The sequence below is a fragment of the Chenopodium quinoa genome, unplaced genomic scaffold, assembly GCF_001683475.1.
Source record: "Chenopodium quinoa cultivar QQ74 unplaced genomic scaffold, ASM168347v1, whole genome shotgun sequence".
NCBI classification, from domain to species: Eukaryota; Viridiplantae; Streptophyta; class Magnoliopsida; order Caryophyllales; family Amaranthaceae; genus Chenopodium; species Chenopodium quinoa.
Genome location: NW_018744662.1, coordinates 540,938 through 613,026, shown reverse-complemented (window position 1 = coordinate 613,026; position 72,089 = coordinate 540,938). Strand labels below are relative to the sequence as shown.

The window sequence follows — 72,089 nt, the reverse complement described above, 5'->3', positions numbered from 1 at the left end:
GAGAATAAAAAACTTCTGTTTTCAGCTAGTGTTTCTCCTGCAAAAGCTGGTGTAGATGCTCAAGATATTGGTAGCATGCAGAAGGCTGGTTTTACAAAGGTTGCTGGCAGGAATGCTCAAGATGAAGAAGCAGAGGCTTTACTCAATCGTCTGTTTCATTATCATCTCTTGTCAGGCCAGGTTGATGGGTCTCTTGAAAAACTGAAGAATTCTAGGGCATTTGAAAGGGATGGAGAAACTAATGCGTTTGTTCGGGCAAGCAAATCTATTGTTGATTCTCTGGCTAAGCATTGGACAACTACCAGAGGTGCCGAAATTGTTTCTTTGGCTGTTGTATCGAACCAACTAATAGAGAAGCAACAAAAACATGAAAATTTTCTTCAGTTTCTGGCTATATCCAAGTGTCATGAAGAGCTATGTGCGAAACAAAGTAAGTACATTTCTTCTGACTTACACTTTTTTTCTTCTTGTTCATCTATATATTATTCTAGTTCATGAGTAAGGAATGTTTCATCATCTGTGTCTGCTTTTGATTTGATTGGAAGACTTGCATGGCCCTTATAATTGTTCTTTCTTCTTAACTGGTTAAGAGCAAGACTGAGATTGTGTATGTAGAAAGTTTAAATATTACGAAGTCCTTGGCTAAAAACATCTTGTTTGTGGGCCATAAATTTTTGAGTAAGCAACACATAGTTTTCCCTCATTTACTTTTAGGCATTTCATAGAGATCCACTCACAAGTAATGGTGGATTCTTTCACTTTGCCCATGGAGGTTTTCTCTCTTTTTTTTTTTTTTTTTTTTTTTTTTTTTTTTTTTTTTTAAGTTATAAAAGATTTGGAAAACCAACCATATTATACACTATTTTTCTTCCTATATCCACTCACTGGATTTGAAATTACTATATGCATTTTTTTGTTTATATATGCCTAGCATTTTGGTCATCCTGGCCCTAAGTATTGGGAAATGAAGCATAATTGCATAAAGATTACTATAGCCTGTATCAATGGTTTGTATTGTACTCCCTACCCTATTAATTAAAAAACCAATTAAGTTGTAGCATATTCTACCAAGATTTGTGGCCCTTGGTTCCTACTCTTAAGATCGAAAGGATTGTTATCCAATTATTTCTGTTCTTTATCTGACTGCTTGAATAATCTCAGAATTCATTTGCAGATGGACTCCTTACATTGTAATATGCTGTAATATTTGTTTTATTGTAGACTTTGTAATGTTAGTAGGATAGAATTACTCTCCAATTTTATCATTGGTGTACCATGGATGAAAATGAAGTACTTGATTGAGTTCTTGCATGTCTTCCTTGCTTTCTTTGTTTGACTAAAGAGCTCCCTGGCTGACCTGTCATCCCTTGCAGAATTGTCTTTATGGAATAAAATTCAGACAAGATTCATACAAATCACCAGTCCTAACTTTAAGCCTGAAAAGCAATCTATTCCTTGTTGACTTTGCTGGCCTCTGTACAATGTAATTAGGGGATGTGAAGAAATCAGGAAATTTAAGTAATGGAAACATGGTAAATCAACTTGCAATTATATGTAGGTTGTAAATGTTTTTATATTAATGGGATTTTTTTTTTGAGTATGTAAGATAAATCAGAACGCACATGTTTTGAGGTTGGTTTTGTGGAATAAAATTTCATTTTATGACCATTGTAAGTAAAATATCATAGAGATCTATGGTATGTGTACTGAAGTTTTGAACTAACCTAATGCTTTACTATGTCAGCAATTCCTTATCACTATCTTCTTTTGGATTGTTGCTTTTGGTGATTAGAGGCTTCGTAAAATATGCTAAAGTGAACCCATGGGACATGGTTATATTTCATACAACTAGGCAATTAGAGTTAAGTTATAGAACCTATACTTGGATGAAAAGCTAGATTTCAATTTTTATAAAATTGATAATGTTTGTGCTCAAAAATATCTCTTAGGTGATTGAAGACTACTGCTATGCCTTTGTCTTTTTCTCTGTTTTGTCTTCTGTGTTTGGGGTTTATTAATTAATATGTGGATTACTTGTTTCTTTCATTCCTCTCTTCTTTGGGTATCAAAATGCCAACTCTGCATGGTCTATATCTTCTCAACTGACAATTGAATCATTAATCTGGCGTAATGTGTTTTCTAGGATATGCTCTCCAAATTATATTGGAAGATGGTGAAAAGCTGGCTGGTATGATTCAATTAAGGGAACTGCAAAATATGATCAGTCAGAGCCGTTCAGTTGGAGTCAGCTCCCAGCATTCAAGTGCCAACGGGGAAGTTTCAGGTTCTTTATGGGATCTAATTCAGATAGTTGGTGAGAGAGCCCGCAGAAACACAGTTCTTTTGATGGATAGGGATAATGCTGAAGTGTTCTACAGTAAGATTTCTAATCTGGAAGAAGTATTTTATAGCTTGGACAGGCACTTGGATCACATTATAAATGTGGGCCAGCCATTTAAGGCTCAGGTCCAGCGAGTTTGTGAACTGTCTAAAGCATGTGTGACTTTACTCCGCAGTGCTATGCACTATAGAAATGAGCATCATATGTGGTATCCACCTCCCGAAGGCTTGATGCCTTGGTATAGCCAGCCTGTTGTTCGTGATGGGCTCTGGAGTGTTGCTTCTTTTATGACTACAATTTTGGATGATTCATCTGGAATTGATTTGTCTTCTAAGTCAGATATATGTTCTCATCTTGAGGTGCTGGCTGATGTAGTATTAGAGGCATACGTTGGTGCCATCACTGCGAAAATTGAGCTTGGGGAAGAGCATAAAGGCCTCTCAGATGAGTACTGGAGAAAAAGGGATACTCTTCTTGACTCTCTCTATCAGCAGATTAAGGTCTTTGTGAATACTAGATTCCAGGTTTGTTCTCTGTTCATTAAATATCTAGTTAATATTATTGCAAGACTTAGCATCATTGTATGCCTAGTTCCACCTGTTTCTTTTTAGATATATGTTTATCATTTGTGTTAAAGAATACTTTTACATAAGGTTTGGTGGATTAAATGTAAAAGATATAAATAGATAAAGGTGAAATGGAAATTCATGTGGGACAATACTGTAGAAATTGGTAAGGCAAGGAGATTTATTTATTTATGTTGTCAAATCTTCACTTTCTTCCCAATTGAGCCAGTTCTCCTGTGTTAGAAGAGAAGAAATTTAAGTGAAGTGTAGATATAGCTTAAATTTGTATATTCTTGTTGAGTCACCATTAACTTGGGTATATTTGGCCTATAAGCATAAAGCCTCTAATGAAAGTACTCTTCTTTTGTTGTGACTGTGGTGTATGCTTGAGAACTTTGGTATCATAGTTTGTTTGAGTAAATGCTTGTTGTAAAGGGTTCCGTAGAAGTTGAATGAAGTGAAGATAGGTTTGTGATGAAGTCTCTGTTTTATAATTTTTTTGGCCCAGATAGGCATGGTTGGTTTGGTTCCCCCTCACCTCCTATTTTGGAAATTGTTTAGTGTCAAGACTGCAGATTTAATATTGTATAACTTTGAAATTTTGTAGGATTCAGCTGATGAGAAAGAACAGAAAGAAGTAGTTCTTAAAGAATTGTCGTCAAATTTGTTGTCTGTTGCAAGGCGGCATGAAGCCTATCGGACTCTTTGGAACATTTGCTGTGACCTCAATGATTCCAATCTTCTGAAAGAGCTTATGGTATGGTCTTTATTCCGTTACAGTGGAAAATTTTGTGTTAAATTGCTGAATCTTTGCATCTTTTGCAGTACTTCCTTTTGCTTAATTTTTCCATTGCTAAATTTTTTCCTGATCTAGAAGGTATCTATGGCAAAATTTCCCCATGATAATGCTTTGTTAGAATTAGCTGATTGGGATGCTCTTTTTAATTTATTAATTTAGAAATTCTTGCTACTTTAAATTTTACTTTTTATTTTTATTTATTTAAATGTAGTAAACAACGTCTATCAAATTTAACTTGAAATCTTGAGAAGTATTGTGGCTCAATTACCCTTGAACGTGTAATAGACTGATCTTACTGCTAACTCACGCAAATAACGGTAAAACTAGATATTCTGATTTTACTGTTTGGCCAGCCTAAAGAAGAACTCTTTGGCCTTCAAAGATGTGAGGATGAAAATTCGAAACATGACCAAAATGCTGTTGGATTTCCAAACTCTGGCACAAACTTATGTTCTTGGAAGGATCATAGCATTAAATTACATGCAATGATGCCCGGATCTTTTTTCGCTGCTTCACTTGTGTATGCACAACAGAACTTGTTATGTCCGAAGAATGAGAGGATTTTCCTATTCTCACTAAACTAGAAACCAAATCTTTATATAAATCATAATCACCGTCTCTGATAGTCTTTGATGACTCAAAGAAGATGAGTATGATTGAAGTTCATTTAATTTGCATCAACTTTATTTTATTGATCTTAAAGTTTATGCATTAAGTTACAAGTAAAGAGTATAAAAATTAAAGCATTGGGTTTTATTATAGAGGCGATCATTACTGTGTTGTCGTCACCTATCTGTTTCCAGGGGTGGTCATTGGCTTGCAGGGAGAAAATAGTCATTGAGTTGTGTCTTGTACTGTTGTACATCAGTACATAAGGACGTCAATGCTGTTTTTCTCCCTCTGGGTGCATTTTATTGCAGTACTTGACTTTTGCCATCAAATTTCTTTCAGTGTATTTTGAGCTTATTCTCCTTTTTCATTTTAGTAAAACAGACTACTATTAATCGAGGAAATCCAAAGGCTGAAGAGAGAGGTCTAATAAAAACAGTGGGCGAGTGCAAAAGAATAGCTAAAGAGACAATTTTTTAAGGGGATCTTTTTTTTATTTTTATTTGTTCATCTTACTACCTCCGTTTCCTATTATCTGCATCTTTGGGACTCGACACGGACTCCAAGTCAAAATTTTTTAATGGTGACTAATGATTTTAAGAGTATGTAATGTAGGAGAGAGAAAGTGAGGAAGACTAATTCACCCAAGCCACATTCAACTAAACCACCACCTTCTCACCCACCCCACCATCGTCGTCGACGTACCACCACTGAAACCCACCCACTGCCTTCACTACCACTAAACCTCCATATGCACTCCTAAAACCGCCATTACCACCCCAAAATATCGTCTCAAACCCACGAAATCACCCCACCCTATGTGAGAAACACACTGACAACAACCCTAACGACCCAGAAACCGATCCGACCACCAATGGTACCATTGTGCTACACTCTTCGAAAAAATCCCAAAATAAAAATAAAAATGAAAGATCCAGCCAAAAAATAACGAACCACGCACAAGCACTTTCTTCTTCATTTTAGATCTAAATTCCCCGAAATTAACGGTTCCATTGTACTCGAGGTGAAATCTGTCGAAAGTGGAGTCATGACGGGTAGTCAATTGCGCCGGAGAAAGAGTGAGCAGATCTAATGGAGGTGAGAGAAAGATGGTGAAAGATGAAGATGAAGATGATGATAAATATTTTGATGGATTTGGTGAATGGATGGCAGAAGTTGACGAAGAGAATTGAATGAATTAGTTTGGGTGGAAATGCTTAGTTTAATTTAGTTTGATTATTGTATTAACATGTTTTGATTAAATGTTGTAATTCAAATTAAGAAATTTTAAGTAAGGGTAGTTGTGTCATTTCGATTAAATTTTTTTACTAAATAAGGAAAGTTTGGAAAAGTTCCACATAATTTGAAGTGTCCATATTTAGTAAAAGTTGTAGATAATAAGAAACGGAGGTAGTATATTTTAGTAGTATCATGAGATTGAAAAGATAGAGTCTGAGAAGAATTATAATTATATACCGAGAGGAAATGATAATAAAAGAACCATGGTTTTATGCACAGAAGTGTCAATAAAAGGTTTAAATCATAAGAATATCCATGCCCTTGTGTCCATAAAATTGGGCATTATTAAGTGGTTATTGTCTCTCCATGTTTAAAATTTTCCATTTTGGACACTTGGAGTTGAATTCATACCCTAGTCCAACATCAGCCTGAGTCTGAGCTTCACAGTTTAGACTAAGGGAATGTGTTTACTAATCCCAAAACTTTTCTGAAATACTTAGACATTTGACCAGAGTCTTCATGTGTTCTGCGTTCTTTTGACAAGTAATATATTTTTTAAAGGCTGTTTGTTTACTTTAAACAAGTGATTATATATAGAGCAGCCTCACCTTTCAATTTGCTGAACATCTGTTTTGTGCATTTTGATATTGATGTTGATTTATCTGTTTGCTAATCCGTTTGCTACTCTACCAACTGTCTGAAGTTTGGAATAACAACTGCTGTGATGCTGCTTTATGGGGACTGCATAACTATTAAACAGATATTCAGTGTTTGAATATATATGGCCCTGACCAAAAACTATCTTTTTAAACAGTTTTCTTTTTCAATCTGTTGCATCTAGTGTTTGTGTCAGATGCCTGAGACCTTGATATTGTTTTTTGCTGTGCAGCATGAAAGCATGGGACCCAGAGGAGGGTTTAGTTATTTCGTTTTTGAGCAATTGTATGAGAATGGACAATTTCCAAAACTTCTGAGGCTAGGGGAAGAGTTTACTCAGGAACTTGTAATATTTTTGAAGGATCACCCGGATCTTCTGTGGCTTCATGAAGTTTATCTTCACCAATATTCTGGTGCTTCGAAAACTCTTCATGGTTTGACACTCTCTGGAGATGAAAGATTGTTTTCAGCGTCTGAGAAGGAGACAGAAGTAGATTCTAGAAAAACAGACTTAAAATTGTCCGAAAGGAAGCGTCTGTTGCATTTATCAAAGATTGCTGCAATTGCAGGTTTGACTAACTGTTTTTCACTGTACAACACTTTGCTCTTTTTATTTTTATTTTTTTATAAATTAAAATTTCAAGTGCACTGCTCCTTTCAATTGCTTATAATCTATTGAAACTGTTTAAACTGATTCTATTTGCTGTGCTTCCATCTGTGCTCTGGGATGATTCAGAATTAGCAATTTTGAAATTTGAATATGAAGTGGTTTTATATCCAAACTTTATCCTTATATGAGTGTATGAAGGGGGAGTTATACTGGGAGGATTGGAGGAGAGGAAGGGATGGGAAAAAAAAAACAGCTGTTAAGCTTGTAGTCTTTGCCATATTCCTTATCTTGAGTGAAATTGCTCTAGTTGTGTCTTCATGAGGCCTACATTTGACTACAGGCTTGCTATCTAGTTCTGCACAAAGTAGATCATTCTTGAGATACTTTTTATCAATGTTGTAATTTTTTTATTAACATAGGTGTTTTAGCCTTTGTTTAATGAACATTATGTTCATGTTCAATTAAAGGTAGAGATTGTGATCAATATCAAGCCATTAAACATGTGATACCTTTTTTTTTGAAACAAAACATGTGATACATTTGACCGACATAACTTTGGAACTTTATTTGAATAATGGACTGCACTCACAGATACACCAGGTGCTGTAATTCATTTTCTTTTTATGCATGTCATGGACTAAGCTACCTGGATTGTTTGTTTTCTGTTCCTACCCATGTCAACAGCCATGACACAGATCTCAACATCAAATTTGTGACCCTCCAATTTAGGGTCAGAAGTGAACCTGGGAGTTAAAGGAAGATAGTTTGATAGGGGGAGAGTTGGAGAATAGAATAAGAATAAGTTGTGATTTGTAGAGATGTGAATCTTACATACAAGCTTGAGGATTTTGAATAAATGAAATTAGTATCAGAATATGAAGTTTAATGGGTGATCAAAGGTGATACTAGTTCTAGGCTCAGTTATGAATTAATGAATGGAGTGAGGATGGTTTGCATTAAAATTTTAGATAAAGAGAAAAATGCGATTCTATTAGACTTCTATAGAAGACATGGTAGGGACTAGCGTTGAAGGTTTTGTCAAAAACTTAATTCTTTCACAGATGGATGCAAGTTTAGTAGGCAATTGGCACTACTAGTGAAGTTCCATTTTTTTGAGGTTATTGTGAAAGCATAAACTTCAGCTACATATCTCTCATTTTCTTGTTTTCAAGCATCAATCTATTAAGGTTGGGGAATATTCAACATTTTTATTGCGTGAGCTTATGAGATTGTCATGAAACTGCTGGTTGATAAGTGTAAGGGTGTTGCTCTTCTATTGTGCTTTTGTAGGGGAACACAGATCTTGGATTTGGTTCTTGAGGTTTTATATAAGGTGTGTTGGAATGTTACGAGCATGGTTGTGTTTTGAGAGGCTGAGTTGGGCCTTTCCTGATATGGTCATGAGGGGGGTGGTCTGGTCATACGGTGAGCATTGGATATTTGGATGTGCTTATGTGCTAGACAAAAAGGTTGCTCTTCTAATATTTACTTTGTCCTACCAAAAAATGTCTTCTCTCGGGTATATAGTTTAAGGGTTGGTGTCTTGGAATGTCTTTCTTATTAGAAACTGTTCTAAGTCTTAATAACATTGGGTATCAAGAGAGTATGGGTTGTTTGGAGGTGGGTACGATGTTTTTGTCTCATAGGATTTTCTGTCTTTTACCCTGTTGGTTAGTTTTTTGATAAAAAATGGTCAGTTAGTTAGTTTTTCCTCCATTATCTCTCTTGATGGAACTTTGTTCGCTTTGTTGTGTAAGCATTAAGTCTTCATGGTATGGGACAATAATTTTGGAGTAAGTTGTTTGTGGGAGTCTTGGTCTGTCTTTTGGAAATGTTATATATTACTCTTCATGGTGCAATTATTAAAGGCCATACTGTGGTGCATTTGGCAAGATAGAAATACAAGAGTCATACTGGGCCATACTGTCTGTTTAGAATTTTTACTGCTACTACCGAATCAAGTGTCCTGTACAAACCCTCTAATATAACAATATAATTTACAATCTGGCAGGCAAAGATGCAGTCTATGAGGCAGAAATAGAACGTATTGATGCAGACTTGAAGATCTTGAAGTCACAGGTATCTTTAGATAGAACATAATCATATTTACTTAAGACATTTCTGATAAATGTTGGTGCTTGTTTTGTAAGGTTTAATTAGCCCAATGCTTTTATGTTTCTAATTCTATTGAACATGAACTAAATTCTATCTGTGACTCTTGGTTGATAATATCCTTGTGAAAGCTGTTTCTATCGTGTTTCAAAATCTAGGACATGCTAAGTTCTTATCTTAATTTCACAATGTGAAACTCTCAAACTAGTTTATTCCTTCCATTTCATATTAACTATCATCTAAGATGACACATTTTTTTAGAGTTGTTAGTTATGGCATTGATAAAAAATACTCCATAGTGTCAACAAACATATCGACGATATCGTAGTGCATTGATGACAGACAATATGGATTATGGAACAATAAGGTTAGTTATTGTAGAATAGAGTGAGTTTCATTTCAACCCTATAATTACAACTTTTTTCCTAACCTGAAGGCTGAAGCCATTTAATATGATGTGCTAATGACATACCCGTCAAATGGGATTCTCTTCTTTTTAATTTATCAATTATCTAATCTCTTCACAAGTTTTAAATGCCCTTTGATTAACGTTGGAGGCAGCTTTTTTTATTGTGCAAAATTTGGTTCATTCTCAAGTGTTCTTTAATCAAATTCATAACCTTGGTATGTACTGAGCGGGTTAATACCAAACTCGTGATTCAGTAATCTTCCTTGTCACCATACTTGGATGTTTCATCACTGTCATCTATATGCTGAAATCTGCTATTTGCATTGCTGTCAAGTCTGTCAAAGTATCAGCTCCCTATCCTTACTTGTTAGTAATTGGCTGCTTGATAACTTCCTGTCCATCTTCCTATCCTTCCAAAAACTAAGGAACTGAATAAAGTTTTTTTTACGCATAGTTAGATCTGGGACTTTTTTATCTTTCTACTTTGTGCTTGTGCTTCATCCATTAATTGGTTTAGGCTGCCTATTGCAGGAAGATATCTTGGAACTATATCCTGATGACATAGAGAAGCAGAAAATCGGACAGCGACTCCTCCCTCCTTGGGATCTTATCAAACTGTGCCTCAAAGGTCAAACACCAGAGCTGTTGTTAAGGGCTTTTGATGTGTTTGCCTGGACTAGTTCTTCCTTCCGAAAATCCAATAAATCACTTCTAGTAGATTGCTGGAAAAGTGCAGTTGATCAGGATGACTGGGAAAAGCTCTATCAATTTTCCATCACGGAAGGGTGGAGTGATGAGGACACAATGCGGGTTTTGCAGAAGACTATGCTTTTCCTGGCAGCAAGGAGGTGTTATGGACCGGAATCAGACATGTACGAAGGAAGTTTTGATGAAGTGTTGCCCTTGAGGCAAGAGAACAGTGAGCTGTCAAGTTTGAAAGATTCTAGCTCTTCTGTTGAAGCAATCTTGATGCAGCATAAAGACTTCTCAGATGCTGGCAAGCTAATGCTAACTGCTCTAATGTCAGGAAGTGCTCAAGTAGATACTAGCAGGGCCGATGGGCCATTCCCCATGGAGTAGCAACAGTTGGATGATTGTGACGATGTAAGGGAGTAATTTAGTATGCTGTAACTGAGGGTTAACATCCCTTCTAAAAGATTAGCAAAAAGAAATATTGTTAACATAGCTTTTACTGTACATATGAGAACTCTTTAGACTAGATTTTTGAAAGGTCTTACGGAGTTACGGATATACAATTTTGCTAGAATCTATCGACAAGAAATTTAGAATGTGTTGCAATTATGTTTATGGAGCAAAACATTAGTTATCCCCTAAAAATGATCCAGAGGCATCCTGTACTGGTGCAGGCTTTAGAGACATCTGGCCTGTACTGTGAAATAGGCGTCATGTACCTTTGTCATGTACTTTGTATTATGGTGAATCTTGACCATTTATAGAAGTTAAGATTGTGATAAATATCAATAAATAGGTGAAGTCAGAAGATTTGATCCCAATTCAAATCACTGTAGTCAGATGAGCTTGTGCATGATGCAATAATAAATCCCAAGAATTCATACCCTAATCCAAATTCACTAGCTAGACATCCCCAAATCAGATTAGGATCATTTTGGGTACTCTGTATTTAATTTGCTTTACGCAATTAAGGGAAGGAGGGAGTATATTGTTTTATAAATCTTGATATTTGGAATGAGATTAATTTTTAAATGTACTTTTTTTTTGGATAGAAAAAAATAGTTGAATTGTTATTACTCCCTAATAGTTAAACTAGTACATTGGGCTACATAGATGTTTATTGAATTGCCCCTTAAGTCATTAGTTCGATTTTTCTGGTCAAGTGCGGGTTCGGGTTCATATTACGAGTTCATAGTCATATTCTTAAATTAACTTAGCCATTAGTTTAAGTTGGGATTCAGCTTTGTCATCTCTTACAAAAACCCTCTTTCAGGCGAAAGTAACAACAGAAAGAAAACTGAACGAATGTGTATTTGTTGAACTCGCAGCCGGTAAGAATTCTGGAATTTTTTTTCCCAAGTTATTTATTTCATTAAAATTAGGTTAAGTGAAAATGGATTGAATCTGATTTGTTTATTAAAATTATAAATGACAGCAATGGCGCTCACCTTACAACGTTGTACTTATTCATTTCTGCGGAAAAAAGATGGGAATTGCCCCTTCAATCAAAGGTGATATTTTTCATCTTTTTTTTGAATTCTGGAAATTTTGCCTGCTTTTAAAATTTTTAATTTCGTGGTAATGACATTTGCATATTTTGTTAAATGTTCATTTTTGGGCAGCTTTGGAATTTATTTTCTAAAATTAGGCAAAATTAGATCATAAATTGTTGTTTTTTTTGTTGAGAGAAATCATATATTGTTAAATTAAATTTTGATTTTTAACATCATAAAACCAAAATTGATTTTTTAACACTATAGAAAAAAAATTCGTTCTTCTTTGTAGTGTTAAAGTTTTTATTTTTAGTGATGAAAAACATTTTCAAGATTTTTTGTGGGGTTAAAAATCAAAATTTTCTATTGTTAATGATATATTTCTCATATTTTATAGGGGTTTAGGACACTAAAAATAATTGATTAGTGATTGGTATGAATACTAATGTTGGTTATTTGCGATCATGTAGAAACGAAATTGAACATGAGAGGACAATTGTTGGTGCAACTGATGATAGAGGTGGTTTGCCTAAAGATTTGTTGATAGAGATATTGTCTAGGCTGCCCGTGACAGACCTGTCGCGATACAAGTGTGTGTGCAAATCTTGGTATTCTCTTATTTCGTGTTCTGATTTCATATCCAAGTACCTAAAAAACTACTATCATAAAGACCATAGTTGGCATGGTTGTCTCCTCGCCGTGTATCCTAATCCTGTATGCATGGCTGCACTTGATACGTTTCAGTTATCAATAGATGAAACACCTAAAGTATTTGCATCTGAGACCATTGATCTCAGGCCTATGGGTACATCTGACATTTGTGGTCCTTGTGATGGCATATATTATCTATATCAATATAATTTTGCTGAACGTGTTTTGTGGAATCCTGTCACTAATGAGCTCAAACTCCTCCCTCCAGTAATCACTAAGCCCAATTTCCCAAGCAATTTGACTGACTCTGTTTGCGAAGCTTATGGTTTGGGATTTGATCCGCTCAATAAAGACTATAAGGTGGTTGTTATTAAATGTTATTGGCCTGAAGACTATGAAGCTAAACTGTCACTGTACCTGCATCCGTCTTTGTCTACTCATTGCGGACTGATTCTTGGACTTATTGTGGAGATTTATCCCAAATTCATGAGTTTGAATTGGGAACAAATCAGTGTTGCAAATTTCTTGATGGAAGCTATTACTGGTTGTTGTCTAGTGAACCTAGGGGCGAAAATGATTGTGTCATTTCATTTGACATGGCCACTGATACATTTCAAGAGATACATACACCCATTTATGAAAAGCCGGCATCTAGGAGTCTTGCAATCTATCATAATTCCGTTGCTTATCTAACTCTTCATGAGATCAACAAGTCTTTTGTTGTATGGATGTTGAATGAGGGGTTGTGGACCAAGAAATTCAGTATAGGACCTCTGTCTGGTATTCGATGCCCACTTGGTCATTGGAGGGATGATAATCTTATATTGGATTCTGATAATGGTAGGCTAATCCTATTCGATCTTGTCACTTAAGAAACAAGGGATCTTGGATTTCACCATGGTCTTCGGTGTGAAGGTATTTTTGTTTACAGGGAAAGCTTGGTTTCACTCAAGGACAGCAGCCAATCACATCAATGTAATGAAGCTGAAGCAGAAACGACCAACCCTATACTTTAAGACATTAATCAGTACTCCACAAAAATGTCATGCTTGATTATCTATGTTGTGTTTCTTGGTGAAAGTATTCTATATGCTTGTGCTACTTTTCTGAGACTGGAATAAGTCAGAAGCTGTAATGGATGTTATACAACGTTATTTTTGTTATCTTTTCAAGGATGTGATTGAATAAAAGCTAGACTTGATGTACTGTGTTGCATCATCAAAGAATAAAAACTACTTTTCTCCTGGTGGTTTTTCTGAAGTTTTACTGTATTTATATACTTCGTATTAAACATTCATATCTATATACATCAAACTGTCTTTGGAGATATGTTCATATACAAATATACAAAGAAACTCGTAGGCCAACTTTTAGCTGATCAACAAAAAGGTGGATGATAATTGACATTATCTCCTCATGATCTACTATTAATAAGGAAAGATCCTTCTGCCTATTCTTTGCTCTGAAATCTCTCTGCCAGCTGCACTATTTGTGTGTTGTCATAGTGTTGTAGGAATATTTGTATACCGTTAGTTGCAGCCTTGTTTTCAGTGTGATGATTAGGTGTAGGTGATTCTGTATTTTGTCCTGTACTGACTATTTATTATCTTAGGCTGCTTTCTTTGTAAGCTCAAGTAAAGAAGATATTTTGCTAACCTAATATCAATCTCTGCTTCCTCCTTCTCTTCTCTTTTTCTCTCTCAAACTGCAGTCCTCTTGCACCAGGCATATCTAACTCTTCATGGTATCAGAGCAATTGGTGCAAAATCAGGACTCTTGAAATCTGCTCTTTCTCTTTCTGTCATCAGATCCATAAAGCTTTTTTCTTTCTCTGCTTTCTTTTTCTTAAAAATCGAAGCTTTGCATAATGGCAACTGATGCAAACAGTGTGCTTTATTTGCACCCAAATGATGGTTCTTATTCCATCTCAGTAGACAAGCTTATTGGAGCCAGTGACTACAGATCCTGGAAGAGATCCATGGAGATTGCTCTCACATCAAAAAAGAAGATTGGTTTTGTTTTGGGCACAGTCATTCGATCCACATATGCTGCAGATCCTGTCACAATAGATCAATGGGACACTTGCAACTCTATGGTAATATCTTGGATCCATGCTTGTCTTTCAGATACCATTAAAAAATCTGTTCTTTATATCAATACTGCTAGAGAAACTTGGGTACAGCTTGAAAAAATATTCTCTATGGCAAATGGGTCTAGAAAATATAAGTTAAACAAAGATCTTTATCAACTGAAACAGAACAGTCTTACTATAAATGAATATTACACTGCTATGTCTAGCTTATGGGAAGAACTAGATTCAATGAATGCATTGCCTGTTGTTAATGATATGTCAGCTGAGGTGAGAACTTTGCTAAACACAGTAGCTAGAAACTAGGAAGAGAGCCGTTTGTTTCAGTTTTTAAATGGTCTGGATGATCACTATGGTGCCATGAGAATTCAAATGCTTATGCTTACTCCACTTCCTACAGTAGAGTCTGCCTGCTCCATGTTACAACAAGAAGAAAGTCAGAGAGATGTTTTGATATCAAAAGCTGAATCAGACATCTCTGCAATGTATAGCAGACAATTTCCAGTAAAACCAACTGTGACCTGTTCTCACTGTGGTGGAAAAGGTCATAGCCAGAACAAGTGCTGGTATCTCTATTGTTTTCCTAAGAAACAAGAAAAGCCTAGATTGAATCCTGTCAATACAGGTAATAAGGAAAGATCCTTTAATCAATCTTGGAACAACAACAAATTCAAGCCAAAATTGGCTACTGCAGCTCAGTTTCCAACCATAGAGGGAAGTAACATAACTCTCACCTCTCAGCAGTTTGAACAGCTGCTGAAACACATGCCATCTTCCAGTACACAAAAAAGGGAAGTGAAACCGATGAAGAACTAGATAATAGCTTCTCAGGCATGGTGTCTTGTAATCATGCAGAATCTGTCCTAAATGGGTGGATAATTGACTCAGGGGCTTCAGATCATATGACATATGATGTGAGCAAGTTTACTGATCCTAAAATAGCTGTTGCTCTTCCCAAAATAACTCTCCCTACAGGTGACTCAGCATCAATATCTCACACTGGTAATGTTAGTCTGTGTAACTCATTGCATCTGCACAATGTGCTTTGTGTGCCAAAATTCAGATACAATCTCTTATCAGTGCCAAAATTGACCAAAGATTCACAATGTGAGGTGAATTTCTATGGAACACATTGTGTGATCAGAGATGCTGTCTCAAAGAAAGTCAAAGGAGTTGGGAAAGCCAAAAAGGGCCTGTATTACTTGGTTAATGAACCTCTGGGATCAGATTTGATATCTCAAGAACAGAACACTCATAACTGTTTTGCAGCTCAGGATGAAATGAATTCTGTTCCTTTTGCTGTCTGGCATCATAGATTGGGGCATGCTTCTGTGAAAAAACTAAAACATATTCCTTGTGTGAAAAAGACTATCAAGGAAAATAGTCAAATATGTGTGACTTGTCCAATGGAAAAATTTACAAAACTGCCATATCAGTTAAGTGAGTCTCATGCTGCAAAACCTTTTGAGCTCATTCATATGATATCTAGGGTCCTTACAAGGTGTGTACCAGAGAGAAGTATAAGTACTTTCTCACTATAGTTGATGACTACTCCATAAACACTTGGGTGTATTTGCTCCAGCACAAATCTGATTCTTTGAAGCAGCTGAAAGCTTTCTCAGCCTATGCACAGACCCATATCAACTCAAAAATAAAATTTTGAGATCAGATTATGCCTTGGAATTTCATGATAGACCTTATGAAGAATTTTTTGCTGAGTTGGGCATAATACATCAAACATCTTGTGTGGATAGACCACAGCAAAATGCAAGAGATTAAAGAAAGCACAGACATATCCTTGAAATATCTAGAGCAATTAGATTTCAAGGTGGTTTGGCATTATCTTACTGGGGTGATTGTGTCATGACTGTTGTTCACATTATTAACAGACTGCCTACCCCAGTTCTGCAAAATAAAACACCATTTGAGATGTTGTTCAACACCCCACCTAAATATGATCATCTGAAAGTTTTTGGATGTTTGGCATTTGCTGCAAACCCTTCACTGACCAAAGACAAAATTGAACCCAGAGGTATTCCATGTGTGTTCTTAGGATACCTAGCCACACAAAAAGGTTACAGATTACTTGACTTGAAAACAAAGAAAATCTTTGTGTCAAGGGATGTTGTATTCCATGAAACCATATTTCCTTTCCAAATCCAATCCCTAGACAAATACATGATACCCTTTCCAAATTTTCTAAAACAAAACCAAGCTACAAACTTTCTTGTAAAATCACTTGATGCTGAGTATGATCATGACACTGCAGAAAATGACACAAACAATGCTGAACCACAACAATCATCTGTTCTCACTGACCAAAACACCACCCAACCTGAACCAGAACAGAACCAGTCTCTGAACCTCAAACTGATCCTGATACTGAACTTATTTCAAGACACAGCACAAGAATTTCTAAACCACCAATCTGGTGGAAAGATTATGTTCTGCCTCAGAATAAAAAGAATCAGCAAATTTCAAATCTTGCAACTCAGAGTATAAATGCAGACTTTCACGTTTTCTTGACTACTCTGACTGCTCATAATGATCCTGAGCATTTTAAACAGGCTGTGAATGAAGAGTTGGAGCAGTGTGAAAAGAATGGCACATGGATTGTAACTACTCTTCCACAAGGAAAAAAAGGGTCACAAATGGATTTACAAAACAAAATACAAATCCAATAGTGATATTGAGAGACATAAGGCAAGGATTGTTGTGCTGGGAAATAGACAAAAATATGGTGTGGATTTTGGAGAAACATTTGCTCCAGTTGCCAAGATGACAACTGTCAGAACTCTGTTGGCAGTAGCTTCTTTGAACAACTGGTTAACCACACAGATGGATGTAAAAAATGCCTTTCTGCATGGTGACATGGAAGAGGATGTGTACATGACCTTGCCTCAAGGGTATACTGGATATGGGAGTAGAATCACAGTTGGTAAAAATGGCACTAACACAAAAAATAACAGTCTGGTTTGCAAACTTGTAAAGTCCTTATATGGACTTAAACAGGCTCCTAGACAGTGGTTATCAAAACTGTCATCAACCTTGATATCATTTGGTTACAAACAGTCAAAGTCAGATTACAGCCTGTTCATCAAGGAAAACAACAGCACAATCACAACTATTTTAGTGTATGTTGATGATCTCTTGATTACAGGAAATGACAAGGAAGAAATTCAAGCTCTAAAATCTCTTCTTTCTTCTCACTTTCATATGAAAGACCTTGGAAAATTAAGGTACTTTCTAGGATTGGAAGTTGATCATTCTGATAAAGGAATATTTATCTCTCAGAGAAAATATACCTTGGATCTGCTGAAAGATCAAGGTATGCTGCAAGTCAAACCTCTCAAGTTGCCCATGGACACTCACTTAAAGCTCAGTGCAGACAAGGGCACTCCTCTCACTAATCCTGCAATATACCAACACTTGCTGGGAAAACTGATTTATCTCACAGTTACAAGACCAGACATTGCTTTCTCAGTGCAAATTCTGAGTCAGTTTATGCATTCACCAACTGCAACTCATTTGCAGGCTGCAAAGAGTTGCTGAGATATCTAGCTGGAACTGTGAACCAAGGGATTCTTCTAGCTTCTTCTTCTGCTGCTGAACTGATAGCATACTCAAACAGTGATTGGGCAAGCTGTCCAAATACTAGATGATCGTCTACAGGATATTGTATTTTGCTTGGCAACTCACCAATATCTTGGAAGGCCAAGAAACAATCAGTTGTAGCAAAGTCATCTGCAGAAGCAGAATACAGGGCAATGACATTGACTGTTTGTGAAGTAACTTGGCTGAAAGCTCTGCTGAAAGACTTATGCATCTGTTCACTGGCACCTGCCCTTCTGAAAAGTGACAGTGAAGCAGCCATTGCCATTGCAACAAATCCTGTATTACATGAGAGAACAAAATATGTTGAGATTGACTGCCACTATGTCAGAGATATGGTTGACAATGGCTCCATAATTTCTCAGCATGTGGCTTCAAAAGACCAACTTGCAGACATCCTCACAAAGATACTCAATGTGAAACAACACAATGACATTCTTCTCAAGTTGGGCGTTCAGGCTTCACCTCACACTCAGCTTGAGGGGGGGTAATAAGGAAAGATCCTTCTGCCTATTCTTTGCTCTAAAATCTCTCTGTCCGCTGCACTATTTGTGTGCTTTCATAATGCTGTAGGAATATTTGTATACCGTTAGTTGCAGCCTTGTTTTCAGTGTAATGATTAGGTGTAGGTGATTCTGTATTTTATCCTGTAGTGACTATTTATTATCTTAGGCTGCTTTCTTTGCAAGCTCAAGTAGAGAAGGTATTTTGCTAACCTAATATCAATCTCTGCTTCCTCCTTCTCTTCTCTTTTTCTCTCTCAAACTGCAGTCCTCTTGCACCAGGCATATCTAACTCTTCAACTATCAGAACCTAAAGTAGATTTTTAACATGGCAGAGCAATACTCTGTAAATACATCAGCTTATTTTCTGCATGTGTTCTGGTGTATCTGAGAACTTTGGTTTGTTGCAATTGCATGACAATTGTTTGCTTTCGTTTCCATCTTTAGATGATTTAGCATTATCAAGTCTTCAAGGTTGACAATGAGCATTATCAAGTCCTTGGATTACTTTGGAAACCAATGTATGCTTTGCAGAGCTCAAAAAACTTTAACTATGTCCTTCTTCTTCTTCTTCTTCTTCTTCTTCTTCTTCTTCTTCTTCTTCTTCTTCTTCTTCTTCTTCTTCTTCTTCTTCTTCTTCTTCTTCTTCTTCTTCTTTCTTCTTCTTCTTCTTCTTCTTCTTCTTCTTCTTCTTCTTCTTCTTCTTCTTCTTCTTCTTCTTCTTCTTCTTCTTCTTCTTCTTCTTCTTCTTCTTCTTCTTTATTAATATATAAAAAAACTACAGTCATGCAGGTTCATTGGATAAGAAGGAAATGATGCAGATGTAGGATCTACTCATACCATGCTGCCTCGAAAATTTTAAGTGAAACCTCCAACATAATATAATATTTCAATAAGCAGGCTTATTGGATTGTAGAAGTAAAACAAACCATGTTAAACATTAACTTACAGCATAATAAGGAAGAATAAATCAAAAGCATCTAAGTTTTTATTCTAGTCACATGATTTTGACATTGCATATGGTATTTCTAGAGTACAATTGATTCTGAACCTAAATAATAACACATCAGTCCTATGTCTACAACAATTTCTTCTACTGTATCCACCTTCCAGGGTTTATCACTTGCATCCCTCAAAGTAATTGGAGACTTGAATTTTCCATCCTTTGAATCTGTGATTGCTTTTGTGTTTGCTAACCAATTAATCTCCAAATTCAACCTTGCAATCTGGAGTAAAACCTTGCAAGTTTTGAATTAGCTTTTGTTCAATATACTTGAACCTACTTCTGAAATCATTTGAATTGATTGAATAAGAAAGATTGTCTCTTTTTCCTCATCTATTTCTTGGTTGTTGATTGCATTGATTAAATTCTTCCATTTTTCGATACCCAAACCAACCATTCTTATATTGATTCCAGTTTTTGTTCAATTGCTCCATATCTAGAACTGTAGTGAAGAGTGAAACGAAGAGGTGTTTTTGCCTCTTTGAACTGATCATTAATGGCATTAAGAGGGGCATCATTAAAAAAATTAAAAAAATGTGCTATGTATTTTCCCTCAAACTGATCACAGTATCCTACCACATATAAATTTCATAATACTTAAGCTTTGCATGTGCAGCTTCTATTCATACTTCATTTATAAATTTGGCATATTTATCTCAAGTTGGAGTTTGCCGGTCGAAATTGATTAATCCTGACTAAGCAGTAGCATTGCAAGCTACCTTACTGAAACATTTAACCGCTAGAAAAGAACAAACCTATACTGCAGACAAACTCGTTTCTTGGACAACCACCTTTAATGTTTCTTAAATTAAAATTTGAAAATACATACTCATAGTTAATTTTAGATCTGTGTAATTAGAATGCTTTGCAAACGCAACACGATTTATAAGCAAACTTGCTTACTGATTTTGATATTAGATCATATCGAAAGAGATCTTGCACCGATATTGATAATGCATAGTATTTTTAAAGGTTTTTAATAATGCATGAGTGTAATGAAAGATATGTCAAACTGATTGTAATAAACACGATTTTCCATCTTTAATAAAAAATTCGTAAGAGTTGTTCACTTTCAAGTTGGAATTATATGTCACAATACAATTGAGTGTGAGTGTATTTTCGGTCCCAATATATATATAAATGATTTTGTTTCAATTCCAACTTAAATTACTTAACAATAAATAGAAAATAGTTTGCTTTATAAAGGTACACAAACATATGTGGGTCATTAAATGTATACATGCAACATGTATATGTATGATACATGTGCAATATATGTACAAATATGATATAAATCATACGTATATACAAAGTATTACCAGGGCCGTCTCGGGAAATTTAGAGGCCCTGTGCTAAGAACAAAATTTAGGCCCACATTATAACAAATTTCATACTCATATAGTTACAAGAATTAAAAAACCAACAAAAAATAATACAGTATCAAAATTAAAGCATAAAAAACAAAATAGATACAACCTAGATTTTAATTGACGAATGAAAGTCGTTAATGGCAAATTTAAAGAATTCATTTGCTTCCATAACCTAAATTTACCCTTTTTCCATTGGAATAAAAGTGTAAAACACATATATAGTGTGAGAAATAAAAGGAAATATTTTGGGTCGATTGTTTGAGAAATTGAAATAAATAGTTTAATTGAGATGATATTGGATGGTTTTTTATTCTCATAATTGCTTGTTGAAAAGAAGGGGGGAAATCAAGTCAAAGAAATTATTCACGGGAAGATGAGAGTGACAATTACTTAAAATAATTACTAATTGTATTTTGGGGAAAAGAGATTAAAATCATTTAAAACCATGGAAAAATGTAGAGTCTGTTGAATTGCTGTGTTGATAATGGTGAGCATTTTCCCCTGGGAGTTACTAAGTAAATTTTATATCTTTTGAACCCCAAAATTTTAGGGGCCCTAATTTTTTGTATGAGGAAAAACCGCCCAAGAGACGGGCCTGAGTATTACTTTGGAATTGGAAAGGAGTTTGAATTTGTAATTGATAATCTATGAGTTATGTAATAAATTTGTATGTTATACTACAAGAGTTAATTATTATTAAGGGCCTGACTAAAATATATCTAAATATATTTTTATGATTTTGAGTAAGTAATATATTTATGTTTGATTAAAATTTAGTTTTAATTGATTTAAATCCACTCGAAACAATTGTTAACTTTGTCATTGCCCACTGCCTCATCGGATCCATTATAATCAGTTGATTCAATCTCCTATAGAGAAATTGTTCCATGGTAGTTCACCACATCATATAATAACTAATATATAAAGCTAAACTTTTAGTTAGGTCACGAGACAACGATACTTGACGTCTCAATTATTAGCCATGTGTAGCGCCACGCAAGCGATAAATAAGCTATAACACGACACTTATGACAATGGATAAGCGAATTTAAGATAAGAAAAATATTTTAGAGTTTTATTTATGATAAGACTTTTAATATGGGGGTGTTAAATACCGCCAACAAATTTTATCAAAATCGCCCACATTTAAGGTGAATGGACACCAATACCCTTACTATACCCCCACACATCTTCCTCTTTTTCTTTTAATTTTTTTTTCTCTCTCATCACCCGTAACCACCATAACCACCACTCCTCAACCACCATCAACCGCAACAACAACAGATGAAGGGAAGCAGTGGTCCGACGAAAGTACATTGGAGGTGGAGCTAGCGCAGGGGCAACGATCGGAGGTGAAAGGGCAGTACCTTTGATTTTTTTAATCTTTATGTGCTCACAATCGGCATGCAAAACCGATTGAACACCACGATAATTGGTTTTGGACGCCGGTCAACCTGGTCAATCGGCATGAAAAACCGGTAACCCGGTACGGTAACCAGTTTTGGATGCCGATTACCGTGGTCAATCGACACTTGAAACCGATTGCAGTAGTGGGTTGCCGGTTGTGCTAGTCGCCAGGGTTAAAAAAACCACCTTCCCGCACGACAGGGAAGGTGGTGGGTCGTCATTATTCCGATGGTGGTTAACTGACTCGCTGTTGTGGTTGCCAGAAATATAAGTTGTAACTTAAAAAAAAATTGGTACCTCTAGTCCTTTTGGTTGTTGTGGGCAGTGATGCTGCAGTGGGTGGTGGTGGTTATGGACGGTGATGGTGCATTAATGAGTGGTGGTGGTTGTGGGCGGTGATGGTGCAGTGGGTGGTGGTGGTCGTGGTGGTTGGCGATTGAGGTTGAGACTTAATGGACTTATGAGAGAGAAAGCAAAGTGGGGATGAGTAAGGGTAGTTTTGTCTCTTCACCACTTTTGTTGGCGGTTTGATAAAAAACGTGGGCGGTATTTAGCAATCCACTTTAATATTCCATGTATATAAAATAGATAAAGGAATATAAGATAGATTTTTTAGGAAAAAAAATAATTTATTTTACAATTTTATTTATGACAGGACTTTTAATATTCCATATGTATAAAAATGTTAAAATAGATTATAACTTAAAAAACTTATACTTCATATTTCCTTTGTTTTTAATAGTTGCAACACACTTTTTCACGGTATTTAAGAAATGTGGGGTTTACATGACATAATACACTTTAAAATTGGACGAGTGATTGTTATGAGTGTAATTTAGTGGGTCATGTGCTTTGAATAAGGGAAATAGTGTAATTTTTCTCTAAAATAACTTTCCATTTATGATGTGTTGCAATTATTGTGATATTTCCATTTAAAAAGTGTTACAAGTATTTTGATATTTCTATTTTAGGGAAGTGTTGCAAGTATTAAAAACCGGAGGAACTATATGTTATTATGATGATTTGTATAAATAAAAAGTGTTAATATTTGACATTTGGGACAAAAACGTATTCAATAACCCGACAATTGTCCAGGCACAAAACTAGTCATCTTATATATACAACTTTTAGCTTAATTTTTCCATTTATCCTAAGCTAGCATCATGTGCCCTATTAAAAAAAGAAAGGAAACATCTAACAGGTACCTCTGAAATAGTTATCAACATAAATATGAGGCTGGAAGGAAGAAATATATTAGGATGATTTTTTGCATCAAAATCAACATATGCATTGAGATTTATAGTTCCAAGTTTACTAAGGATAGGTACTAACAAGGGTGATAAAGCTAATGTTTTGAAAGTTAGCTTGAGATGAAAAGGGAACAACGATTAAAAAAAAGGAAAATTTGTAAATTACCATCCAAAAAGCATACTTGTTTTAAAATTACCACCTGTTTAATATTTTTTTTATTTTTTTTTATTTTACCACCCCTTAAATTAAAAGCGCATTTATTTTCCCGCATTTTTAAAATTCCGGTGGTTTTTCCGTCAGTGACCCCCACCTAACTTATTTCCTTCCTTTTTTTCTTCTTTTCTCTCCATTTCATCCTTTCTCACACTCAACCAAACCCTTCCCTCATTCAATTTCTTCAGTAAATTTCTTGAAAATCATCAATCTTCTTCCTCTTTCTTCATAAATTCTCTATCAAGTGTTTAACCACCCTAAAAATTATTAAAGTAAAACCCTAATTTCATAGTAACAACTCAAATGAACTCAAATTTCATTAAAAAGTGTAGAAACTTATTCTTATTACAGGTGAACTATTGATTTGTAGGCTGGATTATAATAGATTCATATATTCTGCTTAAAACCCTTTCACTAAAGGAACAGGGTATGAGCTCGTCAGTAATGGGTTGTCGTTAAAGAGCTTGTTTATTTAGTGGATCTATGTCAAATAGACATGAACATGATACTTTGTGGACTGCTAATTCAATTTGCAACATTGCTAGGCAAATGGCAATGCTCCACCCTAAAATTAAACTTCACAAGATTTATAATATTTCGATCAAGTTAAAAGTGTTATGATTTCCAGCAAAGTATCATGTTTTTCCAACACACCATAGATTCATGCACACTGCATAATTAAAAAGTTTGAGACCATGAAAGTGTTAAATCTAACTCAAAGGCTATCCATAAGACTTTATACATGGGCCAAACCAACCTTGCTATTCATAAAAAACTAAAACATATGTACATATTCCTTATAATAAAGGTTTATAAATGAATGCACCAGTCATTAAACTAATAGTAGTAAAGAAACAAATAGAATGAAATGTGGTCATCATACATTAGACTAATAATTAAGAATGAAACGCACCAGTCATTAAACTAATAAGAGCGAAATTACTTAAATAATAACATAATGATAGAATATGATAATTATTCTGTCGATATTCTATATAGAAGGATATATTTTGTGAATATTTTGTAATTATCGTTGTAACCCTATTTATATGAATCAATGGAATACACTCCAATCCAAGGAGTTTACAGTATCTAACATGGTATCACTGCTTAGGTTTTGATCCAACCTCCGCTTCCGCATATTTTCTTTTTTATTTTTCTTTCCTATACGCCCTACCAGCCGCCCCTAATCATCATCACCGTCAATCATGACCAAGGATGGGGACAATTCGTCTTCCTCCTCCGCGTTTCACCCTGCTTTCGGGGTAAATAACATAAAAAACGGCATCCCTATTCTTCTTGATCGTGGGAAGGTTCATTATTCATATGGGTTGAGTTATTTGAGTGTCACTGTCATGCTTACAATGTCCTTGATCATATTGATCCAAAGACCGCTAAACCTACGGATTTGTCCGATGATATGTGGAAAAGACTCGATTTGGTTGTCAAGAATTGGATTTATGGCACTATTTCCACTGAATTGCTTGAGACGGTCTTGAGTAGAGGGGCCACGACACAACACATTTGGGATAAGTTGAAGGACATATTTCAAGATAATAAAACTACAAGGGCAGTTTATCTTGAAACCCAATTCAATAGCTTGCATCTCTCCAATTTCTCTGATATTTCCTCTTATTGTCGTGAATTGAAGAACATTAAGGATCAACTTGCTAATGTTGATCAACCCGTATCGGAGCAAAAATTGGTGATTCGGCTAGTTTTGGGAACCGATTTTGATACGGTTGTTGCAATGATTCAACAAACGGAGCCTCTTCTGTCATTTGAAACAACTCGGTCTAGACTTCTCCTTGAGGAATCAAGACGCTTTAATGATCCAAGTAACTCTGCCCAGTCCTTTCTAGCCCAGAACAGCAGCTCGGCATCCACCAACACCACAGCAACACCGCAACAGTAGTCCACTCCGGCGGGAAGGGGTGGTAGTGCCGGTGGATGCGGCCGTGGCAAAGGCCGAGGGCGTAGCCGGGGTGCACCACAGCAGCAGCCACAGCCCCAACAACAGCAAGGCGCACCTCACAGCAGCAGGGTGCGCCACAATGGGCATCCCAGCCAGCCCAGCAGGCCCCTCAGTGGGGCTACGCTCCTTTCCCGCACCCACAGCAGCAGTGGGCTGCTGCACCACGGCCCAGCCAGCCACCACATCAGCATCAGGTGTTCTACTCGGGGCCCCCACCTCAACCTCAACACCACTCATCCCAGGCCTCGGAATATGGTCAAGCTATGACTCCAACGGAGCTCGGCAATGCGTTCACCACTATGGGTTTTCAGAACTACGACCCATCGTGGTACATGGATTCCGGTGCAACATCACACATGACAAATCAAGCCGGTAATCTCTTACCCCTTTTTAATTTAAGCACACATAATTATATTCAAGTAGGTAACGGTCAACGCATTCCAATTACGGGTTATGGTCATTCCACTATTGCAAATAAATCCCTAAAATTATGTGATGTTTATTTAGCTCCACAAATGATCAAAAATCTAATTTCTGTTAGAAAATTTACTTCTAATAATTCTGTGTCCATAGAGTTTGATCATAGTGGTTTTTCTGTGAAGGATCTTCAAACGGGGAAGGTAATAACCAGATGCAATAGTTCGGCGGACCTATATCCAGTAATCGCAGCACCATCAACCTGCCTAGCCACCTCTCTCACAGCCTTGGCACCATCTACCTGGCACAACTGATTAGGACATCTCGGGGCACCCGTTTTTAATTTTCTTAGGAGTAAACAATTGATTGATTGTAATAAGGAGCATGACTCCAATTTTTGTGTAGGTTGTAAGTTAGGGAAACACATTCGCTTGCCTTTTCATAATTCCAATAGTACTACTTTTTCTGCTTTTGATATTTTTCATGCCGATTCGTGGACCTCTCCTATTCGTAGTGAAAAGGATCATAAATATTATCTTGTTTTATTGGATGATTATACTCATTATGTGTGGACTTTTCCGCTTGTTTACAAGTCTCAAGCTTTTCAAACCTTTCTTAATTTTAGACAATATGTTCTAACTCAATTTGAACGTCCCATAAAGTCTTTACAAAGTGATCATGGTCGTGAGTTTGATAATGATCCGTTCAAATTATTCAGTGTCAATAATGGATTGGTTTTTCGCTTCTCTTGTCCACACACATATTCACAAAATGGCAAAGCCGAACGCATGATTCGTACTCTTAACAATGTTAAGCGCACACTTTTGTTTCATGCTTCCCTACCTCCATCTCTGTGGCATTATGCCTTGGAAACGACCTCATATCTTATTAATATTCTACCTACCAAAGCTCTCAATCAACTTACTCCGGCTCAAGCTCTTTTTGGGGTTACTCTGTCCTATACCCATCTTCGAGTCTTTGGTTGCCTATGTTTCCCAAACCTATCGCCAACCATACCTCATAAACTTGCACCTCGGTCAGCACCATGTGTCTTTCTAGGCTACCCAACCGAGCATAGGGGTTATCGTTGTTTGGACCTAAACGCTCGAAAAATAATTATTTCCTGTCATGTTGTTTTTGATGAAAATACCATGCCATATAAAAATCTTACCCACTTTTGAGCCTCGGTTTATGAATTTTTAAACTCCGACGATCCTTCACCTATGCTCCGCGTCTTAGCCCAACAAGACCTCGCTGGCGAGCAGCTGCCGCACACTGCCGCACCTGACCCAGCAGGCCAGCACGCTGCAGTGCACACCCCAGCCATCCAGGCTGCACCCCAGCCAGCCTCGGCCTACTGACCCAGCAGCAGCGGGAAATCAGCGCGCCAGGCAGTAACTCAACCAAGGAAGAGCACCAGCCCAGCTAGCGCTGGCAGCCCGCAGCACCTGCCTACCAGCCCAGGCACCCCGCCTACCCAGCCTGCCAGCCCGAGCACCCCATCACACCGCTCTCCCTCCACTTACTTGCCACCACCACTCCGTGGTCATCTACCTCTCACACCTACTCGACCTCCCCCCCTCTCTCCACAAATGCAAACTCGATCCAAACATGGAATCGTCAAACCGAACCCAAAATTCGGCCTCACTGTTTCTCCCCCCACTCATGTGTCAACCCGGTCTCCTCTTCCAAAAAATCACAAACAAGCCCTTTCCGACCCTAATTGGAATGCCGCGATGCGTGATGAATATAGTGCTTTAATTGAAACGGGGACATGGGATTTGGTTCCTAGACCTACGGGGGTGAACATTGTCAATTGCATGTCGTTGTTTCGTCATAAATTAAATGCTAATGGTGATCTTGAAAGACACAAAGCTCGTTTAGTTTGTGATGGCAGGTCTCAGGTTGAAGGTGTTGATTGTGATGAAACTTTCAGTACGGTTGTTAAGCCGGCCACCATTCGCACAGTCTTGAGTTTAGCTATGGCTCGTAAGTGGTCTATTCATCAATTAGATGTTAATAATGTCTTTTTACATGGTGATTTGAATGAGTGTGTGTACATGCATCAAACCCCTGGGTTTGTTGACAAGAGGTTCTCAGGCTATGTTTGCAAGCTTCGTAAGGTTCTATATGGTCTTAAACAGGCTCCAAGGGCCTGGTATCATCGTTTTGCTAGCTATCTTTTGCAGATGGGGTTTGTTATTGCCAAGAGTGATAACTCTTTATTCATTTTCCGACATGGGAAAGACATGGCATATTTGCTTCTATATGTTTACGATATTGTGTTGGTTACATCTTCAGATTTACTACGGGAACGCATCATTTCTCACTTGCGCACTGGGTTTCCAATGACAGATTTGGGCCCTCTGAATTTCTTTCTAGGCATTGCTGTCACTCGTACTCCTTCGTTCTTGTTTCTGTCACAGCAGAAATATGCTAGAGAAATTTTAGAGCGTGCAGGTATGGCTAGTTGTAAGCCTACAGCGACCCCAGGGGACACACAGTCCAAACTTAGTGCTGACTGTGGTCCTAAATTTTATGATCCAACACTTTATCATAGTCTTGCAGGAGCGTTACAGTACCTCACTTTTACTCGCCCTAAAATAGCTTATGCAGTTCAGCAAGTTTGCTTATTCATGCATGATCCCAAAGTGCCTCATTATGATGCATTGAAGTGCATTCTGCGATATATTAAGGGCACCAATGATTATGGGTTACATTTATATCCTTCTACTTCTACAAACTTGATTACTTATACTGATGCAGATTGGGGCGGGTGCCCGGACACCCGTCGGTCGACCTCAGGTTATTGTTGCTTTTTAGGGGACAATCTTATTTCCTGGTCATCTAAGCGTCAGCCTACACTTTTGAAATCAAGTGCAGAGGCAGAATACAGGGGCGTCGCAAATGTTGTGTCCAAGGCATGTTGGCTACGTAACCTTCTTTTAGAGTTACATTGTCCTCTTCGGCGGGCAACTATTGTTTATTGTGATAATGTCAGTGCAATCTATCTATCTCATAATCCCGTACAGCATCAACGCACCAAGCACATTGAAATGGACATTCATTTCGTTCGTGAGAAGGTGGCGTTGGGGCATGTACGGGTCTTGCACGTTCCATCTCGTTATCAGTTTGCAGACATTGTCACCAAAAGCCTACCTCGACAACTATTTCTGGAATTCAGATCCAGTCTCAGCGTACGTCCTCCTACCGCTATGACTGCGGGGATGTGATAGAATATGATAATTATTCTGTCGATACTGTATAGAAGGATATAATTTGTGAATATTTTGTAATTATCTTTTGAGATTTCCTAATGAGATTAGGAAGGATCGTTGTAACCCTATTTATATGAATCAATGGAATACACTCCAATCCAAGGAGTTTACAGTATCTAACACATAATATGGCTAGATATATTAGCAACCGCAGACTATCAGAACTATTCTATCTAAACCATAGTCTACAATAAGCGCATGCCACTGAAGGTGAAGGTGTAAATAGCGATAAATCCAAGTAATCTGATCGAAATAGCGTTCAACAGTTCTGCTTGGGATCTTAATCTCAACTACATAAAAATAAAAAATGATGTATTCATGGTCTTGAAGATCATATATATATATGAAATTGCACTTTGTGTTAGGCAATTTACATATACAGCTTACAAATTACAATTTCATATACACCTTTCAGACTAATTAAATTATCTTGGGACTTTGTACAATCGATCGACCATTTTTAATATAAACAAATTTCCTTTGTCTCCTGTAGATACTCTGCAAAAGCCAAAAAAAAAAAAAAAAAAACATCTTTCATGAGTGACGTATCCATCAATAGAGCAGGTCTTTCAATTTCACTTGATTATAAAACTAATCATATTAGTAAAAAAAAAAAAAAAAAAATTACTTACCTCAGATCCTCATCCAAGTAAGTAATATCCAGAGAGCCATACTGAGTTCTTTCTGGTGCCTTCACAGCATCCCCGTTCCTAGAAATTTATGGGCCCTAGGCATAATGTAAGAAAACGACCCCTTACGTAAACATTTTTTTTTACACGCAATAGCTTTAAATATAAGACAACGAAAATAACTTAAATTATTTGAATAGTAAGTCTCCATACACAATACTGGAGTAATAACTTTGCATAATATTTCGGTAATTGAATAAATATGAAACGGTGTAATTGAAAATCTTAATATTTTGAAACAGATACTCATAAAATCGGAAGATTAGAAGAAGAGGAGGTTATATTGCATAGTTATCTCTACCTAATTGACATATAAGCAATTTAATGTTAATTGCTAACTAAATGCATTTATTATCTTTCTTAAAAGTAGCTTATTTTTTAACGAGTAAAAACTACAGTTTAAACAGTTTAAATTCTACAACTATGCAAATTGAATTATTTTTTTGAATTTTTGGGCCCCTTTCTGGCGTGGGCCCTAGGCGGTCGCACTCGAGGCCTACCCCTCCGGGCCGGCCCTGCTTCACAGGTATCTACAAAAGTGAAGTCGCGCTATAAACACATTTCATGTAAACACATTTCATGGTAAATATTGTACATCTACTAATCATCATAATTTGCGGATCTATAAAGGGGCATGGGTGGCACCGCCCCCCCCCCAAATTTTATTTTTTATTTTTTTATTTTTTTATTGAAGTAAATATGTGAATTTATAGGTTAAATACAATTTTAATGCAATAAATTTGCTTTGTTATAGTGGTAATGCATTGATTTTGGACTAAAAGTCTTAGATTCAAGCCCTTATACAAGCATTTTATTTATTTTTTTTATTTAGTGCCCCTCCACACTAGATATTCTACATCCGCCAATAATATTCATAAAGGCACAAATTTATCATAGTATGAATGGAAGTAATTCATAATAATATGGAAACTAGAACTCATGATAATGGACTTCTCGTACAAGTATCACTCTAGTCAATTTTATTTAATTTAACATCATACAATCAAGTATAAGTTGTAGTAAAAGAAGATTACTTACCAGTCCCAGTATTCTGAAAATCTAATTTCACAGCCACTTTTCTTGAATTTATCGGCAAGAGCTCTGCCGTTACCTGAAAACCATCCAATGTAAACACAATGGTTGAAATTACCAAGGCAGAAATATTAAAAAGAATATCTAAACAGAAGCACTTCAAGATCACTAGCCACTTCTAAGTAAACATGATGATATTGCAGGCTACATATTATGCAAGAATTATGTAATTAATAGCAACATTATTGAGTAAAGTATTGTGGGGAATAAATTTCAAGCGTTAATCCCCTAGCTTGAACCCCACTATGATCATACTCTAAAGTACGGTGGCGTCCAAAAGGGAAGAAGATAGAGCAAAAGAATCGCCAACAAGTTTTTAAGGAACTTGTAAACCGTTCACGAGGTGAAGGTTACACCCCTTAACGATCCAAGAGATCGTCAACTCCATAAGGTCATGAACCAAATAAGGGTCCAGGGATGAAGGTACAAATCCAACCAAAAAGAGATTGAATCTGCCCTAATAATAGGCCTCTACTTTATTCTGCTCGTATTCATGTGCGCTTTCTGACTAACATGCAATCAATAGGATTAACCCTAAACCTGTTTATCTATGTTGGTTGAATTTAATGCACAAATAAATCTATTATTGGCGATCACTTGAAATTATAATCATATTAACCCTAAACAAGATTATTAATTATCTTATTTAAGCGTGATTACAAGTATAGATTCCCTTTAAACATGCAATAAAGGCGTGATCAAGCAATAAAAATAAATATAAAATCAAGCAACAATAAATAAAATAATAATAAATCATGATCATAAAAATAAATTATAATTAAAATAATCATAAATCATGTTAAAGCATAATAAAAATAGCAAGATCTTAGGCATGATACTAATAAGATTAATAACAAACCCTAGCATGTCACTAAGCAATAAAAATCAAATCTTTAACCCTAACATGATACTAACAATCATAAATATTAGGAAGAGAATAAAAGACATTGCAGGAAACATAATAAGCATACTTGATATCATAACTTTTTCCATAAACATGATACTAGGAATATCATAATAACAATATAAACATGATTTCTACATCATAATATCAATTAAAACCATTAAAGCACTTACTTTGATGCCTCGTACCTCTTTCTAATAACAAAATACACACGTTAGTAACTTCAAGGAAAATAATAAACAAACAATTAAATTAAATAATTGAAATAGAGATTTGGGACCAAACCCTCAGAAATTAAACCTTTCACGTTTAGGGCGAAGACAACTTCGAATATGGCTAGGTGTTTCTAGATCTAATGAATGCGGAATTTTGTATTTGAAAACAAAGTTTAGAAAAAGGAAAGAGAGAGATGAATAATCAAGAAAACTTGATGAGAATTGGTGAATGATTAAGAGAGAATTAGAGAATTAATGATTGCGAATGAAAACTGATTGTAGGTGAATGAAAACGGAGTTTTTAATACGTTATTTATAGAGAAAATCAGCCAAAAAGATAAAATATCAAAACAGAGCACTTGGCGCACGTAAAATAGAGCTGGCGCCAACCCTGGCTAACTAGCGCTGGGCACCAACACTAGCGCCAGGCGCCAATGGCTGGCGCCAGACGCCAAGCCTGGTTTCAGGCGCCAGGCCTGTTTTTAAAGCATTTTCGAAAATCAGATAAGTTTTCCGTACTGGAGGATAAAATCGTATCTTTTCCTCGAAAATGCTTTTTGATTTTAATTAAAACTCTGAAAAGTCAACAAAAGTCAATTTATCAATGCCAATTGAATTAGGAATGAAAAGAACCTTCTAGAAGAATCTAGAAGACTAAAACCATTCCTAATTGCATTAGGAATGATAAATCATATTAGGCCCTCTCCTAGATCATTGGGCCGCACATAAGGCTCAAAACGGGCCCAGTTTGGTAAATTGGCCATAACTTCCTCAATAGTCATCGGAATTGGGCTGATAATATATCGTTGGAAAGCTCTTGTCAAGCCCCATCCAACTACACTAATATTGGACCCATATCATGGACCAACCAAACTGGATTGACTGTTTTCTCTTAAAATAAGTTTCAAAAACAGAGAGAAGAGAAGAAATTAAAACTATCCGCAACACTAGACTTTCCACACTTTCACTTCATTCGATTATGATTCGACGTGAAAGGTACTCATCACTGGGTTTGGTTTTGGGGAGACACAAATGGGTGTCTACAGAAGCCCCCACTTTGACTGAGTTTGGAGAAACGCAAGTTTCGAAAACAAAAGTCAAAGTATCAATAGGGACGGAGAATGATTCAGAACGTTCTGCGATCCTAAATCACTCTTGCAACGCCGATACCTGCAAAACTAGCGTTAGTTAAACAGATAAAAGAGTTAAGAAATGCGTATCTTGCACCGTCGAGCACACGTCTCTGAAAGTAACCGATTGTTGCCGCTTCACTGTTGTTTTGATGACCTCCTACAAGCTAGAGAATGCCATCCCGCTTGAAAACCGCTACGCCCGTAACTGCTTCCAAATTAGAAGATTGCTTCGCCTGAAACGATCCTCCTCCGCTATGATAATATTCCACAAGCCAGGGAACATTATCGAAGATTGCTTCTCTTGAAACAAATCCTCATCCGCATTGATAATATTCCACAAGCCAGGGAATACCATCGAAGATTATTTCTCTTGAAACAATCTCCAGTTGTTTGTGATAACTCTCCACAAGCTAGGGAATGTTGCCAAAGATTTCCTCGCCCGAAGCTATCCTCATTCGATGCTAATTTTCCAAAGGAAATTAGTGAATATCTCCGCCTGTCGATCTTTAAATTTCGCCTAAACTTTGCTCCTGCTATGCCTGTACGTCGGCGATTCCGTTGCTTTGAACCTGTACGTCAGTGCCTTTTTGCAAATGAACCAGTATGTCGGTGCCTTTTTGCTTTTGAACCTGTATGTCGGTGCTTTTTTGTTAATGAGCCAATGCTTAGGCGCTTTAAGCTAAGTGAGACGATCTTTCATCAGGTCGATCACTTTACCTAATCAAACCGATAACTAAAAATCATGTCAAATTGCTTAGAGGGGCTAACTGGCGTACCAAGGAGCCCAAAATATATTGCAAAAAAGGTAGAACAATTCGACCGAGTGGCTGAGTGTCCAAGCGCCGCGAAATTGTTGAGTATGTCAAAGGGAACTAATCCCCCTTGGTGATCTTGCGCGATCCCTGGGTGATGCTATGGAGAGGAGCTACTGCCGTTATTAACTCCAGTTCCTGTACCGGCTAAGGATGTGGCGGTACGCCTTTTCAGCTCTTATCTTTCGTTAAGTAGCCCCCAAGTAATGCTCCACTGACTTGGTTTTGCTTTGTCCGGATGATGCTACTGAGCTCGTGCCACCCTGTATGTCTATCCATCATATGGGTTCTTTGACAGCTATTGCGCGAGGTAATTTGTACCTGTGCTTATTATTTATTTGACTTTGTATAGAACTTTGCCTTTTAGTTAAAACTCATTTTTAGACATATTTTGTACATACATACTATTGCAAGTATATTGATGTTTGCTATTATTATGTGCATGTTTGTGTGTGCAAGAAAAAAAAAGTGTGAAAAACAATTTTGCGCAAAAATTCCGTCATTTTATTTTATTATTGATGGAGGGTATCCGAATCTCTCCCCAAAAAAAGAAAAAAATAAAAAAAAAGGAAAAATCAACTAAAAGCTTGTGTGTATAAAAACTTTAAAATTATTCTAAATAAAATCCAAAAAAGAATAATATAATTAATATAATAGCTATATTAATTGATAAAAGAAAAGGATAAAAAGATGTTTAGAAAAGATAATCAGAGCCGTAAAGTCATTAGCCGACTCGAGTTTAAGGTAAAAAAACGCGATTTAAGCAAGCGCGCCTGACGTGGCAACTTGGCGCCAGGCGCTACACTTGGCGTGTGGCACCAAGCGCTGGCGGCTGGCGCCAATTACGGAGTCTGAAGCCAATTGGCGCTGATTCCGTATTTCATCCTGATTAAAACTTCTCGCAAGTTGTGTATAAATAGCCCCCTGCCTAACCGATTCTTCTCATAATTCCAGCAAATAAAATAATTCTTTGCCTTAGGAAAATAATACCATGTCTCTAGTCACCAAAACTTTTACCCAATACACTCATGAATGGTGTAGATCTCTTAATGCTAGAGAAAGAAAAGAATTAGATTTGTTTCACTTGGGGGGAATATATGGCATAAAAGGGGTAGATCTTGACTTAGACTTCATTCATACCGCTCTAGAATTTTGGAATGTTGATACTCATTGTTTTAGAATAGGGTATGATGAGATTAGCCCTTTTCCAGAAGAATTTGGTGCTATTTTAGGCTTCCCTGCAATAGACCTCATAGTAATCCCTAGAGTAGATGCATATTATTATAAGGATTTTTAGCGCTTCTTTAATTTAAAAGAAAGGGATTTATCAAAAATAGTAGATGGCAACATAGTTAATTTGAAAGAATTTGCACGCCATTATTTTGATAAACCTCTTTCTGAATCTTTTCATATATATAGAATAAGGGCTTTCTTATTTTGCATGCTTAATCAATTTTTTCTAAGTAGTGGTAAAAATAATGAAGGCCAATCAATTATAACCACCGTTCTAGAACAAATTGAATCAGGGAGAAATCCAATGCCATTGATAGTTGGAGAGACTATGATTAGTCTTGATGAATTGAAAAGGAACCCAAAAGCACCTTTTCGCGGCTCTCCAATTTTATTACAGGTAGAAAAATAATATTTTTAATTACAGAAATAAAAAAATATATATTTTTGTATTGTAATAATAATTTAATTGCATTGCAATTTTTTACAGATGTGGCTAATGGAAAGGCTAGAATTAATTAGCCCTCCGGACAATATTGAGAAGTATACTCCCAATTGCTTTGTGAGGAGGAAGAAACACTTCCCTAAAATTGGGCGCCATGGGTGGAGAAAGGTCTTCGAATCTCGCAATTTTGCTATCAAGTGGGTCGTCCCATGGTGGAAAATAGAAAGGATGGTTGGTGTAACACCCCAATAATTCTCTCTTAAAAACCCGTGAGAAACCTGTATATAACCTGAACAATTTCAAGAGAATTATTGGTGTGCTACCGCCACGTGTTCAAACGTTAAGGCTATCTCAGAAATTTGCAGCGGAAAACCAAAACAGTTTAAAATAAACCTCAAAACAAAGGAATTAAATCTAAATAAGTATTACAAGTTGGAACCATTAAGGCCCTTATTCAAAACCCAATAAAAGTAGTAAGTGATTAAATTCAGAGTTCCAATAAATTCAAACCCAAAAGAATTAGTGTCAACTAAAATCGAATTAAAATAAATTCAAACTTTGCAAAATAAATAATATGGAAACAACCAACTCTCTACTCAAGATCCCACAACCCTGATGAATGCTGCATGTGTAAGAACCTGTGGTTATTCTGCTCCCCAATATTACAAGTGTAAAAATTGGATCGTCACAGGGTCATTGAAGGCAAAGGCCATGACCAAAGAAAGACACACAAGGTTTGACGAGGTGAGTTACGAGGGAGTAGGCACATACTTTTTCAGTTGGGAAATGTGGAATACATCATGCATTTTCTCGAACTCCATTGGCAAAGCCAATTTGTAAGCCACTTTCCCCACACGTTAAAGAATTTCATACGGACCCACATATTTTGCACTAAGCTTCCCTTTCTTGCCGAATCGCATCACACCTTTTGTTGGAGAAACCTTAAGGAATACTTTGTCCCCAACATTAAACTCATCATCTCTTCACTTCAAGTCAGCATAACTCTTCTGTCTATCTTGTGCTGCCTTGATACGCGACTGGATTAGTCTCACCTTGCCCACCATATCCTCAATGAAATCTGTACCCAAAGTAACCCGTTCATTGTAATCATTCCAGCAAACTGGGCTTCTGAACTTCCTTCCATACAATGCTTAAAAAGGTGCCATCTTGATGCTTGCATGGTAACTGTTATTGTAGGAGAATTAGATCAAGGGTAGGTGATCCTCCCAATTTCCTTGGAAATCTAAAGCACAAGCTCGCAACATGTCCTCCATGGTTTGGTTTGTTCTCTCAGTCTGACCATCGGTTGCAGGGTGAAAGGCAGTACTCATCTTCAATGTTGTCCCAAGGTTCTCTTGCACTTTTTGCCAAAACTTTGATAGAAACCTCGAGTCTCTATCTGACACTATGTCCTTGGGAACTCCGTGCAACCAAACGACATTCTTCACATAGACGCTTGCTAGCTGCTTCTTTTTCCAGGTTTCTTTGATAGGAATGAACATCGCTGACTTAGTAAGTCTGTCTACAATCACCCAAATCGTGTCATTCCCAGTACGAGTTTTTGGTAAGCCTGTCACAAAGTCCATGGATATGGAATCCCACTTCCAACCTGGTATTTCTAATGGTTGTACCTTTCCCATGGGTCTTTTGTGGTCTATCTTCACTTTCTGGCACGTCAGACATTTAGACACAAACTCAGCCACTCCTCTCTTCATATTCGACCATCAATAGAAGTCCTTCAAATCCTTATACAACTTATCGCCCCCAGGGTGAACTGAATATGGTGTATTATGGCACTCCTCCATGATTTTCCTTTTGATATCCTCACACTTCTGTGGTATGCACCATCTCTCCTTGTATCTTAAGCTCCCATCCTCATGAATCTTGAATTCAGTCTCCACACCACTAGTCACACGATCTCTAATCTTCTGAAATGACTCATCCTCCAGTTGTTTTTCTTTAATCTCCTCAAATATGGAAGGTTGGATGGTTAAAGCACCCAGTAATCCCTCTAACTCTCCTTTGTTGATAACCTCAAGGTTCAATCTCCTCATATCTTCACACAATTCATTGGCCACAATCAAACATTGACATTATGACTCGACTTTCTGCTAAGGGCATCCGCAACTACATTCTCCTTTCCCTCGTGATACTGGATGTGGACATGGTAGTCTGTAAGATATTCCAACCATCTACGTTGCCGCATGTTCAAGTGATCTTGGGTAAAGATGTACTTTAGACTTTTATGGTCCGTGAAGATCTTACAAGAAACACCGTAAAGGTAGTGCCTCCAAATCTTCAAAGCGAATACAACAGCTGCAAGTTCCAAGTCATGGGTAGGGTAGTTGACTTCATTCTTCTTCAGTTGTCTCGATGCGTATGCGATCACCCTTCCATTCTGATGTAGGACACATCCCAGACCATGCTTCGAGGCATCACTATACACTTCGAATCCTTCTATCCCATCAGGTAATACCAGGTAATACCAGCACTGGTGCAGTGGTTAATCGCTCTTTGAGGGTTTGAAAAGATGACTCACAACTCTCGTTCCACTCAAAATTGCTCTGCTTCTTCATAAGAGTAGTCATGGGTCTGGCTATCCTCGAAAAATCCTTGATAAACCTTCTATAATATCCAGCTAATCCCAAGAAACTACGAACATCAGTCACATTCTTAGGTGTAGGCCACTCACTCACCGCCTTGATCTTCGCAGGATCTACGGATACACCCTCCTTCGAAATGTAATGCCCCAAAAATGCCACTTTCTCCAACCAGAACTCACACTTGGAAAACTTAGCATACAGTTTGTTCTTTCTAAGAGTTTCAAGGGTAGTTCTTAAGTGCTCAGCATGTTCTTCCTCATTCTTCGAATACACCAAAATGTCATCAATAAACGCAACTACAAATTTATCCAAATACTCATGAAACACTCGGTTCATCAAGTCCATAAATATGGCTGGTGCGTTGGTTAACCCAAAAGGCATGACTGTAAACTCGTAATGTCCATACCGAGTTCTAAAGGCTTTTTTGGAATGTCTTTATCTGCAACCTTCAACTGATGGTACCCCGACCTCAAGTCAATCTTTGAAAACACGCTCCCCCCCTTCAGTTGGTCAAACAAGTCATCTATCCTAGGTAGAGGGTACTTATTCTTTACAGTCACATTATTCAACTCTCTATAATCAATACATAGCCTCAAACTTCCATCCTTCTTTTTCACAAATAGCACAGGTGCTCCCCAAGGTGATGCACTGGGCCTAATGAACCCCTTGTCTAACAACTCCTGCAATTGAGCCTTTAGTTCACTCATCTCAGCCGGTGTCATTCTTTACGGTGCTTTGGAGATATGTGCAGCTCCTGGAACTAAGTCAATGGTAAACTCAACTTCCCTCTTAGGTGGCATTTCCAAAATATCTTCTGGAAAGACATCTAAAAACTCATTCACAATGGGCACATCCTCCATCCGCCTATTCTCACTCATACTCAAATCTTGAACACAACAAAAGTACAATGTATATCCCTTATTCACTAGCTTCTTCACCTTCATCGCAGAAATGATCCCAAAACCTTTAGGCTTCCCTAACCGTCTATAGGACACTTTCTTACCCAAAGGATCACTTAGTTGTACCCTCTGCATCTCACAGTCTATCTTAGCCTTGTATAAACTCAGCCAATCCATCCCCAGAATTACATCTAAGTCCCCAAGGTTAAACTCAATAAGATCTGATGGAAAGATAGCTTCTCCTATTTTCAAAGGCAAGCCCTTGAATATTTTATTACAATGAACAAGTTTGCCCGTAGGCAGACTGACTGACACATCAACATGACTCGCTTCAGTTAAGTTTAACTTGCGCACAACAGAAGTAGAAATGAAAGAATAAGCTGCTCCAGAGTCAAATAGAGTGTTGACATAGATAGATTGGATAGAAAATGTACCAATAACTACATCCGAGGACCTCTCAGCTTCTCCCTTGCTCATCACAAACAAGCGGCTGGGAGTGTTGTTTCTTGCCTGATGCCCATTGTTGTTGTTGCCTGAGTTATTGTTGCCTGAGTTGTTGTTGTTGTCATTGCCAGACCTGTTGTTATTGTTGCTACCATTCCCAAACTTCCCATTTTGACCATTTCCCCTATTCCCCTGGTTATTGAAATTGTTAGGCCTCTGCTGGGTGTTCCCACCATTCCCACTATTTCCCTGTTGTCTCTGTTTGGTGTAACACTCATACTCCCTGTGTCCCTTCTTGTTGCAGAACCTACAGGTCACCAAATTTCCATCACAGTCTCTCCCAGGGTGGTTCCTTCTACACTTCTTACAGTGGTAGGTTCTCTCCCCATTGTTAGCATTGGAAGAACTACTAACATTTTGGTTACCCCTATCAAACGAGTTCCCATTCCTAGACCTCTTGAAATTACCCTGGTTCTCAGATTTCCCAAAATCCTTCCTTTTTTTCCCCAGCTTTAGCACTCGCACTAGCAGTCCTAGTATTCAGATGGTACAGATGGGCAGCTCTCTCATACACCTTGTCAAGGGTTTTGAAAACTTTTCTGGCTAGGTCCTTCTGTAACTCGTCAGTTAACCCCTGCTCAAACCTCTGAGCCTTCAGCTCTTCAGTTGGTACTACCTCAGGAGCAAACCTAGAAAGGGTCATAAACTTATTATAGTACTCAGAGATTGACATGTTTCCCATTGCCAGGCTTATGAACTCCTGAGCCTTCTGTTTCTTCAGGAATGAGGGGTAAAACTTGTCCCTCAAGGAGGTCTTAAACACTTCCCACCCAAAGTTAGGTTTGGCCCTAACGGTCACAACATTGTCTCTCCACCATATATCAACCTCGTCCTTAAGGTACATAGCGGCCTGGTCCACTTTCATACCCTCAGGACAGTTGAGTGCCACGAACAACTAATCAAACTCCCGAATCCAGTTTTCTGGGAAAGTAGGGTCAACACCTCCCCTAAAAACTAGTGGTCTAACCTTGGCCAGCTTTTTAAACATTTCAGCTTGGGGGTCGACTTGGTCTCCCTGGTTTTGGATCACATTTTCAGCCAACAAATGAATAGCATCAGCTAAGGCAGCGTTCTCGGCCATTCTAGCTCTACGCCTGAAATAAAATAAATATGCACTCCATTTTAAACGAAATCCAAATACTATTCACACATATTAATTGAATCACAATATTATATTTATCACATAAATTGGTTCAAAAGGGCACCTTGAGATTGCACCCCCTTGTCCCAAGCAAAACCACACAATATAAGCACGATTCATACGCAGGATTAAATGAATTTAAGAAAGAAAAAAAAATTCCCATCCCGCGACACTCTTATTAAGTTCGATTATAGACTAAGAGATTTTCCCAAAAAGTATATGATTACAAAAATTAAACTTGCTCTTGCTCTCAAATAAAAGTGAAATGAAGCTCTTGAAAATAAAATATCAACTTCTTATTATAACTTATATAAAGGTATCAATCCCAAATTAAGACTATGTAGCACTAGCTACATATTAAAATTAATCATCCAAATCAGACTATAATGAGGATCTAATAAATATTATCAATGGCAAATTCCTTATTCATGCTAACTCCACCCTAACAAAAATAATCGTCAAGGTATCACATTACTGTTCTTATCTCTCTTCTCATTGTAATTATTAACATCAAAATCAAGGTCATTTTCGTCATCTGAGTCTTCAATAATAATTGACTTGTAGAGCGGATTTGGATTTCTAGTAGATCTCTTCCCAGCATTTGGATCTTCAGGTGGTGGTTGTAACCATTCAAGCTCATCCTTATCTGGAAATTCAGTAAGAGTATAATCATGGAACATTCTTTGGTAGGTTTTAATTTTATGCTTCTTATTCTTTGTTGTTTTAAACTCGTGTAAGTACTGGAAGTCTTCCTCATCTGGATTAGTTGGCGTCATAATCTTTTCAAACCTTTCTACAGTATTGTCACTTCGAGTATCACTCTCATCTTCAGACACAGCAATGGGGTTGTTCCTAATATCATTACTCACGCTTTCAGACGTGATTACTGAGTCGCTCATCCTTTTTCTACGTTAACCCAACGCAACGAACATTCAAAAAGCATATCACAAGCCCATCATAGAAATAAATCAATTAGAACATAATTATAACATGTTAAATAAATAAGAAAATAACACTTCATGTGATAATTAAATGCAAGAGATAAAATATGTATGATGTATGCATGCATTCCCTTCTTAAGTCTACCCAAAACTCACCAAGTAGAAAAAAAAAATTCAAATTTATTTTAAATAAAATGGTTTAAAACATACTTAGTTTCAAATGGATAAAAAAAAAAGTTTGTCATTAAAATTAAAATTTTAAATCATTGAATAGGCGCCTAAGTCATACTAAGCTAATTGGCTTTAGTGGTAATTAAATCTAACCTAAGCTCCCAGATACCACTTTGTAACACCCCAATAATTCTCTCTTAAAAACCTGTGAGAAACCTGTATATAACCTGAATAATTTCAAGAGAATTACTGGTGTGCTACCGCCACGTGTTCAAACGTTAAGGCTATCTCAGAAATTTGCAGCGGAAAACCAAAATAGTTTAAAATAAACCTCAAAACAAAGGAATTAAATCTAAATAAGTATTACAAGTTGGAACCATTAAGGCCCTTATTCAAAACCCAATAAAAGTAGTAAGTGTTTAAATTCAGAGTCCTAATAACTTCAAACTCAAAAGAATTAGCATCAACTAAAAACAAATTAAATTAAATTCAAACTTTGCAAAATAAATAATATGGAAACAACCAACTCTCTACTCAAGATCCCACAACCCTGATGAATGCTGCATGTGTAAGAACTTGTGGTTATTCTGCTCCCCAATATTACAAGTGTAAAAATTGGATCATCACAGGGTCATTGAAAGGCGAAGGCCATGACCAAAGAAAGACACACACAAAAGCACGCAGTCAGCAAAGCTGAGTACATACAAGCTGCGAAAACAAATTGAGAAAATACCTAACTGTAGACACCCATTTGTGTCTCCCCAAAACCAAAATCGGTGATGAGTACCTTTCACGTCGAATCACAATCGAATGAAACGAAGTGTGGAAAGGTCTAGTGTAGCGGAAAGTTTTATTTCTTTTCTCTTCTCCCTGATTTTTAAAACTTTATTTTAAGAAAACAGCAAATCCAGTTTGGTTGGTCCATGATATGGGTCCAATAGTGGTGTAGTTGGATGGGGCTTGCAAAGACCTTTCCAACGATATATTATAAGCCCAATTCCGATGAATATTGAGGAAGTTATGACCAATTTACTAAACTGGGCCCGGTTTGAGCTTTATGTACGGCCCAATGATCTAGGGGAGGGCCTAATATGATTTATCATTCCTAATGCAATTAGGAATGGTTTTAGTCTTCTAGAATCTTCTAGAAGGTTCTTTTCATTCGTAATTCAATTAGCATTGATAAGTTGACTTTGTTGACTTTTCAGAGTTTTAATCAAGATCAAATAGCATTTTCAAAGAAGTTATATTATTTTATCTTACAGTACGGGAAATTTATCAGATTTTCAAAAACGCGTTGAAATCCAGTTTGGCGTCCAACCCCAGGCCTTGGCGTCTGGAACCAGGCTTGGCGCCAGGCGCTAGCCATTGGCGCCTGGCTCTAGCCACTGGTGCCTGGCGCCAGCTAGCCAGGGTTGGCGCCAATTTTGTTTTGCGATCGTCAGACTCTGTTTTGTTAAATTATCTTTTTTGGATAATTTTGTCTACAAATATCGTATCAAAAATTCCGTTTTCATTCATCATCTACATTCACGAATTCATCATCATCTACATTCACCAATTCACCAATTCACCAATTCTCTTATTCTCAAGTATTCTTTAGCATTCAATTCTTTCTTGCTTTTTCATACAAAATTCCGCATTCACAAGATCTAGATACATCTAGCCATATTCGAAGTTGCCTTCGCCCTAGACGTGAAAGGTTTTAATTTATGAGGGTTTGGTCCCTAATCTCTCTTTCAATTATTTAATTTAATTGTTTGATTATTATTTTCCTTGAAGTTACTAACGTGTGTATTTTGTAATTAGAAAGAGGTACGAGGCATCAAAGTAAGTACTTTATTGATTTATTGATATTATGATGTAAATATCATGTTTACATTGTTATTATGATATTCCTAGTATCATGTCTAGGGTATTTTTAATATTAAATATGATTGTTATGATGCCTTTTATTCTCTTCCTAATATTTATGATTGTTAGTATCATGTTAGGGCTAAAGATTTGATTTTTATTGCTTAGTGACATGCTAGGGTTTGTTATTAATCTTGTTAGTATCATGCCTAGGATCTTGCTATTTTTATTATGCTTTAATATTAACATGAACATGATTATTAATATTATTATTGTTATAATTATTTTGATGATGATTATTTTATTTATGATTATAATTCTATTATTCATGATATTGATTATTTATTATGTTGCTTGATATGTATTATATTTTATATTGTTATTGCTTGATCACCTTTTATTGCATGTTTAAAGGGAATTTGGTACTTGTAATCACGCTTAATAAGATAATTAATAATCTTGTTAGGGTTAATTGTGATTATAAATTCAAGTGATCGCCAATAATAGATTTATTTGTGCATTATATTCAACCAACATAGATAAACAGGTTAAGGGTTAATCCTATTGATTGCATGTTAGTCAGAAAGCGCACATGAATACGAGCAGAATAAAGTAAAGGCCTATTATTAGGGCAGATTCAATCTCTTTTAGGTTGGATTTGTACCTTCATCCCCGGACCCTTATTTGGTTCATGACCTTATGGAGTTGACGATCTCTTGGATCGTTAAGGGGTGTAACCTTCACCTTGTGAACGGTTTACAAGTTCCTTAAAAACTTGTTGGCGACTCTTTTGCTCTATCTTCTTCCCTTTTGAACGCCACCATACTTTAGTGTATGATCACAGTGGGGTTCAAGCTAGTGGGATTTAAAGGCTTGAAATTATTTCCTACAGTTTTTGGCGACTCCACTGGGGAGGATTTCTATTTTAATTCCTGAATTTGTTTCGGCAATGATTTAGAATGAGTGGATGAGACTCGAAAAGTTCTAAGTATTTCATGTGCCTAATTTTGATTAAAATTATTATCATGTGCATAAAAAGGTTCTCATTGGAAAGACCATCCGTAATGAGTAAAAAATATAGGATTTTACACGTAGGAAATTTGAGGAATGTCTTTCACAACTAGGACTGAAATAACACCGCGCGAAACTTGAAGATTTTATCAAGCACATAAAGCTGCTGAGGCATGTGGGAAGTAGCGTCAGGGGCCAGAGCTTGGCGCCAAACTTTTAGCCGTAGCGCCAGACGCTAGTATTGGCGCCAGGCGCTACAGTTAAAAGTTGGCGCCAGTCTCTGTTTGCTGGCGCCAATTTCCCCCAATACCAAGCCAGAAATATGCGTTCTAATTTCGACTGGTTTTTCGTATTGTTTGCTCGATCCTACTTCCTGACTGAATTTTTTCTCACTTTTCTGAAACCCATATGTGTTCTACATATGGACATAACCCTCTGAGAATTCATGCTCCATCTACCCGATTAAACGCTCCTGGCAACAAAGGGTACATCCGAGATGTTGAATTCACCAAACCATGGAAGTGAGTTTTTTCTAAAACTCGCGGTGTCCCATCCACTCGCGCCAACCCTTCACGGTTAGGCTTCCGCGCGGTGCATCCGGACAATTAACCATGGACCCTCTATTAACTAAACCATATCCCGAACTTTAGAGAACTAGAGCCATGGTTAGGTTGCAAACTCATTGCATCATATTGTGCCTACTTGACTAATTGTGCATTTTTTGTTGTGCATATATATTCTATGTTTCTCTTAACTGTTTGTTGATTTGTGTTGAGACTAAAATTAATGACTTAAAGAACTTTGCCTAATTAATCAATTAATTAATTAATTTGAGTCAATAAAGTCTTTTTTTTAATCGGAATTGACCTAGTACGACTTTAGGCATACCCCAGTTGACTAATAATACCGAAAACAGTCCCAGACCGAAGCTTCAATATTGGCGCCAAAGTCTTAGCTGTAGCGCCACATTATAGTGTGTAGTGCCAGACATTTACTAAATTGTCTGGCGCCAATCACCATAATGCGACGCCAGTTCTGTCGCTTGGCCGACAGTTCGGATTATTTGTCGAGTCATCACCTAATGTCTAATTAATCAATTTTCTGTTTAATTCGGTTAATTTTACTGACAATAATGATTAATTGAATCAATGTTCGAGTTTAGGCACTAAGTCCCATGGTCATGACACGGGTCTTAACATGTCACCTACACTCACTAGTCTTAGCACACACTTCGAGTATGCATCACCATGACCATGTCTTAGGTTCATGCACAAGTCGGCCTTTTCCGTCATTTGAGTTGGGGGGTACATTATATTCCTAATTCTTCATATCCCTCCATCTAAATCTTCTTTCACATTATATTCCAATCTTTCTTCACTTCCTCCATCCATTGCATGTTGAATAAAGTTTGAGTCAAATAATTAACAATAAGTATCCCCAAACTCCTTTTCCACAGTACTTGGTCGAGGAGAGAAGGGCGATTAATCAAGGACAACCTCTTTATTCAAGTCTCACTTTTTGATAAACCGATTCGTCAAAAGAGGAAGGCTAAGAAGATAACGGCAACTCAAGAAGAAGTCAATGATCTTAAGAACCAACTGGCTACTGTGACTGAGACACTAAAGCTTCTCGCACTTAGAATCGATGACCCCGTGAAGCAACAACAGATGGACCTCATGCAAGAGAGCCTAAGCAAGTTGTCTTGCGATTACAAGTTTCAAGAGCTTACATCACAAGGGGTCTCGCTGGACAAGGAACTTCTTCCGCATAAGTTCAACGCCACTGACATCCCTAAATTCAAGGCAATAGATAACCCTTACTTCCATCTAAGAGCTTTTGAAACTATAATGAGCATTAAGGGTATCGATAAGAAGGTTTTCCCCTCTCTGTTCCCACTATCTCTTGAAACCGTTTGCCAACAATGGTTCTTCTCCCTTGACAAGGAGAAAGCCTCTACCTGGGAATCGATAGTAAACGCTTTCATTGATAGGTACAAGTGCAATACTCAAGTTGAAACCGACCATAGACAACTTGAGATGCTAAGACAAAAAGAGAATGAAGACTTTACTTCTTTCTTTAATAAGTGGAGGGAAACTTCCGCCAAGATGATTGAGGTCCCCACCGAAAAGGAGTCTGTGAGGATGTTTATCAAGAATCTCCAAGAAAAGTATTCAAAGCATTTAATATATCAACACAACTTGAACACTTTCAAGGCCGTCTATGACATCGGAATTGAAATCGAAGACGACCTCGCAAAGCAAAAAGCTACTAACAATAGCGACCACGGTGGCTGGAAAGGAAAGAAGAGCGACAATCCTTCTTCTTCCGAAAACGCCCACTCTAGTAATAATGTTAGTACCTTTGACCATAATGGTGTCTTAGCCATGGACAATCAAGGATCTAAAAGGAAACCCAGGCGAGAGTTCACACCCATTGGAATGACCTACGATGCTGCTTTCGATCGTCTCTATGATCGAGGATTAATCAAACCTATTGGCCCTACCGAGGATCCAACACCAGAAAATCGATCTTCGAGATGGAATCCAAACTCCTATTGCAAGTACCATCGAGGGCGCGGTCATACTACTGATGAATGCTACAGGTTTCAAAACCTCATTCAAGATCTCATAGAGGCAAATAAGATCCCATCGCCTCTAGCTAGCTAGAAGACTGGATGATGTCGGAGCAAACAACACAAGATAAGAGGCGAGCTTCAATGACAAGATTTCATGACTTCTTTTTTCTATTTCTTTTTCATTTATTCCTTTCCTCAATAAGTCTAGCATAGGCACCTTTTCTTTTATTTTAGATTAATTTTGTAGATTTTTCCTTTTTCCCTTTTTAATAAAATGAGCATTTATTTCCTTATATATGATCATTTCATTATATTGCATCGAATATAATAAAAAATAAAAAATAAAAAAAATCCATGTCGAATTAAACACAAGGTATACCAATGATTTGAGGCACCCCTTGTAGCCACATCATATCTTTTTTTGCCTTTCTAATTTACAAATCCTTTCTTCATAAACCACTTTGAGCCTCGTCTAACGATAGACCTTTATTTTTTTTCAACCTACATCTATCTAACCTTGGGATGGGATGGTGTGTAACTTATGCAATTCTAAAAAGCTTGAGTGATTTCAAAAGATCAAAATAAATAGCAAAAATTAGCGTAAGCAAAAAATAAATAAAAGTGTACAAAAGGGAAAGTGTTCCAATGTCTTTGATATGAAAATATCTTCGATAAGAACACGTCTCAGATTGCGTCTCTTATCGAGTGCTCGGTATCGTGCCTGAGAAACATGAATGCCAAGTGAGTGATAGACCGCATGATTGGGATTGCCCACACTTATAAAAATAAAATAGATGCTAAAGCAAAAAACAAAAGAGAGCTAAAAAACAGTAGAAACTCAAGCATGAAAATACAAAGATTCAGAAGCAAGGTTGCACACCTTGGGGGCTTATCTAGGGTCTTGAGCCTTTATCCCCTTCTTCTATAACCTTTAGCCTAACCACGTTACAACCCTTAAAAGACCTTTTTGAGGTATAAACACTTGTGCGAGGTTCGGCTAGAGCTACGTTTGGCCTGATTCCTAACGGATACGTAGGCAACCTCACATCGAGGTGCGGCCGTAATAAAAATGCATTCATATTCACATTCACACACTTACACCATGATCATATCAAGGGATCTCCAATGCTCATCCCTATTCATGTAGAGCTAGACTTGGGGGCTTGATCCCTACATCATAGCTTACCTAGCCTAAGAGTCACCATTATTTGGCTCTTCTAACAATAATATTTTCCCACACACTTAGCTCTTGCGGCCTAGCTTTAGTGTCACTATCACACACATCACGCATACATGACCAAATATATTTCCCTTAGGAACCCTTTGTCATGAAATCTTAACGCTGAAGCATGCTTCGTCAAAATCACTCATAATTATCATTGCATCACGAAGTATGAAGTGCTTAGCCTCCGTGCCTAAGATACCCAAATACTTTCATCATGGAGTCAACAGTTGAGATAGCCTAGGATGAATTAATCCTTGAACCTTGAGAGATAGTATCAAACAACATTTGACTAAGCTCATTCAACATGCATCTTCAAACTTTTGATTTTCTTTTCCACGTCTTTCTTTTTCGGGAGAAAGTCGGTACCCTCCACAAAATTGACGGAAAATTTTTGCTTTTTTGCATTTTTTCGAGTCGCACAATCACATTACAATGCACACACGAGTCATGTACACATTGAGTCATGTCGTGCCATATCACTTTGATTTGAGTCTAACACATGTGTCATTACACTTCGAGTCGAGTCAACCTCGAGTCAGTCAAACATATCGAGTCAAGTTTATACCTTGAGTCGTGTCAAGTCGATGAGTCAAGCAACATTAAGCCTTAGGTCAACCCTAAGATAATTAAAGAAATTGGCAAAGTTCTATAGTCAAAAATAAATACAGGTGCAGCAGAATAGGGAAGACCCTACTCCAATTCTTGGCGCCAGAGATATCTCAGCAACGACAGAGCTCGAAGCCTCCAAGAAAGGTAATTTCGACCTCATGCAACACTTTTGGGTTCCTTGAGACGCCAGTTAGCTCCTATAAGCAATTTGACATGATTAGTAGTCGGCTCGATTAAAATCGTAGTATGTGATTGACTTGACAAAAAATCGTCTCACTTAGCTTAAGCGCCTAAAACACTGGCTCGTTACAATCGGTTCAAAAGCAAGCACTTAAACGACAATATTTCCAAACATGGATTGTCGCGCATTCTTATTAAACGACAAAGTTTTCCAAAAATTGGATTGTCATCCCCAACTGACAATATTTCCAAAAATGGATTGTCGTGCATCTTCTCCAACGGCAATTTTTCCAAGATTCGATTGTCATCTCTGGCAAAGTTTCCAAGCGTGGATTGTCGTGCTCCTTCTTTATTGGCAAGTTTTTCCAAGTTCGGATTGTCATACATTCATAGATCGCTGGCAAGTTTTCCGAGATTGGATTGTCATACACCCAGTTCCCTATAGCAAAATTTCCCAAAGGATTGTTGTAGGTTTCTATTCATCATAAATATCGGCAAAAGTTCCTCAACGTGGATTGTCATTCATTTCAATAAGTGGCAAATTTTCCCGAAGTGGATTGTCGATCGACTCTTTTTTGCAAATGTTCCAAGACGCGGATTGTCAATAGTGGCAATATTTTCCCAAAAGGATTGTCGCATGGCGTTGGCAAATTTCCAAGGTGGATTGCTTTCAAGAGTTATATTCCAAGATGTGGATTGTCGATCGTAGCAAAGTTCTTATGAAATATTGTTACGAAGCATTGGCAACTTTTCCAAAAATTGGATTTTGGCAAATTTTCCGAGGTATGGATTGTCGCTTCATCGTGACAACATTTCCAAGGATGGATTGTTACGTGGCATTGACAACTTTTCCTAAATCGGATTGTCATACATCATACAAGAGTTGTGTTGGAAACTATTCCCAAAGAAAAAAGGATTGTCATCACAGCAAAAGCACCGACATACTGGTTCACAAGCAGCAAAACGCCGACGAACTGGCATAGAAAACATTAAGAAGCAGTGATCTTTTCTAAGACCATCACAGCGGAAATTAGAGTCATATCAAAAAGAAGCTCTTTGTTCAGAGACGAGTGAACATCGAAACAGCAAGGTGGCGTTCCCTAGATTGTGGAGAGTTGTCACAAACAACTGAGGATTGTTTCAAGAGAAGCAATCTTCGATAGTGTTCCCTTGGACGTGGAATATTATCAATGCGGATGGGGATTGTTTCGAGAGAAATAATCTTCGATGATGTTCCCTTGGACGTGGAATGTTATCATAGCGGGGAGGATAGTTTCAGGCGAAGCAATCTTCTAATTTGGAAGCAGTTGCAGGCGTAGCGGTTTTCAAGCGGGATGACATTCTCTAGCTTGCAGGAGGTCATCAAAACAATCGGTTACTTTCAGAGACGTGTGCTCGACGGTGCAAGATACGCGTTTCTTAACTCTTTTATCTGTTTAACTAATGCTAGTTTTGCAGGTATCGGCGTTATAAGATTGATTTAGGATCGCAGAACGTTATGAATCATTCTCCGTCCCTATCGATACTTTGACTTTTGTTTTTGAAACTTGCGTTTCTCCAAACTCAGTCAAAGTGGAGTCTTCTGTAGACACCCATTTGTGTCTCCCCAAAACCAAACTCGGTGATGAGTACCTTTCACGTCGAATCATAATCGAATGAAACGAAGTGTGGAAAGGTCTAGTGTAGCGGAAAGTTTTATTTCTTTTCTCTTCTCCATGATTTTGAAAAATTATTTTAAGAAAACAGCCAATCCAGTTTGGTTGGTCCCCACTTTTCAGAGTTTTAATCAAGATCAAATAGCATTTTCGAAGAAGTTATATTATTTTATCTTCCAGTACGGGAAATTTATCAGATGTTTGAAAACGCGTTGAAATCCAGTTTGGCGTCCAACCCCAGGCCTTGGCGTCTGGAACCAGGCTTGGCGCCAGGCGCTAGCCACTGGTGCCTGGCGCCAGCTAGCCAGGGTTGGTGCCAATGCTGTTTTGCGATCGTCAGACTCTGTTTTGTTAAATTATCTTTTTTGGATGATTTTCTCTATAAATATCGTATCAAAAACTCTGTTTTCATTCATCATCTAAATTCACGAATTCATCATCATCTACATTCACCAATTCACCAATTCTCTTATTCTCAAGTATTCTTTAGCATTCAATTCTTTCTTGCTTTTTCATACAAAATTCCGCATTCACAAGATCTAGAAACACCTAGCCATATTCGAAGTTGCCTTCGCTCTAGACGTGAAAGGTTTTAATTTATGGGTTTGGTCCCAAATCTCTCTTTCAATTATTTAATTTAATTGTTTGATTATTGTTTTCCTTGAAGTTACTAACGTGTGTATTTTGTAATTAGAAAGAGGTACGAGGCATCAAAGTAAGTACTTTATTGATTTATTGATATTATGATGTAAGTATCATGTTTACATTGTTATTATGATATTCCTAGTATCATGTCTAGGGTATTTTTAATATTAAATATGATTGTTATGATGCCTTTTATTCTCTTCCTAATATTTATGATTGTTAGTATCATGTTAGGGTTAAAGATTTGATTTTTATTGCTTAGTGACATGCTAGGGTTTGTTATTAATCTTGTTAGTGACATGAACATGATTATTAATATTATTATTGTTATAATTATTTTGATGATGATTATTTTATTTATGATTATAATTCTATTATTCATGATATTGATTATTTATTATGTTGCTTGATATGTATTATATTTTATATTGTTATTGCTTGATCACCTTTTATTGCATGTTTAAAGGGAATTTGGTACTTGTAATCACGCTTAATAAGATAATTAATAATCTTGTTAGGGTTAATTGTGATTATAAATTCAAGTGATCGCCAATAATATATTTATTTGTGCATTATATTCAACCAACATAGATAAACAGGTTTAGGGTTAATCCTATTGATTGCATGTTAGTCAGAAAGCGCACATGAATACGAGCAGAATAAAGTAGAGGCCTATTATTAGGGCAGATTCAATCTCTTTTTGGTTGGATTTGTACCTTCATCCCTGGACCCTTATTTGGTTCATGACCTTATGGAGTTGACGATCTCTTGGATCGTTAAGGGGTGTAACCTTCACCTCGTGAACGGTTTACAAGTTCCTTAAAAACTTGTTGGCGACTCTTTTGCTCTATCTTCTTCCCTTTTGAACGCCACCGTACTTTAGTGTATGATCACAGTGGGGTTCAAGCTAGTGGGATTTAAAGGCTTGAAATTATTCCCTACACTAACATGCTACTAATATTCAAGTACAAGCATCATTAAATATAGACTCAATTCACGACTCGATTATCAAATTTATTAAGACCTCACTAATTAATATTAACTGACTCGTTTATTTATTTCATTGGATTTAGCAATAGACAAGGTTGTCCAACCCATGTCCCATTTGGAACATCAATAAAGAAAAACCCCATGCCTCCTTTCGGAAACATCAATAAACATCCAACGACCACGGGCGCGACTCCGTGACCGTAGTTAGTATGAGATCTCACCTAACTCCTAGTTTTAGAAAAATAATATTTGAAAGAAGAGACTCATAGATCAGACGGCCTCGATAAAAGTACACGGCTAATACCCCATGTACCCCAACCCTTGATTGTCATTACTCCAGATGTGCACCATTCCAGAGTTTTATTGCTCATCCATCTTGCACTTTACGTGATTTACAGGTTTAGACTTAGTGATGACTCTTATACATATCAATACAAACATCCCAAAAGCAATTCAATCAAACATGGCAATTTCTCAATTTAGATTCTTAATTTATTAGTGACAAACAACATTTATTAATTATTCCATTACTACCTCGGTGTATAAACACCTTGAGTGCATAAGGCACCCCAAAACCTTAACCTCGTCTTACAAGACTTGAATTTCTCCTTTACTCATCCTGTTTACATAATCATGAACGAGTAATAATTTGATCTTTACACCAATCACATACCTTTTCCTTTAAGCGCACCTTGCATAATTAAAGCACAAATAATACTTGCATTATAAGCTAGTGCACATCATTTGAAATTCACAATGTATAACATAACAATTTAACCCAGTCAATCCTATACATGATACTAAGTTCTCGATCCGTCCTTAAACATGCACCTACAAGCAAGGTTTCGTATCTTGTACGTACCTTGTGTAAACAATCCGGTTGGCCACTTTAAAACTAGAAGTCGCCTTCTACAAAGTCCTCTCCTAAACCAAACAATTAGGAATAAATCAATACCAGAGCAATTAAAATTACAGCAATACTAAACTACTTTAAAACCTCTTAAATCACCAAAATAAAGTCTTTAGATTGTCCCCAAAAATCAAAGTTAGTAATATAACATCCCAACTTTAAGTTTACATGTTAGAATTATGAAAATATAGTGTTTTATATCAAATTACAGCAACTTTAAAGTGGGTAAATAAATCTGGAATTTTGTTTTAAATATATAAAATAACCCCATAAGCATAATTACTTGAATTAGTCATTATATAGCAAGTTAGTGTGTTAAAAACCCAAGAATATATCAATTCAATGAAATTAGAGGCTTCAAAATAAAAGGTATGAAATCTGAAAATTATTTTTAAAGTTAGAATATAAAGTTCAAAGCTTTTTCAATCACAAAATACTCGCAATGATTATTTTGTAGGTTTAGAAGCATAAAAACACGAAATTAACACTACTTGTTCATAAAAATTGAAACTTTAATAAATCTGAAAATTTATTTATGATTAAGATAATTATATTTTAATGTAATTTAAACATAGTATGATTAGATAGTTTGTTTAACACGCAATCAAGCCTTAAAACATGAAAAATCAACGTTTTAAACCCTAAAATATGCAAAATACATAATCTGAAATTTTATTTAATAATTTAGACATACAAAATCCATAAATTTATAATCTTTTGTAATTTATACATACTATTAAGGCCTAATAACAATAATTTTATAATTGAAAACAAATAAAAAATTGAATCTTTAGTCAAAATAACAAGAAATAAGAGGAAGAGAAATAGGGAAAAGGAGAAGGGAGGAAGGCGAACTGCAGGGAGGTGGTCGGCTGCTGGGCGGCGCGGCGGTCAGAGGGGCGGCGGTCAGGCGGTGGCGCGGCGGTGCTGGTGGTATGCTGGTTTGTGTCTTTTTTCTATAGTTAGAGGCATTTGCTCGATATCCGTGGGAATCCTAAGCATTGAGGCTAATCTTGCCAAGACATCAGCAAATTTATTTTCCTCTCTAGGTAGATATGTATATTCTACCTTCTCTAACTGATCGGTAAGAGTTTCCAGATAGGTTTGGTAAGGGGCTAGACTTTCGCTCCTTACTTTCCACCTTTTAGATATCTGATTGATAATCAAAGAAGAGTCTCCGAATATTCTTAACTTTTTTACTCCCAATGCCAAAGCTGTTTCAAGGCCTACCACGCATGCTTCATATTCAGCAGCATTGTTGGTTACGTCGAAATCGAGCTTTATGGAGATTGGAACATGCTCTTCTTTAGGTGATACTGGCAATACTCCAACCCCACATCCCTTTTGGTTTGATGCTCCGTCGAAATATAAGGTCCAAGTATCATCTTCAGTAACCATTAAGTCTTCATCTGGAAATTCATTGTCTTGTATTGGCGTCGAGTCTTCTATTGGAAAATCAGCTAGAAAGTCTGACACCACGGATCCTTTGATAGCTTTTTGTGGCATGAACCTTACATCAAACTGGGCTAGATTGACTATCCATCTCGATATGCGTCCGTTGAGTGTAGATTTCTCAAATAGATACTTGAGTGGATCTAATCGGGAGACTACAAAGACGGTATGCACTAGCATGTAATGTCTTAACTTAGTTGTGGCCCACACCAAGACGAGGCACAACTTCTCGAGTGGTGTATAGCGTGCTTCGTACTCGATCATCTTCTTTCTTAGGTAGTAGATTGCATTCTCTTTGCCTTCTACTTCTTGTGCTAGCATAGCTCCCATTGTCTCTTTGGTAACCGTCAAATATAAACTAAGAGGTATTCCGGGGAGTGCTGGTGCTAATACGGGAGGATTTGCGAGATAGGCTTTGATCTTTTCAAAGGCTTTTTGACACTCGTCGTCCCATACCACTGGTACATTCTTCTTGAGCTTCTTGAAGATTGGTTCACATATTGTCGTCAATTTTGATATGAACCTACTTATGTATTGCAACCGGCCAATAAATCCTCAAATCTGTTTCTCAGTCTTGGGCGGTGGCATTGACATGATTGCTTTGATCTTGGTTGGGTCTACCTCTATTCCTCTAGAGCTTATGACATATCCCAAAAGCTTGCCTGAGGTGACTTCAAAAGCACACTTAGCTGGATTCAACCTCATATTATATTTTCTTAGCCTTTCGAAAAATTTCCTTAAGGCTACTTGATGGCCTGGATGGTCTTTTGACTTTACAATCATGTCGTCGACATATACTTCGACTTCTGTATGCATCATGTCATGGAGTAAGGCAGTCGCTGCTCGTTGGTAAGTAGCACCCGCGTTTTTCAACTCGAATGGCATTACCGTGTAGCAGTAAGTGCTCCATGGTGTTATAAAAGTTGTTTTCTCCATGTCTTCTTCTGCCATGAGAATCTGATTGTAACCTGTGTACCCATCCATGAATGAGAGAAGTGCATGATTCGCTCTGTTATCTACCAGAATATCGATGTGTGGCAAAAGGAAGTCGTCCTTTGGACTTGCCTTATTTAGATCTCGATAGCCGACACACATTCTTACCCTTTCGTCTTTCTTCGGAACTGGGACGACGTTGGCGACCCAATCGGGGTATTTGGATACCTTGATGAAACCTGCAGTTATTTGTTTTTGAACTTCTTCTTTTATTTTAAGAGCTACGTCGGGTTTCATTCGACGTAACTTTTGTTTTACGGGTTTCATTCTTGGAATTAGTGGTATAGTGTGTTGAGTTATTTCTCTGTTAATGCCTGGCATATCTTCATATGACCAAGCAAATACATCGATAAATTTTTTAAGTAAGTTAATTAAATCGGTTCTTTCTTGTTTATTCAGTGTTAATCCGATTTTAACTTCTCTTTTATGGGTTGAATCAAGGGAGATATCAACCGTTTTAGTTTCTTCAATTACCGGTGTTTTCTTTTCGAGTGTTTCCATTTCTTTAATAATTTCTTTGTCTTTTTCATTGTTAATTAAGCAATGTTCGTCATCTTGGGTTAGAAAAGAACACGAGAAATAAGGAGAAGGAGAAATATTATTATACTCTGAGATCATTACATCAAAGAGTGATATGTCCTCAGAGACTTGATCACTAACTATTCTAGGAGAAGAAATAGGAGGGGAAGGTGCTACTACTAAAGACTTAGAAGACTCTAGGGGGAAAGACTCTGACTCTGACTCTGATTCAGTTGACTCTTCAAACATTGGTCCTTTCGCTGTCGTGATGGATATCTTCCTTCCACTTGGAGTAGTCACCTTGATAGTTTTACGCCACCCTTGTAGTGATCCTTCAGCTGGAGTGATTAGCTTCGAGGGATCGAAGCTTTCGCTTTGTAGGACTGTTTGAATGAGCGAGGAGTTATCTTCTCTGTAATTTGGCTCATTCTTTTCTCGCCCAAACAGTAATCCCATGACGTTAAAGTCAAAGCATGGGGGTACTTTCTCCTTGTGGACAGGAGTTGGGATTTCATCAGTGAAATAGCAATCCAAGAAAATCTCGAATCCCGGTTGTCTTATGCCATTTACAACAAATGGCTCGGGAAATTCATGGCATAGATAGTCCTCTCCTTCTTTTATAAATTGACCATTAAGCGTAAGAGGATACTGATCCATTGGAATTGCTTTATTTTGAATGTGAGCGTCCTACGTGCCTTTGACTTTTCCTGGGCTCGCTTGAGATCTTTTCGAGTCGGTTTGAAACCAAGTCCGAAAGTGTCTAACTTAGGGAGGCCAGGTGACTCCAGCGGTCTTGCCGTTCCTTTCTTTTTTCCTAGGGTCATCCCAGGAAAATGTCCTTGTTTCTTCAGCATGGCATTTACAATCATGTTGGAATGGAGGTCATGGCAAAGAGGGATCCTTTCATCCTCCTGGATTAAGGAGACTTCTTCGTTAAAGCCCCATAATTCTTCATCATCCTCCTAGTCGTGCACCACATTAATGATCGGATTCTCTATAGATTTGATCCTCATAGGCGAAGCATCGATGGTGATAGGAATTCCGCCAACTATGGCTTTTACTTGTTGGTGGAGAGATGAAGGGCCGACCTTTAGGTCATGAAGCCAAGGGCGTCCTAACAGCAAATTGAAAGAAGCTTTAATGTCTACTACTTGGAAAGTAGTAGCATGTTCTATTGCTCCTGCCGTTACATTCAGGGTAATTTTGCCAAGAGCTTGACGACGAGTGTTGTCATAGGCCCTTATTCCTTGTGTAGACGGAGTTAAATCTTCGTCCCTTATGCCTAGCATCCTCGCAGTTCTAAGTGGACAGACGTTGATGGCCGATCCATTATCTACAAGAGTCATAGGAACGTTCATCCTCTTGCAAACTACTGTGAGGTTTAATGCCTTGCAATGTTTGTCACCTTCTGGGGGTAAATCTTTGTCAGAAAAGGTGATCAAATTAATTGGACTAGGAAGATCGCTTGTGAGGAAGTTGGCTAATCCCTCGGGAGTAGTGTCAGAATCTATCCCAATTTTGTCCAAGGCATTCATTACAGCCAACCTATGTTCTCGAGATGTTGCCAAAAGTTTCCCTACGTTCATCTCAACTTTTGTTTTCTTATACTACTTAACAATATCATTGTCTTCAATGATAGGTATGGGAACTTGTTGTGTGGTTGGCATAGGTTGTGTTGAAACGGGAGGTTGCATTCTCCAGGATCTTGTGAGGACGTCTATTGATGGATCTTCTTCAACCCAAAAATCATCCATGGCATATGACACCGAAGGTGGAGGTCCTACCATGTCTTTTAAGTAGACGTCTTCTTCATCGTTGTCCCAAACTCCATTAATAGTTGCATCGTCTTCTTGTGGAACTTGGACTAGTTTCTTTTCATCAATCATTTTCTGAACCAAATCCTTGAATTTAAAACAGTTTTCTATAGTGTGACCCCCTGATTGATGATACTGACAGTAATATCTATCTGTCCTTTTCAATGATTCGAATGGTCTCGGTTCAAGAGGTTTGATCTCGCCACTCTCGGAGAGCATTTCGAACATTTGTGTATATGGGATCCCAATTGGAGTGTAGATTTTTTTACTCCTCTTGGGTTTTTCAGTGACTTGTAAGGAAAAATGCTTTGCCTCATAAGTCGTTCCCTTGCTAGCCAGAGGTAATGAGATCTTATTAGCTTCCACAACTTGGATGAGGTTTTGAAACCTGTAGCCTTCATTTGTGGTATGACTGTTTCCTTGATGGTACTTGCAGTATGATTTGGGATCTCACCTCGGAGATCGTTTTTCTGGTGTTGGATCCTCTGTTGGACCAATAGGTTTGATTAGTCCTTGATCATAGAGACGATCAAAAGTAGCATCATAGGTCATTCCTATGGGTGTGAATTCTCTTTTAGGTTTATCTTTCAGAAGTGGAACCTCGTCATGTTTCTCTTGGGGTTCCTTTATAGTCTTAAGAGTTTCACGTAGTAAATGCGATACCTCCATCATAGACAGTGTGAGCAATTGTATATCTTCCTTACTTGCCGGTTCTGGAAGGTTATCCTTGACATCGAAAAAGGTTTCCTCTTCCTTTTCTGTGGCATAGATTTCTTTGACAGGTCTAATGAGAGACGAGGGGTCAACCTCATTTTCCTCGTCAGAGATAGCCAAGGTATGAGCGAGAGGTGCATTGTCAATGCTTGTCTTCTTACTGGCAGGGGGCAACGGCATCTTGTTGTTGTCGATTAAGTCTTGGATGGCTTCCTTAAGCTTCCAACAGTTTTCGGTGAGATGGCCCCTACCTTGGTGATACTTGCAGTGTGCATTCGGGTTCCAATCAGCCGACCTCTTCTCGACTGGTGGGTCCCCAAATGGTCCAATAGGAGTTATAAGACCTTTTTCATTTAATCGATCAAATGTGGTGTCATAACTCATGCCAATAGGAGTAAAGTTCCTCCTAAATGGTTTCTTCTGTCCTTGATTGTTCATAGAAAGGACTTCTCCTAAATTAAAAGTGCTAACGTTGTTTGAGTGGGTGGTTTTGGAAGAAGAAGGATTGTCGTTCTTCTTTCCTTTCCAGCCACTGTTGGAGTTATTGTTGGCAGCTTTTAATTTAGCCAAGTCGTCTTCAATATTGATCCCAATGTCATAGACGGCCTTGAAGGTATGGAGATTATTTTGATACTTGAGATGCTTGGAATATTTTTCTTGAAGATTTTTTATGAATAGCCTCACAAAATCCTTTTCACTTGGCACCTCAATCATCTTAGCTGAGGTTTCCCTCCATTTGTTAAAGAAAGAGGTGAAGCCTTCATTCTCTTTCTGCTTGAGGATTTCAAGTTCCCTATGGTCAGTCTCGACTTGAATGTTGCACTTGTACCTATCAACGAAAGCGTTTGCTATGGACTCCCAGGTATAGGTCTTTTCTTTCTCGAGAGAAAAGAACCATTATTGGCAAACGGTCTTGAGAGATAGTGAGAACAGAGAGGGGAAAACCTTCTTATCGATACCCTTAATACTCATTATTGTTTCGAATGCTCTTAAATGAAAGTAAGGGTTGTCAGTTGCTCTGAATTTTGGGATGTCGTTGGCATTGAACTTCTGTGGAAGAAGATCTTTGTCCACCAAAACCCCTTGTGATGTAAGCTCTTGAAACTTGTAGTCGCTAGACAACTTGCTTAGACTCTCTTGCATGAGGTCCATCTGTTGTTGCTTCACGGGATCATCAATCTTAAGTGCGAGAAGCTTCAGTGTCTCAGTCACGGTAACCAGTTGGTTCCTAAGATCATTGACTTCTTCTTGTGTTGCCGTTATAGTCTTAGCTTTCCTCTTACGAGCTATGGGTTTGTCGAAAAGTTGGACTTGTACGAAAAGGTTGTCTTCGATTAACCGTCCTTCCTTTCTTGACCACGCGCTGTAAATTAAACCATTTTGCGTTTTAATTACTTGACTCGAATCAACTTGACTTTACGGTTATTTTAAGGAGGAAAAAAAAAATAAAAAAAAGGGTGCCTATTTTTGGCAAAAATTATGTACATATTTTTAGGGAACTAAGTATAGTATTTTTTTTTATTGGAGGATTAATATCCGACTTACCACCCCTAAAAAATGACGGAAAAAAACGCGCACACAAGACTCTCTTAAACATGGTCAAAGTATGTGTATTGGTGTGTGCGTTGAGTGTAAGTGACATGCTTGGACTCTTGTGTAAGACCATGGGACTTAGTGCCTAAACTCGATCATCGACTCAAATACGTACTATTGACAGCAAAACTTAACCGAATTAGTTAGCAAACTGATTAATTAGACCCTAGGTGATGACTCGACCAATAATCCGAACTGTCGGCCAAACGACAGGGCTGGCGTCGCACTGTGGATGCTGGCGCCAGAAGATAGAGTTGTCGCCAGGCGCCACACTCCACAATGTGGCGCTACACTCAGATCTTGGCGCCAATATTGGAGCTTCGATCTGGGACTGTTTTCGGTGTTATTAGTCAATTGGAGTATGCCTAAAGTCGTACTAGGTCAATTCCGATTAAAATATTAGACTTTATTGACTCTAATTAATTAATTAATTAATTAATTAATTAGGCAAAGTTCTTTAGGCCATTAATTTATTTAATCTCAACACAAGTCAACAAACGATTAAGAGAAATCATAATATATATGCACAACAAATAATGCACAATTAGTCAAGTAGGCACAATATGATGCAATGAGTTCGCAACCTAACCATGGCTCTAGTTCTCTAAAGTTCGGGATATGGTTTAGTCAAAGATGGTCCATGGTTAATTGTCCGGATGTACCGCGCGGAAGCCTAACCGTGAAGGGTTGGCGCGAGTGGATGGGACACCGCGAGTTTTAAAAAAAAACTCGCTTCCATGGTTTGGTGAATTCAACATCTCGGATGTACCCTTTATTGCACGGAGCGTTCAATCGGGTAGATGGAACATGAATTCCCTGGGGGTTATGTCCATATGTAAAACACATATGGGTTCAGAAAAGTGAGAAAAAATTCAATCAGGAAGTTGGATCGAGCAAACAATACGAAAAACCGGTCGAAATTAAAACGCATATTTCTGGCTCGGTATTGGGGAAGGTTGGCGCCAGCAATCAGAGACTGGCGCCAGCTTTTAACAGTAGCGCCTGGCGCCAATACTGGCGTCTGGCGCTACGGTTAAAATGATGGCGCCAATGCTCTGGCCCCTGGCGCTACTTCCCACATGTCTCAACAGCTTTTTGTGCTCGATAAAATTTTCCAGTTTCGCGTGGTGTTATTTCGGTCCTAGTTGTGAAAGATATTTCTCAAATTTCCTACGTGTAAAATCCTATGTTTTTAACTTATTACGGATGGTCTTTCCAATGAGATCTTTTTTTATGCATATGACAATAATGTTAATCAAAATTACGCACATGAAATACTTAGAACGTTTCGAGTCTCATCCACTCATTCTAAATCATTGCCGAAACAAATTCAGGAATTAAAATAGAAATCCTCCCCAGTGGAGTCGCCAAAAACTGTGGGGAATAAATTTCAAGAGTTAATCCCCTAGCTTGAACCCCACTATGATCATACTCTAAAGTACGGTGGCGTCCAAAAGGGAAGAAGATAGAGCAAAAGAGTCGCCAACAAGTTTTAGGAACTTGTAAACAGTTCACAAGGTGAAGGTTACACCCCTTAACGACCCAAGAGATCGTCAACTCCATAAGGTCTTGAACCAAATAAGGGTTCGGGGATGAAGGTACAAATCCAACCTAAAAGAGATTGAACCTGCCCTAATAATAGGCCTATACTTTATTCTTCTCGTATTCATGTGCGCTTTCTAATTAACATACAATCAATAGGATTAACCCTAAACCTGTTTATCTATGTTTGTTGAATTTAATGCACAAATAAATCTATTATTGGCGATCACTTGAAATTATAATCATATTAACCCTAAACAAGATTATTAATTATCTTATTAAACGTGATTACAAGTATAGATTCCCATTAAACATGCAATAAAGAGGTGATCAAGCAATAAAAATAAATATAAAATCAAGCAACAATAAATAAAATAATAATAAATCATGATCATAAAAATAAATTATAATTAAAATAATCATAAATCATGTTAAAGCATAATAAAAATAGCAAGATCCTAGGCATGATACTAATAAGATTAATAACAAACCCTAGCATGTCACTAAGCAATAAAAATCAAATCTTTAACCCTAAAATGATACTAACAATCATAAATATTAGGAAGAGAATAAAAGACATCGCAAGAAACATAATAAGCATACTTGATATCATAACTTTTTCCCTAAACATGATACTAGGAATATCATAATAACAATATAAACATGATTTCTACATCATAATATCAATTAAAACCATTAAATCACTTACTTTGATGCCTCGTACCTCTTTCTAATAAAAAAATACACACGTTAGTAACTTCAAGGAAAATAATAAACAAACAATTAAATTAAATAATTGAAATAGAGATTTGGGACCAAACCCTCAGAAATTAAACCTTTCACGTCTAGGCCGAAGGCAACTTCGAATATGGCTAGGTGTTTATAGATATAATGAATGCGGAATTTTGTATTTGAAAACAAAGTTTAGAAAAAGGAAAGAGAGAGATAAAACAATCAAGAAAACTTGATGAGAATTGGTGAATGATTAAGAGAGAATTAGAGAATTAATGATTGCGAATGAAAACTGATTGTAGGTGAATGAAAACGGAGTTTTTAATACGTTATTTATAGAGAAAATCAGCCAAAAAGATAAAATATCAAAACAGAGCACTTGGCGCACGTAAAACAGAGCTGGCGCCAACCCTGGCTAACTGGCGCCAGGCACCAACACTAGCGCCAGGCGCCAAGCCTGGTTCCAGGCGCCAATGCCTGGAGTCAGGCGCCAGGCCTGTTTTTAACGCGTTTTCGAAAATCAGATAAGTTTGCCATACTAGAGGATAAAATCGTATCTTTTCCTCGAAAATGCTTTTTGATTTTAATTAAAACTCTGAAAAGTCAACAAAGGTCAATTTATCAATGCCAATTGAATTAGGAATGAAAAGAACCTTCTAGAAGAATCTAGAAGACTAAAACCATTCCTAATTGCATTAGGAATGATAAATCATATTAGGCCCTCCCCTAGATCATTGGGCCGCACATAAGGCTCAAAACGGGCCCAGTTTGGTAAATTAGCCATAACTTCCTCAATAGTCATCGGAATTGGGCTTATAATATATCGTTGGAAAGCTCTTGTCAAGACCCATCCAACTACACTACTATTGGACCCATATCATGAACCAACCAAACTGGATTGGCTGTTTTCACTTAAAATAAGTTTTCAAAAACAGAGAAAAGAGAAAAGAAATTAAAACTATCCGCAACACTAGACTTTCCACACTTTCACTTCATTCGATTATGATTCGACATGAAAGGTACTCATCACTGGGTTTGGTTTTGGGGAGACACAAATGGGTGTCTACAAGTATGCTTGTTACAAATGTCAACAAAAATCCAATCAATTTAACCTGGTTAAAGAATGGACAAGTCTCCATATTTTGGGCTCGAATAGTGTCTAGATTAATGGCTTGGTAGTTAACCCTTGACCTTAAGAACTTAGGTCTCTGTCAAAAAAAGCAAACAGTCCTATATACTCCGTATAATTGTTCATCGTTGCCTCTAAAACCAAAGTTGCAGAATTTATCAAGAAAGATTTAACTGAAAAAAACAAGACAGTATATTACCTCATTTTGTAAAAGTGATTTAGAGGTAGTGTAAATGAGCTGCCATTTCCCATTCAGTAAATCAGACTTCAGTGGCTCTCTCGTTGGATTTACTGCTTCTAGCTTTCGTTTAAGCTTATAAAGACAAAATGTGAATGTATAATTAGAGAAAAACTACAAATAACTTACCAATCCTTGCAGTTTCTTCAGCAAGACTTTCTTAATTAACTACTACAATTCGCATTTGTCATTGCAAACCAATGAGGTCTTGTCCTAGTGGTAAGACCGATGGTCCATGTACTATATAGGTAATAGGTTCGAATCTCCCATCCATTAGTTATAATTTGTAATGCCCTTGTGATTCATTCAGGCCAAAAACATGTGCCATATTCCATCATTTATAATTTGTATTATTTGTAATGCCCTTGTGACTCATTCAGACCAAAAACATGTGCCGTATTCCATCATTTATACGTAGTAAATTTGTAATGTCCTTGTGACTCATTCGGATCAATTCAAAGACTTTGAAATTGAACAAACAAGAGAGAAAACCAACCAACCTGATCAATCCTCTGCTGGTCATCAGGGGTGGCATCAGCTCCCATATCAAGAGGCTCAATAGACATAAGAAGCTCCTCCTTTAATTTTAAAACTTTGGGATCTTTTCTGCTGGTCAAAAAACCAGGAAAAAAGGATACTTTTGTTCTGGTACTTGTTCAGCCGCACTTTTTAGCAGGAAGTGGATTATGTGAGAGATGTTTGAAGGTGGGTTTGCTTGGAAAACAAAGTTTTGGTGAGGAAAAAGGAAGAAATAAGGGACATTTTGGAGAGAGAATTAGAAGATGAGGCCATACTGATACTGATAAGGGCTAAACCAACCTATCTATTCATAAAAAACTAAAACATATCATGATGATGATATGAGGTCAAAGATGTTTATAGATAAATGCACAAGTCATCAAACTAAAAGAAGTAAAGAAGCACATAGAATGAAATATGGTCATCATACATGGCTTAAAACCGATAAGAAATCACTTAAATAATTGGCTAGAAAGATTAGCATCTGAAGACTATCAGAACTATTCCAATCAACCATAGTCTATGATAAGTGTTCCACCGCCATCAGAGCTTTTTCTTTTAGAAAGTGATTCATTGCCTGTGGGCAAATCACAATTTGATTAAGCTTGTGTACTTACTCTTTCACAGCCCACTTGCGGCGCTTTGCAAGAAAATCAGTTGCAGGTGTAGGTGCAGGTGAGAGAACTAAGTGAAACCTGAAGAACAGTTCACAGCAACACACAGAACAACATATAACTAAAATTTTTAAAAAGCTGAAGCATTCAGTAGTATCATAAAGTCTAGAATTCCTACACTGAATCTTCTTTTATGTCAATCATTTACCAGGAGAACCCTTTACAGATGAACACAACATTAAACGAGAAATGTATGTGAACAGAGTTTGCCCAAAATTAAGTTAAATAAAAAAAAACTCCTGATAGCAATATGTAATTGCAGATGGTTCAGAAAAGTAAAAGACGAGTGATATAACAAGAACATCTTGTAGAATGTCAAACATACTGCACAAGTGACAGATAGAAAATGAAAATCATACGCAGTAATACTGCAGTATGTTATATCTACTCTTATATCAGAACTTCAGAAGTGCATTATCACCTCTAGCCTCTTGAGATATGTATTTTATTTTTAATCCTACATTCACAACCATAATTACATGAAAATCTTAATGTAAGTTGAGATAATATGAGCATTAAAGATTAAAAAACTGAATGAAAAAGTGCTGGAGTTGAAATCACAACACACTGATTTGATCATGCATGCCTTTTTATTTTTATTTATTTTATTTTATTTTTTGTTATTTCACAGGATAAACAAGCAAAATTATTCTAACACAAGTTTTATTATGCTTTATGTTATATCATCGCCTAATTCCCTTAAACTCCGGGTAACCTATTTAGAGATGGTGAGTCCAAATTAATCGATCCAGGTTTATCACTACTGATATCTTTATACAACATAAGCAGAACACGTTTTGCAAGCACGGTGATCTACCCAAGTTAAGACCTTCAATCTAACATGAAATATTCAGAAAATGTAGGAAAGAGCAAAAGACTATTGATTTTAATTCGTGTAAAATCTATCATACCTTAAGATATCTATTTATTCTTGTAAACTTGCTAAATCATCACATAAAAGTATAAAACACAAACTTTTGGTTTAAGAGAGAATGGAGCTTGCACATTTTTTTTAATCTCTATATTCCTCTCAGATATGAATAGAAAAATATAACTTCCAATACTAAAGGTGAAGGTGTAAGTAATGATAAACCCATTAATTCACAAATTCTCAATACTATAAAATTTCAGTGATTTAGAACCGAAATTTTTACTATACAGTTAGACAAACTTGAAGCAGAAATTCTCTATAAATTATAAACTCCACTTCGATTAAATCAAAACATATATTCTGAAGCCATAAAAGGAACAACAGCTAGCGATATGCAAGAGGAATGCTAGAAGACTACATCACATGGGCTAAAACATGACAATGCACAAATCAACATCCAAAGCATGAACCTTACTAAAATATCTTACATCCTAGAATAAATTAAGCACAATAAAGAAGAAAAGCTAAAAAAGATTACAAACTGTAGAAACAGTCATGTCAAGCAAATGCAAAGAAGTCAAATATTCAGACAGGCAGATTAAACATAGAATTCATAAGCACTTAGACTTGTTGGATAACTTGAATAAAAAACACCACTCTATAAAGGCCAAAAGAATTCTTAAGCTTGATACAAGAAAAATGAGTTCCAATTGCCAAAATAGAGCACACAACACACCTGTTTAGGTTCTCCATTTTGACCCTCAATCGTAGATTCGTAGTTGAAATTATGTCCAGTGACAGCACCTTTGCCATCTACTATTGTTGAAGCCAGCACCATTGCTATTATATGTTGCACTTCTGTTCTGCATCATCTGTCACTCACTACTGATGTTTTATATATTACCTTTCTTACAGTATTGTCACAATTTACAACATGCAATAACGACTAAGAGTTGAAGGAAATGTATATATTCATGAAATTGAGATTTTGAGGATATAACAATATAACTGAGTGTTCCATGCAAAATTCATACGAATTATTACATCAAAAGTAATCTGATCAAAATAGCGTTCAAGTTCAACACCTCTGCTTGGGATCTTGATCTCAACAACATATACATCAAAACTGATATACTCATGGTCTCGAGGATAATATGAAAGTGCACTTTTATTAGCGATTTACATAAGTAGCTTACAAATTACAATTTGACATACACCTTTCAGAGTGTCTAAGCGCGTAATGCTAGCCTTTAGATATACAATTATCTGAGGGACTTATTCATGTATAGTGTATACACACAAACTAAGTATCTTGGGATTCTGTACAATTGATCAACCATTTTTAATATAAACAAATTTCCTTTGTCTCCTCTAGATACTCTGCAAAAGCCAAAAAAAAAAAAAATGCATCTTTCATGAGTGACATATCCATCAATGGAGCAGGTCTTTCAATTCATTTGATTATAAAACTAATCAAATCAGTCCTCGAATGTAAAAAAAATGCAGAAATTTCTCAACATTAAGCCATGAAAATGAAATGCCTGTATATAACTACTGTATTAAAGCTAGGTGTTTATTTGCAATGTTTAATCAGTTTGAGGTTGCTAGCTTCCTTCAGATGCTACAAAACTTGATAGGGAGCTAGTACTGACAGGCATTTGTTCCTCATCCTCTCGTGCACATTCTTACTTCCTTTTTCAGATAGATCAGTGCATATTGTCACATCGTTGCATCCCATGATCACATATGCTGAGAAATTGATACACTAAATCCTGATGGAGCAGGCTTGTCACTTTCATTAAAAAAAACCTTCTAATTATCTAAGTACTGCTTATTATGTATCAAAGAAATTTAGAATTCAATTAATAAAGAAGGTGAAATATAAATAGGATTTCTCAAGTCCCTAGGATTTCCAACTATATACTACTATGTATCAATGAAGAATACTGTTGACAGTTTGGACCGAAGATATCTCATTAGCTATTTAACTAACACTACAATGTAAATCAAGAGTGCTTTGTACTTTGTATATTCGTTATTCTGACGTATGTGTCTGATAGGATAATCATTCTGAAAACAAAACTTACCGCAGATCCTTATCCAAGTAAGTAATATCCAGAGAGCCATACTGAGTTCTTTCCGGTGCCTTCACTGGTGTCTACAAAAGTGAAGTCGCGCTAGCTATACACACACTTCATGGTAAATATTGTACATCAATTAATAATCATAAAGGCAGTTTTTTTATCCTAATAACTAATATGAAGTATTTTATATATGGAAACTAGTACTCTAGTCAATTTTATTTACTTAAACATCATATAATCAAGTATATATTATAGATTAAGAAGATTACCAATCCCAGTATTTTGAAATAATCAAATTTCACAGCCACCTTTCTTGAATTTATCGGCAAGAGATCTGCTGTTACCTGAAAACCATCCAATGTAAACACAAGGGTGATTAAACAGAAAACGCCGAACATCTGTTTAAATTAACCAGCAATTTTCATTCAGGAAGGCAAGATACTAACTACTAAGTTACTATAACAATATCAAATAATAATATCTAAATAAAAGCACTCCAGGATCACTAGCCAATTCTAATAAAGGTCGACGAAAATGAGTTTAAGGACAGTAAACATGATGAAATTGCAGGCTACATATTATGCAAGAATTATGTACTTAATAACAATATTACTGATTAAAGTACGCTTGTTTCGAAATGTCTACAAGAATACAATCAACTTAACCTGGTTAAAGAATGGCCAAGTCTCCATATTTTGGGCTCGAAGAGTGTCCAAATTAATGGCTTGGTAATTAACCCTTGATCTTAAGAACTTAGGTCTCTGTCAAAAAAGAAAACAATCCTAAATATAATTGTTCATCGTTGCCTTTAAAACCAAACTTGAAAAATTAATCAATTAGAAAGATTTAAGAGAATAAAACAAGACAATAAATTACCTCATTTTGTAAAATTGATTTAGAGGTTGTGTAAATGAGCTCCCATTTACCATTCAGTAAATCAGAATTCAGTGGCTCTTTTGTTGGATTTACTGCTTCTAGCTTCCGCTTAAGCTTATAAAAACAAAAAATTAAGGTATAATTAGAGAAAAATTATAAATAATTCATCAATCCTTACGGTTTCTTTTATTCTTTAGCAAGATTTTCTTAATTAACTATTATTATCCACATTTGCCATTGCAAACCAATGAGGTCTTAGACTGAGGGTCCGTGTTAGAGATATGAGATAATCAATATTATCATCGGAATAACAGTCTGTGTACGGTATAGGTCATAGGTTCGAATCTCCCATCCATCATTTATAATTTGTAATGTCCTTGTGACTCATTCAACGACGTCGAAACTGAGCAAACAAAAGAGAAAACCAACCAACCAACCTAATCAATCCTCTGCTGATCATCAGGGGTGGCATCAGCTCCCCTATCAAGAGGATCAATGGCCATAAGAAGCTCCTCCTTTAATTTTAAGGCTTTGGGATCTTTTCTGTTGGTAAAAAAAACCAGGAAAAAAGGATACTTTTGTTCTTATACTTGTTTTGCTGCACTTTTCAGCAGGAAGTGAGAGATGTTTGGAGGTGGGTTTGCTTGGAAAATGAAGATTTGATGAGGAAGAAGGAAGAAATAAGGGAAATTTGGTGATAGGATCATTTGCAAGTATAATTTTGGAGAGAGAATATGAAGATGAGGCCATACTGATACTGGTTTCAGAACAAAACTGATGGTGGGGATGTGTAACTTTTGTCGATAATAGTTGTTCTTCTATTTATTATTTATTTATTTATTTTTGGCAGAGAGCCCTAAGGGCGGAGATGATAATCGATTTTCAACGATTTTAGGTTCGACTACTTGAAAGGTGTGTGTGGGTAGGGAATAAATTTCAAGCGTTAACCCCTAGCTTGAACCCCACTGTGATCATACACTAAAATACGGTGGCGTCCAAAAGGGAAGAAGATAGTGCAAAAGAGTCGCCAACAAGTTTTAGGAACTTGTAAACCGTTCACAGGGTGAAGGTTACACCCCTTAACGATCCAAGAGATCGCCAACTCCATAAGGTCTTGAACCAAATAAGGGTTCGGGGATGAAGGTACAAATCCAACCTAAAAGAGATTGAACCTGCTCTAATAATATGTCTCTACTTTATTCTGATCGTATTCACGTGCGTTTTTTAATTAACATGCAATCAATAGGATTAACTCTAAACCTGTTTAATCTATGTTGGTCGAATATTAATGCACAAATAAATCTATTATTGACGATCACTTGAATTATAATCACAATTAACCCTAAACAAGATTATTAATTATCTTATTAAGCGTGATTACAAGTACAAATTCTCTTTAAACATGCATAAAAGGTGTGATCAAGCAATAACAATAAATATCAAACAACATGATAAAATTATAACAATTATAATCATGAATAATAATCATAATAATAATAATATCATCATAAATAAAATAATCATCATCAAAATAATAATATTAATAATATTCATAATCATCATAAATTATAACAATTATAATTATAATCATGTTCATGTTAATATTAAAGCATAATAATAGCAAGATCCTAGGCATGATACTAACAAGATTAATAACAAATCCTAGCATGTCACTATAACAAACATAAGCATTAGGAAGAACATAGGAAGCATCGTAGCAATCATATTTAGTATTAAAGTTACCCTAGACATGATACTAGGAATATCATAATAACAATTTAAACATGATTTCTACATCATAATATCAATTAAAACCATTAAAGTACTTACTTTGATGCCTCGTACCTCTTTCTAATAACAAAATACACACGTTAGTAACTTCAAGGAAAATAATAATCGAAACAATCAAATTAAATAATTGAAATAGAGAGATTTGGGACCAAACTCTCATAAATTAAACCTTTCACGTATAGGGCGAAGGCAACTTCGAATATGGCTAGGTGTCTCTAGATCTTATGAATGCGAAATTTTGTATGCAAAAGACTAGTTTAGAAGAGAGAGAGAGAGATGGATGAATTGATTAAGGAAATCTTGATGAGAATTAGAGAATGAAAACTGATTGTAGGTGAATATTAATTAAAACTGATTGTTGATGAGAATTGGTGAAAATTGGTGAATGAAAACGAAGTTTTTAATACGTTATTTATAAAGAAATCAGCCAAAAAGATAAAATATCAAAACAGAGCACTTGGCGCACGTAAAACGAGATTGGCGCACGCAAAACAGAGGTGGTGCTAGCACCAGTTTATTGGCGTCAGGCGCCAATGGCTAGCACCAGGCGCTAGGCCTGGTTCCAGGCGCCAATGGCTAGCACCAGGCGCTAGGCCTAGAGTCAGGCGCCAGGCCTGTTTTTGACGCGTTTTTGAAAATCAGAAAGTTTGCCGTACTGGAGGATAAAATCGTATCTTTTCCTCGAAAATGCTTTTTGATTTTAATCAAAACTCTGAAAAGTCAACAAAAGTCAATTTATCAATGCTAATTGAATTAGGAATGAAAAGAACCTTCTAGAAGTTAAAACCATTCCTAATTGCATTAGGAATGATAAATCA

General features: G+C 36.9%; 3 protein-coding genes across 4 annotated transcripts in view; 2 read left to right on the top strand and 1 right to left on the bottom strand.

Annotated features, from left to right (window-relative positions):
• Positions 1–10,644, top strand: part of LOC110701892 (nuclear pore complex protein NUP133-like) — a 15,266-nt gene extending 4,622 nt beyond the window's left edge. The window contains exons 3-8 of one of the 2 annotated variants that reach the window (XM_021879495.1): positions 1–430; positions 2,144–2,865; positions 3,515–3,664; positions 6,444–6,780; positions 8,833–8,900; positions 9,874–10,644. The exon at positions 1–430 is cut by the window's left edge and continues 1,400 nt beyond it. In XM_021879495.1, coding sequence (XP_021735187.1) covers positions 1–430; positions 2,144–2,865; positions 3,515–3,664; positions 6,444–6,780; positions 8,833–8,900; positions 9,874–10,422 — 2,256 coding nt within the window. In that variant the 3' untranslated portion in view covers positions 10,423–10,644. Of the gene's footprint in view, positions 431–2,143; positions 2,866–3,514; positions 3,665–6,443; positions 6,781–8,832; positions 8,901–9,859 lie in introns of both variants that reach the window. The other variant, XM_021879496.1, reaches the window with a different exon arrangement.
• An 828-nt stretch (positions 10,645–11,472) lies between these two features.
• On the top strand, positions 11,473–13,051 carry LOC110701788 (F-box protein At5g62510-like). The gene is made up of 3 exons (XM_021879416.1): positions 11,473–11,546; positions 11,999–12,723; positions 12,798–13,051. The coding sequence occupies exons 1-3, from the start codon at positions 11,473–11,475 to the stop codon at positions 13,049–13,051; spliced, it is 1,053 nt and encodes a 350-aa protein (XP_021735108.1).
• Positions 13,052–29,600: 16,549 nt separating this feature from the next.
• LOC110701787 (probable plastid-lipid-associated protein 4, chloroplastic) lies at positions 29,601–67,358 on the bottom strand. The gene is made up of 10 exons (XM_021879414.1): positions 67,257–67,358; positions 66,365–66,462; positions 65,887–65,973; positions 65,593–65,670; positions 64,957–65,107; positions 64,418–64,531; positions 64,202–64,297; positions 31,021–31,097; positions 29,930–30,007; positions 29,601–29,795 (listed from the first exon to the last, which is right to left on the bottom strand). Exons 1-10 carry the CDS (start codon positions 67,356–67,358, stop codon positions 29,723–29,725), a joined length of 954 nt encoding a protein of 317 aa, XP_021735106.1. The 3' UTR covers positions 29,601–29,722.
• Between the last annotated feature and the right edge of the window lie 4,731 nt (positions 67,359–72,089).

Bases quoted from the DNA above. Each gene is read 5' to 3' on its own strand.
- LOC110701788 (XM_021879416.1), top strand. From the start codon at position 11,473: ATGGCGCTCACCTTACAACGTTGTACTTATTCATTTCTGCGGAAAAAA. The intron at 11,547-11,998 runs GTGATATTTTTC...GCGATCATGTAG, and splicing joins AATTGCCCCTTCAATCAAAG to AAACGAAATTGAACATGAGA. The intron at 12,724-12,797 runs GTTGTTGTCTAG...ATACATTTCAAG, and splicing joins CTTGATGGAAGCTATTACTG to AGATACATACACCCATTTAT.
- LOC110701787 (XM_021879414.1), bottom strand. From the start codon at position 67,358: ATGGTGCTGGCTTCAACAATAGTAGATGGCAAAGGTGCTGTCACTGGA. The intron at 64,298-64,417 runs GTAATATACTGT...TTTTTTTGACAG, and splicing joins AATCACTTTTACAAAATGAG to AGACCTAAGTTCTTAAGGTC. The intron at 30,008-31,020 runs GTAATCTTCTTT...ATAAATTTCTAG, and splicing joins CAGAATACTGGGACTGGTAA to GAACGGGGATGCTGTGAAGG.